Here is a 60,948-nt window from a genome sequence, read left to right as displayed (position 1 = left end):
GGATAAGGAATTTGTCCATTTTTCTCACTGTTTTATCGCTGGGGTCTAGCATAGGGTCTGGCTCAGGTAATAGGCACTAAACTGGTGAGTGAATGGTGGTCTCTGATTCCCAGGGCACTGCTCTCCCAGCAGTGCTCCCCCACCCCCACATTCACATATAGAGGGACCCCCTGATGCCCAGCAGCACAGGGTAAGCTGGCCTCTCTTTTCTAGCCTCCTTGTGGGGAGTCCAAATTAGGTTCCTCAGAATCAGAGGTGGATGGCTAGGCCTGGGGCCCATGGTCACTCCATGTGAACGGGATACAAAGGGTAGGGTTATAGGAGTCCTGGATTTGAATTCCAGTTTTACCACCACGCTGATGGGTTGAGGCAAAGACTGACACTGTCTAGGACAAGATGTCCCAACTCTCCCAAGAAGGCCTTCCACGGTCACGGCCCTGGCCCTTCCTGTTCCTTCAGCCTGGTTTGCTTTCCTCCTTGATCTGCCTGTGACTGGCTCCTTCTCATCATCTAGGTCTCTTCTCAAATGTCACCTCCTCAGAGAACCACCCACCTCCTCCCAGGCTAAATGGACCTTTTGCACCCACACAGGTACCTCTCTTCACACTCTGTTTACTTCTTCCATCACCGTTAGTGTAAACTGGTTTTGCTTTTACGATTTCATGTACCTGTTTCTTCATTCACTGTCTGTCTCCACCACCCCAATGCAAGATCTAAAGGTCATGTTCACTGCTGTATCTCCACTGCTTACAACAGGGGCTGGCTTATAGTAGTTGCTCAATAAATATTTCTTGAATTAATGTTCTGTTCTGTCTCCTTCTAGAAACAGGGAAACTGAGGCCCAAAGGCGGGAAGGGCATGCCACCATGAGTAAGTGGCAGAACCTAGAGCAGAAGGCAGCGAGGCTGAGGCCAGCGGAACTCCAGGTCAGGAGACGTGACCTTGAAGAAGACCCATCTCTCTCCAAGCCTCAGTTTCCTCATCTGTAAGATGGAGACAGCCATAACCACAAGCCGAGAGGTCCAGTACTAGGGCTGAAACCTTGCCCATTTCCAGGAATGATAGCTGCAGTGCAGCATCAGAGCCCCCGCCAAACGCGGCTCAAGCGCCCCGAAAGCCGCAGATGGAGAAAACTACAATCCCCATAGTGCCGTAGGGAGCACCTGCGCACGACGGCCAGTCCGCAGAGCCGGGGGCGCCCTCTGGCGGCATCCAGGCGCAGAGCTCTGCTCCGCTCACTGAGGGGCGGGGGGTCCGCGGCGCAGACAGTCGGAGCGCGCGGCTGCAGCGGCGGAGCCGAAGCCGGGAGCGGGAGCTGCTGCCGGATCGCAGCCCGCGGGGCCCGCCGCAGCCATGGGCAACCGCGGCATGGAGGATCTCATCCCGCTGGTTAACCGGCTGCAGGACGCCTTCTCCGCTATCGGCCAGAACGCGGACCTCGACCTGCCGCAGATCGCCGTGGTGGGCGGCCAGAGCGCCGGCAAGAGCTCGGTGCTCGAGAATTTCGTAGGCAGGTAGGAGCGGCGCGCCCCGGAGCGCGCCCCCAGCCCTGGTCCCCGGGCCTCTGCCCCCGGCCAGGACGGCGCCGCGACCTCGCAGCCCTCGGCGCTGCCCCCGCGGGCGGCGCGCCCCCCGCCCGCAGCCAGACGGAGGGTGCCCCCCCAACCCCGAGACCCCCTCAGGGAAGGCAGCGCCCCCCGCTCTTCCTCAAACGTCGTCAAGCCACCGACCACGGTATCACGCCCCCCGCCTCCGCCACATCCCTTAGGGAAGACCGCGCTCTGCTAAGGGACCCTGGCGAAGGGTCCCCCCTCCCCCAGTATAGGCACCAGGGGGGGCCTGCATTACTCAGCGCCTCCCTTCGGCTCCCGCGTCCCTCGGAGCCGGCAGCACCCCAAGGGCAGTGCTCCCCAGCTCTAGGCTCCACGGAGGACAGCTCCCTCCCCCATGAGGATCCCTGGGCCTTTGCTAGGGACCCCCCCACACCAAGCTGTGTCCCTGAGAGAGGACACAGCCCCCGGACATCGAGGACCAGGCACAGCCTCCCTCCTCACACACACACCTCTGCAGCTCCCGCCGCCATCCGTGCGCAGCGCGGCGGCGGAGGGGGGAGGATGGGGGGGGGTGCTGCAGGACCAGGAGGGGGTTGGCGGCGAGACCGCTTCTGATCCTCTTGCGAGCCGCCGGCCCCTGGCTCGGCTGCCGCCCCTGGTTGGGGGGGGGGGGGGGCGCCTGCCACCGTCGCTCTCCCCCCGGGCCTGGCAGAGGGATCGTAATGGAGGGAGAAGGCGGCGGAGGGCAGAGATGACTAAGACAGGGAAGCAGGATGGCGGGGAGGGGGGAGCCATTTGCACAACCTAATCCCCCTCCTGTCTCTGATCCCCCAGGGCGCTGGGAGGGCCAGGTGGCAGGGAGTGGGGGACAACCGCAAAGACAAAAGGTCCCCCGTTTAGGGGGGCAGGTGGGGTCGTGACCCCCCCCCCCAGGATCCCCAGGGAAAATGGAGGCAGGGATGGCTTTTTGGTGCTAAGAAGAGGATGACGCCCTCCTGGGAGCGGGATGGGGGCTGAGCACACAGGGAGAGGCAGTGACACTGGCCTCCCCACTCCCTCACCTTCTTCAAAAACCCTAGCTTTCTCCCAGTGACCTTTGCTGCTAAGGAAGTACTGGCATGTGAGAGAGGGAAGCAGAGGCCCCTCCTCCCTCTGAGAGACCGCAGTTCTGAGGGGACATCCTGGGTCCAAGCCGGGTTCTGCTGTGAAGCCTTAGGAGAGTCACTTGCCCTCTCTGAGCCTGTTTTCCCACCTCTATTGAGGACAGTTTCACTGGATGGTTGTTCCTACCCCTCAGATGACCTGGGAAACCTAGTGCCAACCCTGGGGCTGGAGGGAAGGATTCTGACTGGAGCAGTGTATCTGGGAGATGTTGGAAAACCACTGTGGGGGTGGCTGGGCCCATCTGGTCAGCAGCGGGGGAGGCCGTCTGTCTCTTGGGGATGGGCTCCCATAGAGCCCCCCTCCTGCTCACATGACCTTCAGAGCTGCAGAGACAAACAGGCAAGAGATACACAGATGGGCCCCTTCCCTGTGGCCCAGCAGTCAGGGTGAGGGGGTGGCGGGGACTTTGGACACACACAGCAAAGCCCAGCGGCCTTAGTGCTTTAAGAAACACCCACAGAAATGTGGCACTTTACAGTGTACAAACCACATTCCTACCTTCCGTCTATAGAACATTTGCTGAAAGCCTGCTTATTCCCGAGCTGTGTGCTCTGGGCAGGAAGCATGGAGTGGGGGGAGGGGTGGGAAGGTGACCATATCCCCCACCTGCACCCCTGCTGAGCCCTTCTCAGGTGCACCCTACCGTTCTCCCCAGGATGGCGCACAGCAGCTTCATGAGGCAGGTACCATGATGCCCATCCTGGAGCTAAGGGAAGAGACCCCAAGGTTAGATGCCTTGCCCAAAGTCCCCCAGCCAGGAAGGACAGCATCTATTAGAGCCCAAAGCTCAGTTTCCTAATCTCAGTCTTGAGAGCCCCTGAAAGCCAGGCCCTGAACAAGGACATGCAGGTGCATGGGCCTCCATCTTCCCTATCTGTAGAATGGGACTACAGACCATTGCTGCCCTACCTGCCTGACCAGGCAGTGCTGGGCTCCAGGGAGTTTATGGGTATAAACATCCTTTTGTAAACACACGAGAGGCAGCTGTTGGTGATCAGTCAGGCTTGGGGACCCATGTGTGCCAGGGCCAACCCGGCCCCTGTCTTCCTGGAGATCACTGTCCAGCCAAGGCAGGTGCCAGCAAGTAGGCAACACAGCGGGCCAGCACGGCCACTGCTGAATTGGCCCCTTGTTAGCTTGTTGAGTGGAGCAAGATGTGGACTGTACCCCCTGAGGCCCGGGTCCTCTCACGGCCCCAAGCACCCTGGGGTCCTCTAAGAGTGGCCCTCTGGGAGGATGTGCGGGGTGTCCAGGTGCGAGCCCAGGACAGATGGGGGGGGGCTTGGCCTGAGGTGGGGGCATGGGTGGGAAAGCGTTATTTGATCCTCATAAAAGCTAGTGAGGAGGCCAGGGCTGGGGCACCTGGAGGGAGTTCAGTCGGGCCGCAAGCCAGCCCTACCTGCTCCCTCATGGGATCCTGACCTCTCTGCCTAGGCCTGGGTCCCCAGACCCGTGAGCATGGAAACAGCCGTTCCGTCTCCATCTCCTGGGGCTTCCCAGGAACCAACCCCCCAGGGAGAGGAAGTGGAAAAATACACCATAGGGAACAGAGGCTGCCCCCGGCTAGCCTGGGCTCCTGGGCACCCCTGGATGGCCCGTGGTCAGCTCTGCAGCGGAAGTGGCACAGCAGCTGCCCGGGACCCTGCTAGGACTTGTCTGGGTCGATGTTCCTTCTTCATCCCCTTTTACAGAAGGGAAAACTGAGGCTGATTCATTTAATTATTCGGACATTCGTGGAGTGTCCGCAGTGTCACAGCGCTGGAGAGTCTAGGTTAGAAAAGACAAAACCTTTGCATTCCACAGGGGGAAACTCTGAAATGGTAAACACAGGAGCCTGTATATGAAGAAGACAATGAGAGAATGGGGTCCATCCTGTGGAAGGGGAAAAAGGAAGGTCAGCAATGGTTTCTAGGAAGGGGGAGCATCTGAGATGAGAAGCCATGGGACTGAGATGCATTCTAGGTGGAGTGAACTGTTGTGCAAAAGCCCTGGGGCCGTAACAAATTTGGCTGGTTCAAAGAACGGAAAGGAGCCCCTGTGGCTGGTGTTTGGTGTGCAAGGGCCACATGACATCAGAGAGGTAGCCAGGGTTTGGATCTACGAGATCCTGAGGCTCTGATGAGTAGTTGGGTTGATTTTCATTTCTGCCAGAAGCTTTTCAGGAGTGGAGCGCCTTGAGCGGATTCCAGCAAGTGTGTAACTTGGGGAGGGGGCGGGGGACAGGTGAGGAGGCTGCTCCAGTGCGCAGGCGCTGAGGAGGGACGCGGGCCAGGGTTTTCACGGCAGGAGGAGGAGAACGGTGGGGTTCAGGGTACATTTTGGAGGAAAGTCCCACACGACGTGCGGTGGTTGGGATGTGCCGGGTGAGAGGGAAGGGACCCGAGGATGACGTCAGTGTCTTTGATTCTGGGTGGGTGCTGGTGCCGCTACCGGAGGGCCGCAGGAGCAGGTTCGGGGGGCGGGGGCAGGACCAGGAGCTTGATTTTGAGCATGTTGAGTCTGAAGTGTAAGGTGGGCAGTGTGGTGATGCAAGCCGGAAGCTCAGGGGAAGGCGGGCTGGAAGTGTAAATTTGGAACTCCCCCATCGCGGAGAGGTGGGATTTAAACCCATGGGAGTAGATGAGATCATCTCGGGGTGAGTGTAGACGGAGGAGCATGTGCAGGGCCCCAGGATACACCAGCATTTTGTGAGTAGATGCCTGCTACCCCAGGTCACCCTCCTTTGACTGCCCCCGGCTCCACCCACCCCTCCACAACACCTGTCCGGCACCAAGAGTGGGGTGCCCTGGGACAAGCTCTCAGGCTCTGCCCTCCCTCCCCCCACTCCAGTGCCCAGTAGGCTGACAAATGGGTAATACCCACCCTCCCTGCCCTCTTGGCCCCTGGGGAGGCGAAGGCCGGTGAGAACGTGGCAGAGGGGCTGAGAGCTTGGGCTCCGGAATCCGACGTGGGTTCGTAGCTCAGCCCTGCCACTTCCAGGCTGAGTGACCTTGGGCATATTTCTGAAACTCTGCTCAGCTCCTATTTCCTCATCTGTAAAATGGGGATAATAATAGAACCTCCCTTGTGGGGTTGTGCTGAGTGTTCAGATAATGCCCATGAAACACTCGGGGGAGGCCTCGCAGAGGTGACGTGCCAGGTCTGTTCCGCCCGGACACAGGGCAGGCTGGGTGGCAACTGGGACGCGAGTGGTGGCAGGGGGCCTGGTGAGCGGGCCTCTGCCCAAAGCCCAAGAGGGGGCCTGAGAGGCAAGGTTTTGGGTTTCCCTAGTGACCTGCCTACCCTGCTCAGGCTCCCTGCCTCCTTGCCTCCTACCAATCTCCTGTCCCTTCCTCCATGTTCTCATCCCAGCATGGTCTTGGTGCCAGTCTGTGGCCTCTGAGAGCCCCTCTCTTGGTCATCCCCAGGCCCTCCAGTGGGGGACAGCCCACTTTTACTAAGCTCTCATCCTCTGAATGCTTTGGGATACATCTGAGTGGTTCCAATTCCCAGATTTGGAGACTGAGGCCAAAGGGAATTAGGGGATAGCCTGAGACATCCTAGGTGGAAAATCACTGACTGTGGAGGGGGCAGAAGGGACTGACATTGGCTTGGCACTCGCAGCGTACCAGCCCCTGAGGATACAGCCATGAGCCAGTAGGACACATCCCTACTCTCAGGGGGCTCACAGCTGAGCAGGACAGAGAGACCCTAAATCACACCAAGAGCCCTTTTGTTGTGTATTTGAAGCAGGGTATGGGGAGCCTTCTTTTGAAAAGAGGGGTATCATCGGGGGGGCCAGAGAAGGCCCCCCTGAGGAGGTGGCATTTGAGGCTGGACCTGAGCAAGAAGGGGACCCAGTCAGGCAAAGGAGTGAACAAGCCCCAGGTACAGGGTCCCATCTGAGCCAAGACCCAAGGAGGGAAGGAGCCCAGTGGGTTAGACAACCCAGGCAAAAGACAGTGGAACCGAGCGACGAGTGGAGGCCCCAGGGAGACCAGGAAGGTGACGAGGCACCCCAGCAGCCCCTCAGCGGCCACCCGCACCCAGAGAGCCAACTCCCTGCCAGACAGCCACCCTGCTCCAGTTTCTGAGCGCTCAGAGCCGGCACCTGCCGCGTGCCGAACACACGTCCACAACCAGACTCACGTGCTCAACCCAGGCCAGAGAACATCTTTTCCAAACCCCCGCCCCATCCAGGGGCCTCAAGGAGTCGGGAATGAAAGGTGACTCTGGCAGACAGCATCTGATCCAAGCTCCAATAGAATCGAGTTTCCCTGACATTGGTTGGGGTTACAGGGTCAGAAACTCGGGGAAGGGCAGTGGGGGAGGGGGTGCGTGGGCAGAAATGAAGGCCCACGTGCCTGATGTCTAAATATTCTAGTTATAAATCAAGCTAAGGGATCGCTGAACACAATACATTCTGCTCTCCCGCCTTGGCAAAGCCACTTTCATAACAACCTGGCAGACTGGGTTTGAATTTAGAATTTCAGACTCAGAGTTCCGTGCTGGGGTGTGGCGTTGTGGGGACAGGTGGCCCCTCTCCCCAGGCTGCCCCTGTCTCTTCTTACTCCAGCCTGCACCAGAGGGATGTCCTGGCCTCACATGCAGACACCCCGCCCTCACATCTGAGCTCCATCCACGGTGCCAGAAAGGACCCCCACCCCCACCCCCCACTTGGCAGGGCAGAAGTCTGGAGGAGGGCTCGAGACTGAGAGGGAATTCCAGAACACTCAAGTGTGGCCTAGGAAGGGTGCATAAGCTCCAGCTGGGCACAGACTCTTGGCCCCTGGGGACCCCTTGCTCTAGAGATCCAAAGAGGGACCCCTAAAGTGTGGGGCAGGGATTCTGATTCCCCATGTCCAAGGGCAGTGCTGATTATTATTTCCTTGGAACCAACAAACTGTTAGTTGGAGGAACAGACTCTCATCCCCCGTTTTCAGGTGGTGAGACAGCTCAGAGAGGGTAGGCACCTGTCTGAAGTCCCACAGCAACAGAATGGGTGCCGGTGGTCCCCAGCCTCCGTGTCAGTTCTTCTTCACCCCCACCCTCGTGTACACATATGACCCCCCTCAGCTTCTCCTCCGCTCTCCCCGGTTGTCTCTCTGGACTCTGACCCCTCCCCGGCATGAATTCCAGCTAAGGACCAAGAGCGGTGTGGGGACGGCTGAAACTGTTGCAGGCACGAGGAAAAATGACTCCTGGTCTTGGAAGGTGTTCAAGGCAGCTTCCTAAATGGCATCTGCCCACTGCCCTGGCCGAAGGCTCTGGCACCAACCTGCTCTCCTAGGTTATCCTCCCCATGCGAGTCAGGCCCAGGCCCTGTGGATCCTGCCCTCCATCCGCCCTCCTCTCTGTTCCCCAGCTGCCCCCACCTTTGTCTTAGCTCCCGGGGCAGCCTTCACCTCCAGTTGCTCCTGAGTTGGGCCCCTCAGTCCTGCCAGCCATAGCCAGCCCTACTTCCCTCTAGCCTCTCCCCGTGGGTCTGCCCTAGTATCTTGCAGTTCATGGAAAAAATGCCCCCCCTCCCAGTCTCCTGGTATATCCTGTCCTCATCTTCACCATGCCCTCATCTCCCTCCTTCCCTGGCTCATCCTCCAAGTCTCACGTCAGCCAACACCTCCTCCAGGATGCCTTCCCTGATCACCCTTTCCCCCTATGACCGACCCCTCAGCGTGTGGCGTAGTTGCTTAGTTTTCTCCCAGGACAAGGGGCTGCAGAGGAAGAGAGAGGCCAAAGCCTTGGGCGGAGGGGTCCCGGCAGACAGCAGCTCCAATTACGGTTCTTTCTTTCTTTTCTTTTTCTTTTTTTTATTTCAAACTAGAGTACTTTTAGCGTTTCACCTGTTTATTAGTGCCTCCCTTGCATCACTCCAGCTCAGAGGCATCTGGTCTGAGCCCAGGGAAATGAGGCCACCAGGCAGGATGCGGAGAAAAATCTCAGCGGGAGAATGCACGCTCCCCTCTGACCTGAGTCCCAAATCTGGAGGAACACAATGCTCAGTAGCACACACAGGGCACCTAGGCACCGGCGGGCACCCTCCGTTGGGGCCTCCCACAGCCAGGATCTCAGGGCATCGCCTCAGCAGCCCTAGGAGGGAGCTGCTGGCTTGTGTCCTATTTCACTAGTGTGGAAACTGAGGTTCGGAGCAGGGAAGTCATTCAATGTTGGAGCTGAGATTCTTTTACCTCGAGCTACTGGTGGTAAGAACTGAACATGGGGTATAGCTCTGTGTCCAATGACTTGGGAGACGCCCCTGATGAGCTGTTAGGCAAACTGAGCCGCTGCATGACTGTGGACTGGAGCCTTTTCTCTCTGCCTCTGCCTGCCACTCTGCCTGCTTGTGCTTTCTCTCTCTCTGACAAATAAATAAATTTTTAAAAATCTTTAAAAAAAAGGAATTATTAAAAAAATAAAATCTTAAAAAAGGATGCAGATTTCTTAAGCAGCTTTATTGAAGTATAATTTACATGCCATAAAATTCACCTGTTTTTGGTGCACAGCTCAATGATTTTTAGTGCATTCACAGAGTTGTGCAACCATCATCACAGTCTAATTTTAAAACCCTTCCAGCACCCCGAAAAGAAGCCTCGTGATGATGCGGATTTTCAAGCAGAGCCTCTGACCAGCAGTCCGCGAGCCCTCAGTGTTCGCGTGATTATTATTGAAAATGATATAATGTTTATCACGGTGGTCCCCAGGTGTTAGGAGGATCATGGGTTTTTTTTTTTTTATTTTTAAATGTTTTGTGTATTTTCTGAGTATGTTTTCAAAGGAGGAACATATGAGTTTTACAAGCAGGAGGCAAAAGAGAGATCTATTTCCATCTTGAAAATAGAAAGTCATCAACACTTGCAAGGGAGGGGGCAAAGAAGGAAGGAAGGGAGAAGGAAAGATCATCGCTTTTCTTTCGTAGGGAAAAGGGTTTGCTGAGGAGAAAGTGCAGAGCCCTGGGAGCTCTCCTACCCAGTCACCAACTTGCGCTATGACCTTGGGCAACACTTCCCTCCCTTGTGCCTCAGTTTCCACACCAGTACAATGAGGGTAATGGTGGGAAAACTAGAGGAGCCCGTCTTCAATTTTTTTTTTTAAGATTTTATTTATTTATTTGAGAGAGAGAGACTGTGTGAGCACAGAGAGAGAGGGAAAAGCTGAGCAGGGAGCCTGATGCAGGACTCGATCCCAGGACCCCGGGATCATGACCCAAGGCAAAGACAGACGCTTAACAGACTGAGCCACCCAGGCACCCCAAGGAGCTCATCTTCAAATCATTCTCTTGGCCAGCAGGGCTGCCCCGAGTGCGAGCTACATGCCCTGCTCCGTGCTGGGTACTGGGGCCACTGTGATCAAGAGAACCAGCCCAGTCCCTGCTCTCAGGACATCAGAGCATCGGGGGAAGCCAGGCCAGGACTGCCTTGAAATATTCCAACCTCAGCTGGAAACACATGGGCTGTGTGGTGTGGGCATGCCTGGGGCCTCCTGGGGCAGCGGGAACAGAGAGGGACTTGTTGCCTGGAGGCCACCTCACCTCCTCCCCACTGTATTTCTTGGCCCACCCCCTCCTTTGCCTCCACCCCAGCCCTGTGCTTCAGAGGGTACCTCAGAGCCTGCCTGCCTCCCTTGCCTTCCGCTTTCAGGGGCAAGATTCGGCTGGAATTATCCTGGCGCACCCGCCCGCTCTTCCGGCTGGCCCCCAGGGGACCTCCCCCTTCCAACTCCTTCCCTGCTGCATTGTCTGGTAGGAGCCCAGCCTGTGTTCTCAGCTTTGCTCAGCAAGTTACATTCTTTATAATCGTAACAGCTACCACTTCTTCAGGCATCAAGATATGCGAGCCTCGCGGTAACCCATTTTACTGATGTGGAAACTGAGGCTCAGAGAGGTATGGCCACCTGTCCACAGCCACACAGCTCCTGAGTGGCATCTCTGACATTCAATGCCAGGCCTGTCTGACCTCAGAGCCCAGGAAACAGGAGACTTAGAAGGAAGATGGCTGCTGGGTGCGAGCCAGACTGAGGGCTGCTCGCTGATGTTATTTGAGTTCAACAGGACCTGAGAAACAGGGTCCCTGAGCTCTGGCCCCAGATCTCAGGTCCTAGAGTAGAGTAGGGGAGGGTCACTCTGGGCCTTTGGTGCACTTTCTCCAGACCCCTCTGAGTAGGACGGTGTCAATTCAGACAGGGAGCATGTGGTCCTTGGAGGCCTCGAGAGATGTTTACTTCATCCTCCCTGTGCCTCAGGTTTGAAAGCGCCTCTGCAGATGGCAAGGCAAGGCCTCCTCGGGAAACCACCATCTGTCCAGAAGGAGTAGGGAGAGCCGGCAGGCCACCACGCACCCCTCCCACATGGCTCCCGGGGCTGGTGGGCCCAGCACCCTCTTCTCGGTCCTCCCTCAACCTAAGCAGGAGCTGGGTGGGAGGTGCGGGGCGGCACTGGCTGGGGGCCAGGCTGGGCTGAACCCGCACTTTAACAGAGCGCTGTGTGTCCAGGTGGAAGGCAGGAGCTGTGGAGGGGTTCAGCCATGCTCTGTCCCTTGAGCGTTGCCTGAGGACCTACCAAGGGCCAGGCCTGGGGTGGGCCTGGGAATCCAGCAGGGAGCAAGAATTCAGTCTGGACGTGTGAACCAGCCAGTGCTCTTTGCTGCCTGCCCAGGCATGGGGCTGGGCCCCTCTCAGCCACCTCTCCTGCCACAGCTCCCTGCGCCTCTCTGGGCCTCTGTCCCCTCCTCTAGACAGTGGTGAAGAATGACATGGCTTTTCCTCGTGTGCGTCATTTGCACCTAACCTTTCGTGGTCAGGATCTCGAGGTCCAGGTCAGTGCCTGGAGGAGACGGGCAGAGCGTTCTGTGGGATCTCGCATTCCCTGCTGAAATTTGGGTACTCTCCTAGAGAGGGCGCTGAGGAGGGGTGGCACCCTGGGCAGCCCCCTGGGGGTACTGAGCACCTACTAGGTACCAGGCCCAGGCTAAGCTCTTTGCATGAAAAGCTTCCACTGGCCTTCTTGTAGCCCACATGTGGTCGTGGCTGATGCCCGGTTTCTATGATGCTGGTTCACCGCTGAAGGTTTTGAGGCCCAAAGAGTGAAGCACCTTGGCCAGACTGCAGAATGGCTTTAAGGTGGGATTTGAACCCAGGGCCTGTGCCTGGCACTGGCTCCTAACCAAGGGAACATGAAAGTGACATGGGGGGTCATATTTGAAAATCAGGTTCCCTCTCCCCCACCCCTGCCCCACTAGATCCTAACCCAGCATATCTGAGGAACATGCATTTCTTTTTAAAAAAGGTTTTATTTATTTATTTGACAGAGATCACAAGTAGGCACAGAGGCAGGCAGAGAGAGAGGGGGAAGCAGACTCCCCACTGAGCAGAGAGCCCAATGCAGGGCTCAATCCCAGGACCCTGAGATCCTGACCTGAGCTGAAGGCAGAGGCTTAACCCACTGAGCCACCCAGGTGCCCCGAGAAACATGCATTTTAATAAGCTGCCCCTGCGGGGCGCCTGGGTGGCTCAGTGGGTTAAGCCTCTGCCTTCCGCTCAGGTCATGATCCCAGGGCCCTGAGATCGAGCCCTGCATCGGGCTCTCTTCGAAGCAGAGAGACTGCTTCCCTTCCTCTTTCTCTGCCTGCCTCTCTGCCTACTTGTGATCTCTGTCAAATAAATAAATAAAATCTTTAAAAAAAAAAAAAAAAAAGCTGCCCCTGTGGGCCTCATGAGGGCCTTGCTCTGAGAACCTGTGCCATGACAGAGATGGGACCTTTCCCCACCCAGGTACCCCCATCACCACCCTGGCCCTGGAGATCCTGGTCTGAGGAAGGGCTCTACTCCAACACATAGCCCTGCTCCTCTAATCTCTGCTTCCCATAAGCTGCTTGTCCTTTAAGTAGCCCTGGGGAACCAGTGACTTGGAGAAGCCTGGCCCAGACCCCTAACCACCCCTTCAGCTGGGCCCTAGGCTCCCTATACCGTCTATGCAGCATCTCATAGGCCTTCAACCTGCAGGTCTGCTGGGGCTGAGCAGGCCTCTCTGTGCAGGGAGGGAGGCTCTCAGGGAAGAGCTCTCAGGGAAGGTCCATGTCTCTTCATGGGGGGCTTTCTGTGGGGAGTCCCCTCCTTCCCAGCCCCTCCTATAATTTCCGTGGCAACTGTTGTTGCCATGGTATTGCTGGGTGAGGAGCTGGTTGGGGGAAAGGGTGGACCCCAGGCCCCCATGCCCACCCAAGACTCTATGAGAACAGATGTCCTATCAGCACAGCCCTGGGGGTTCCCGAATACTAGACAGTCACCCCCAGAGCAGTGAGTAAAGGATGGGAGGGTCAGAGACAGGAACTGCCTCGCCACCATCCCCCCTCCAACCCCCGCCCCGTTAATTCCCTCCTTCTCTGAGCTGCCTGGCCTCTCTCCCTTGGAGCACGTGTCACACCGCATTGCATTATCTGTTTACTTGTCTGTCTCTCCCTCTGCACTGCAAGCTCCTCCTCCGGGTAGGGAGCTGTCTGACTCATCACATCACATCCCTGAGGCCCAGCACAGGGCCTGGCACAGAGCAGCTGCTTCCAAATCTGTCCGAGACGGAATGTAATTGAATTACATAAAAAGCCAATTCTGGCTTTTTGGGTTGAAGGAGGGGCAGAGTTCGACAGGAAACTTCCCAGTCTCTGGGGCCTCACAGGCCCTTGGGTTTGACCCATGCCCATCTGGGTGACCTTGGACAAGTCACTTCACCTCTGAGCCCTGGTGGCTTCATCTGTAAAATGAGCATTTCCATGTCAGGGCCCTGTTTTGAGGGCCAGGGGATTCAGTCAGCATTTATCAAGTGCTTCTTACATGCTAAGCCTTGGGCTAGACAGTGCGATCCAGCGGTGAGCAGAAAGATGCTGGGCCTGCCCTTCCAAAGCTCCGTCTTGCAGAAATGAAAAGTGCTTGCCTAGCACCTGGAAATGATGAATAAAGGCAGGATCTGTCATCCTTCTCCTTCGCCATAGAAGTGGCTGACTCCTCCCTACTGGCCTCTCATCTCCCCAGAGGAGGGGCCAGGCAGGAAGAAGTCTCCCCAGGACCCAAGAGAAGGCCTTGAACCCAGGAGCTTGGGCCTACTCTGTTGTGTCTGGGATCCTCCTGGTGGGGGAGTGCCGGGGTGGGGGTGGGTCAGGAAGCTGTGTGGTCCAGGTCAGGCTCTGAGCTGGGGGTGGGAGACCTGGGTTCTTCTCAGGCTCCGTCCAAGTCCTGAAGGAGCTTGGATGTCTCTTCCCCTTCTTGGGCCTCCACGCGCGTCTCCGTGAATGAGGTGGCCAGCTGGATCCCTCTGGCCCCTCAGGCTGTAGCCCGCTCCCCGATTTCCTGTGTCCTGGGGATCCCATGACTGCTGTTCTGACCGCCTTGTCCCTGAAGAGACCTCCGCCCTCAGACTCGCGCCGGCCTGGGTGGGGCCGTGGGTGGGGGTGGATAGGAGAAGTGCTGACAGGACAGCACCCACAGAGAATCAGCACCCACAAGGGCTAGTCAGAAGGACTGCTGAGGTTGACATCGGCACAAGCAGATAGTTGGGGTATAGACATCAGGTCTGGGCCAGTGAGTCGGGGACCCCTCAGGTCCCGTCTTTCAGAGACTGGGTCTGCACGGGACTGAAGCACAGGGAGCTCTCCCAGCAGAGTCAAACAGATCTGCCTCCGGAGCCTGCTCTGCTGGATACCAGCGGCTCAGCCTGAACACCTCTGAGCCTCAGTCTCCTCATCTGGAAAATGGGGAAAATAACAGCACCTGTCTCACAAGGCTGTTGGGTGGAGTCCATGAGATATTGCCCACAAGGAGCCTGGTGTGCAGTAGGCCCCTGAAGAAGCATGAATTCCCTTGCCTCCTCCTTCCCCCATCCCCCCTCATCCTCAGCCTCAGCCAGATGGGGCCCCCAGGGAAGGGGAAGTGAGATGCTGCCCTTCCCCCACAGCGGAAAGGAGAGGAGAAGGTGCAGCTCCATTTCCTTGAGACCCACTCTGTGGCCACTGGGCGCTTGGGCACGCAGGGCACCCCCACGACACAGCTGAATGGTGGTGACTGGGTTGGCAGAAGGACTTCTTGTTGGCCCAGAACCAACACAGAGCATACCCGAGAGAGATCTGAGGGTTATTGGTTTCCTGGCAGTTGATATGCATAAATTTGTGACCCAGGGTACTGGGTGGGGGGAATGTCCTTTCTACCTTTCTCGGATGCCATCTCCCCTCTGTGACCTGAAACCCCTTGGACTAAGGTGTGGTGGGCACTTTGGGAGAGCGCTGGGACTCCCAGTGGCAGGACAGAGGGAGCCTATTCAGGCCCTGACGGTCCTCTCGCTCCCACCTCATTACAGGGACTTCCTGCCCCGAGGGTCAGGCATCGTCACCCGACGCCCCCTGGTCCTGCAGCTGGTCAATGCCACCACAGGTACGCGCTCTGCCAGCAGCCCGACCGGGCCTCTCCAGCCTCCCCACTCTATCCACAAAGAGCCGTCCGGCCTAGCCCCTGAACTAGCTTGCTGTGTGCTTTTGGCCCTGGATTCCCCATCTGGAAGTGGGGATAAAAATGCATAACGGAAAAAAAAAATGCATAACGGAGACTGTGGTGGTGTTGTGGGTAGGGAGGGGAGAGAAGGCAGTGTTTGGGGGGTTGTGCAGTGGAAGAGGCGACCCGGGTGGGTTCCAGGTTAAGGTGCTTACCCCTCCACCATTCTTCCCCAACTCCCCACTCTGGGGCAGAATATGCCGAATTCCTGCACTGCAAGGGGAAGAAATTCACCGACTTCGAGGAGGTGCGCCTGGAGATCGAGGCTGAGACCGACCGGGTCACTGGCACTAACAAGGGCATCTCCCCGGTGCCCATCAACCTCCGCGTCTACTCGCCGCACGGTGAGGAGACGTGGCCCTGCCTCGGGCCTCCTGGCCCCCTGGCTTGGCTCCGCCCCCACAGCGACCCCGCTCCTCTGCCCATCCTACCCCAAACTCCACCCCGCCATGGCTCCGCCCACCGCTGGCCACGCCCTGCACGGCCCCACTCCCCTTGCTTCAGCCCGGCGTTTCCCTAATCCCGTCCACCTGCCGCCGGCTCCGGAGGGATCCTCTCTAGCCAACCCCGTTCCTTAATCTGCCCGCCCACTGCCACGCCCCTCGCCTTGAGCCCGCCCTCTCGCCACCTTGTCCAGTGCTGAACCTGACACTGGTGGACCTGCCCGGAATGACCAAGGTCCCGGTGGGGGACCAACCTCCTGACATCGAGTTCCAGATCCGGGACATGCTCATGCAGTTTGTCACCAAGGAGAACTGCCTCATCCTGGCTGTGTCCCCGGCCAACTCCGACCTGGCCAACTCTGATGCTCTCAAGGTTGCCAAGGAGGTGGACCCCCAGGGTAGGTTCCTGAGGATAGCAGAAGTGCAAGGCCCTGGGGCTCTACTTTCAGGGCCAGGAGGAGCCATTCTAAAGAGTAAAGGAGGCAGGCGTGGGTGAGGGAAGGTATGGGTAGGGAGATGGGCCGAGCGGGTGCTCGGGCAGGGGGTCTCAGGTGGGAGGGCGAGTGCAGATGCAGATGAGCCTCTCCTGCGGCCCCCCAGGCCAGCGCACCATCGGGGTCATCACCAAGCTGGATCTGATGGACGAGGGCACCGACGCCCGTGATGTGCTGGAGAACAAGCTTCTTCCCCTGCGCAGAGGTAGGCAGGCCCCTCCCCTAACCTGCTGCTCTGCCCCTCTCCACCCCACCCTGCGCAAGGCTGCTCGCCCCTGACCTCTACGGCCTTCCACAGGCTACATCGGAGTGGTGAACCGGAGCCAGAAGGACATTGATGGCAAGAAGGACATCACGGCCGCTTTGGCCGCTGAGCGCAAGTTCTTCCTCTCCCACCCTTCCTACCGCCACTTGGCGGACCGCATGGGCACACCCTACCTGCAGAAGGTCCTCAACCAGGTGGGAGCTCAGGCCTGGGGAAAGCAGCATGAGGACAGAACCAGTCAAATGTGAGGGTGACCCACAGAGGAGTCCTCCTCGTGGGTGTGATGGGGATGGGAGGGAGCGGGGAAGGCATGTGGCGCGGGGGCGGAACTGGGGACTGGGGGCCCCACAGACCTGACACTCCAGCTCTCTGAACTTGAGAATTACCCTGCGGGAGGCCTAAACTCAGAGGGGAAGAGGGGGCAGCCCTCCAGCCATCCCTGCCCAGAGACATTTTATTTGGCCTTCATGGTGTCTAGAAATCAGGTAATTTCAAATAAAAATCTAGACTCCCGGTTTCTATTGAAAATTGCATGGGGCGTGTGGCTGGCTCAGTTGGTAGAGCCTGTACTCTCCATCTCAGGGTTGTAAGTTTGAGCCTCACAGTGGGCATAGAGATTATGTAAAAATAAGATCTTGAGGGGCGCCTGGGTGGCTCAGTTGGTTAAGCAACTGCCCTCAGCTCGGGTCATGGTCCTGGAGTCGTAGGATCGAGTCCCGTGTCCGGCAACCTGCTCTGTGGGGAGTCCGCTTCTCCCTCTGACCCTCCCCCCTCTTGTGCTCTCTCTCATTCTCTCTCTTTCAAATAAATAAAATCTTTAAAATAAAATAAAATCTCCAAAAGAAAGAGGGAGGAAGGAAGGAAGGAAGGAAGGAAAGAAAGAAAGAAAGAAAGAAAAGAAAAGAAAGAAAGAAAATTGCGTTGTTCACTCATGAATTCAGTTCATACACCCACTGTAGGCCCGGCCCAGGCCCCAGCGGCTTTGCTTCTCGTGGGCAGGACAGTGATGGGCAAGGTCATGGCTGCCTTCTACCGCTTCCAACCTCACCACATCCACAGGCCCTGGCATCCTGGCCCCTGCTTGACCCTCCGGGTATCTGCGTTTGTGACCATGGCCGTAACCCCTGTCTCATTCTGCCCTCCCCCTCCCGCCCCCAGCAACTGACCAATCACATCCGGGACACACTGCCGGGGCTTCGGAACAAGCTGCAGAGCCAGCTCCTGTCCATAGAGAAGGAGGTGGAGGAATACAAGAACTTCCGGCCTGATGACCCATCGCGCAAGACCAAGGCCCTGCTGCAGTGAGGCCCGCCCCGGCTTCTGACTCCCCAGCACCGAGCCGCCCCTCAGCGCAGGGCTCCCCCGGGGCTCCCTCCACAAGGCGGCTGCAGCCCCCTCACACCATCCCACTCTCTCCACCCCCAGGATGGTCCAGCAGTTTGCCGTGGACTTTGAGAAGCGCATTGAGGGCTCAGGGGACCAGATCGACACCTATGAATTGTCAGGAGGAGCCCGCATCAACCGGATCTTCCATGAGCGCTTCCCCTTTGAGCTAGTCAAGGTAGGACAGTCTCCCCAGGGCCCGGGGTGGGGGGGGGGGGCGGGAGGGGGGTGGGCTTTTGCTTAGGACCACCCACCCTACCCCTCCCCAGGACTTTCACGAATACATTTGCTGACCTGGCGCCCAACCCTGGGAGCGGGGCATGGGTCTTGGCCTTCCGGGAAGCAGGAAGGCCCTGACCAGCCATCGCCTGCTCTCCTACACAGATGGAATTTGATGAGAAGGAGCTCCGAAGGGAGATCAGCTACGCCATCAAGAATATCCATGGCATTAGGCACGTATTGGGACCGGGGAAGGGGGCTGAGCCCTGGAAGGCAGGGTGTCTGGTACCAAGGCACGGGGAGAGAAGTGAGCTACCCTCAGGAAGGACCGAGAGCCCTGGTCCCCAATCCTCTCCACCCTTCCTGGCTCCCAGCTCAAATAGGCTCGGGCTAGGGGAGGTGGACTGGAGGCATGGGCCACCTTCTCTCTGCAACTTGCTGTCCTCCTTTGCTGTCCCTGGAACCAGGGCCCGCAGGCTGGACCAGCTGGGCAGAGGCCACGACATAGGTGGCTGGGGAAGCATCCTCCGGGCTTGGACCCCCTGCCCATCTCAGGATGAGACAGCCTCCCCCAGTCCTCTCCAGGAGGTGCCAAACCACTGGGGAGGGCCTGGGATGGAGCCACTAGTATAGGTCTGTGTCCTTTTAGGATGGGATAGGGCCTCTCAACCCTCCAGACCCTCCCGTAGTCTCATTAGCCCCAAGTGGGTCCCATTCCACATCATTCCCTCCTTCTAGCCAGCCCCATGGCCTTTGGAACAGGAAAGGGGACTAGAAAAAGGACTCTTCCTTAAAAGCTTAACCCCCTTCAAGGACCCAGACCCACACTGTTCATTCAACAAGAAAATTTAAAGCACCTGCTATGTGCGAGGCAGTGAACGAGATCAAAATATCCCTGCATTTAAGCAGGTTCAATTCCAAGGTTTGGCATGGAAATTACAGACTGATAACTGCATTGGCCGTGACACAGAAAGAAAAAAAAAAAATCTCTCTCCTGATCTTAAAATAAAATGTTTTATCCCCAGAAAGGCTCTTAAAGAGAACCCAGTTTGGCAGTTTTCATACCATTTCTGGCCATAGCACCTTTTGTACGAACAGAATTTTCAGAGGAAGCAGGACATACATGACTATAAGCAGACCATGTCTTGCCCCCAAAGAGCGTCAGTGGAAAGCCCTTCATTAGAAACCCTCCCACCCATTTTACAGATGAGAACACTGACGCCCAGAGAGGGGGAGTGGGAGGACCCCAAGGGCAGAGTTCAGGGGGTCGGGCGGGGCCCTGGCCTGGCACTCCTGGCAGGAGCTGGCCTGTGACACTGTGCCCTTCTCCCGCTCCGGGCGTTCAGAACGGGGCTCTTTACCCCAGACATGGCCTTTGAGACCATTGTGAAAAAGCAGGTGAAGAAGATCCGAGAACCGTGTCTCAAGTGTGTGGACATGGTTATCTCGGAGCTAATCAGCACGGTTAGACAGTGCACCAAGAAGGTAACCCGATGGCCCGGGCCAGCCCCCCCCACCTCTGCCCCCCTCCTGCACCGCTGCCAGGCGCTCCTTCCCCCACATCCCCCACCACCTCCTCGGTAGCATGTACAGACCTCGACGGGGTGGGGGAGGCAGGCCACCAAGGACCAAGACAGGGGGCCTCTCTGAGGGGGCCTCTCTGAGGGGGCCTTACCCACCCCTTGGCCCCTAGACGCAGGGATTAGACATTGATAAGACAGGTGTGATGGCGACTGTTCATCCTCCGAGCCCACCAAGAGCTCCCCCAGCTCAAGGAGAATAGGCCTGGAGGGACCCTGAGCCCTCTTCCAGCTTTGGGGATCCCCTTTGGGGGCTCCAGGGACCCCACAGGCAGGTGAGATACAGGGCCTTCTTGGGTGCTGCTCTGGCGGTCTGGATGGCTAGAGGGGTGCAGAGGACCCGGGTCTAGCAGGTACCCTGACTCCCCACGGTCTTTCATCCTCCCCATTCTCACCCCTGCCTCACTCAGAACTCTCACTCAGGACCTTCCCCTTCCCTTCCATCCACATCTAACCTTCCAGGCACAGAGCCCTCTTCCACCTGTTATGTTATCTGAGCTTCACAGAACCTCCCAAGGACGACAGGGCAGGGAGGATGGCACCCATGTCACAACAGGAAAACTGAGTCTTAGGAGATATAGTGACTTGTCCAAGGTCATATAAGTTAGTAGGTGGCAGAGCTATTACTCAAAGCCAAGGCTTTAGACTCCCAAATCCAGTACTTATTTGATTCCACGCTCAGCCTCCCTTCCTTCCCTCTCCCCACTGCTGCCCTGGCCCCTCTCTACCACCACTTCCACTCTTTCTGTCTTTCCTCTTCTCTCTTTCTGTCTTTCCCAGCTGAGTTCCTCCAGACCCTTTTGGAGGAGAGGCAAAGGATGCCCCTTGTGGAGAAAGGGAAGGGCAGGAGTAGAACAGAGAGCTGGAGAGTGGAGGTCAGGCAGCTACGCTGCAACTCCAGGAGGCATCATCTGCACCATGGTCTATGCAAATGGAGCCCCCTGGAGTTGTGCAGTGCACAGCCTGGGCAGCTGGATGCAGCGATCCTGGTGGAGGTAGGGAATCATGCTAGGCTTTGGAGCCAGGATGAAGTGAATGCAGGAGGTGCTGGCAAACCTTGAATTGAACAGAATGGGTGGGTGGGGTCCTGGCCTGGGACCCTTAGGAGGACCCAAAGGCTGTGACAAAGATAGCATTGGAAAAGACAGAGAGGGCCGGCTCAGTGTAGCTGAGGAGAAGGGGTTGGGGGGAGCCCCAGCCCTGGGGAAAGGATCCAAACTCAGTAAGGGGCCTTGTTTGGAGTGGGGGTTGGTCCCTCAGAAGCCCCCCACCCCATACCCACAGAGTCTTGGGGGATACTTGGCAGCACCTGGGAGGTGCCGACCCCGGGTGGCGGTAGGGAGGGCCGGTCCCACGCTCACATTGTCTTCTGTTCTCTCTCTCTTTCTCTGTGTCGGTGTCTCTCTCTCTCTTCCCCCATGCCCGTGCCATCCTCCACCCCCGAATCCTGGCTCTGCTTGGCTTTCACTCCCTTCCTTATCCCCCCTGCCCACGGCTGCACCTCCTGTCCCGTCCCCTCCTCCCGGGTGCAGGACGGGCCTCTTCACACCTGACCTCGCTTTTGAAGCCACAGTGAAAAAGCAGGTGCAGAAGCTCAAAGAGCCCAGTATCAAGTGTGTGGATATGGTAGTCAGTGAGCTCACGGCCACCATCAGAAAGTGTAGCGAAAAGGTATGACGGCCGCCAGGGCGGGGCTGGGCCTGGCTGTCCCTTCCTTATGGCCATGGCCTCCCGTGGGCAGAACCATCTGCTGAGCAGGCCTGACAGCCTCTCGGCTACCCACATGGACCCAGACGCCTGTGCTGGCCGGGTGACTCTGGGTTCTTAGGTTTCGTGCCAGCCATAACCCTGGGTCTGCTTACGCTTACGATCCTTTTAGGCCCCCATCTCTGCTAGAAGACTTTGCTCCAACCTGAGCATCCTCAGCGGTCCCTTTTCACTAAGAATGACAGTGGTGACAACGATGAGAAGGGGGTGGTTGATATTTGTTAAGCAGCTATTATGGGCCAAGCACTGAGCTAAGTGCTCATCTTTGTTAACTGACTTAAGCCTCCCAACAACCCTGAGAAGTGGGTAATGTTATCCCCATTTTACAGATGAATCAACCGAGTCTCAGAAAAGAAGAGCAGAGTGGGATTCAGAGTTAGGGAAGCGGCGGGGCGGAGGGGGCGGGGGCAGATAGATCTGGGATCTAGGTGGGCTGGGGTGGGGGAAGCCAGCCCAGTTCCTCAAAACCAATTGCCTTAAAGCATCTTGGATCACTCACTTTATGGTAATCCATACGCATTCGACAGGGCCAGCCTCTTTTGGGTCTGTGACCTTTTTAAAGGCCTTCTTTTTATTTGTCTACTTTTGGGCATTCTGAGGAATTTTAGCCAGATCATCCGAAGGCAGTTCTTCCTCGGGGAGTGCATGAGAATCAAGTGCCTGGGGGAGACTTTCCAGGGTTCCCGCGCCCCTACCCAGCAAAGCTGATTCAGAATCTCCAGGAGAGCCCAGCCTCTCCTATATTTGAAAAAGCCCTCTATGCTGGGCGGTGGGAGCACTTCTGCCTTAACTTTATGTTGCAAGTAAGTTTCACAGGTTTTGTGGCTCGTGCGTAATCAGTCACGTGCACACCTTCCCTTATCCTGTCTCACTTTGCCCACTTACGTGGACAGAAAGCAAATTAGCATCCACGCTGTGCCTTTTCCAGGTGTAATAAAACCCAGGCCAGACTCCCCACTGGCTTAGTACTGACCGAGGCATCTGGGTCACCGTCCCACTGCCGCCTGAGTTCTCAGCGACACAATCTTACTTTTGTTACACTTTTAAAAACACCGAGTTTATCTTAAACTGCCTTAAATCTCTTTACAAACGAAGACGAGATATAACTACATTTTTTTTTAACTTTTGCTTTTCATTATTAAAACTAACACCTTCTCAATTCTAAACACTGGGGAAATGACAAAGCTTAAAAAGGCAGCAACCCTCCCTTCCCGGAAAGCTACTACTGAGATTTTTGTATGTTTCTTGCAAGTCTACGTCTTTTATTTTATTTTTTTTAAATTATTTTTTTTTTTAAGATTTTTTATTTATTTGACAGAGAGAGATCACAAGTAGATGGAGAGGCAGGCAGAGAGAGAGAGAGAGGGAAGCAGGCTCACTGCTGAGCAGAGAGCCCGATGCGGGACTCGATCCCAGGACCCTGAGATCATGACCTGAGCCGAAGGCAGCGGCTTAACCCACTGAGCCACCCAGGCGCCCGCAAGTCTACGTCTTTTAAAAAAAATTGAAATGATCAGTATTAATTTTGTTATGATCGTACACAATTGCTACAAAAATACTTGAACAGTACAGAGAAAGCAAAGTCCCTATAATCGTACAACCCTAAAGATAAAGACTATTAGCTTCCTAACTAATTACACATATATGCCAGTTTTAACCTAAATGGAATCATACTATACACACTGATTTCAGAACTCTTTTACTGAGCAATATGTAATGGAATCCTTTACGTAACTGCAAGATCTACCCTTGAGCTGCTGAATCACGGTCCACTGTAGAAATATGCCTTGATCTATATATCCAATATCCTACTGACACTGCCATTGTTTCAAACTTTTTTTCTTTTATAAACAGTGCTTCAGTGACCAACCTTACAAATGTATTTATAGTACGTATCCTGCTGTTTCTTTTTTTTTTTTTAAGATTTTATTTATTTATTTGGCAGACAGATCACAAGTAGGCAGAGAGGCAGGCAGAGAGAGAGAGGGGGAAGCAGGCTCCCTGCTGAGCAGAAAGCCTGATTCAGGGCTCGATTCCAGGACCCTGAGATCTCATGACCTGAGCCGAAGGCAGAGGCTTAACCCACTGAGCCACCCAGGCACCCCCCCAAAAAAATCTTTTTTCTATACATAGGTTTATTTTCCCTGTAGGTAGCCCCACTGTGAATATATTAGCATCCTGCTTTTTCTTTTAGTAACACACATTGGGGGGGTATGTTACATAGTCTACATAAACCTTTTTTAGTGGTTGCGTGATATTCTACTGAACAGATTTTTCATGATTTATGTCACATGTAGTACATGTTTTTCTATTAGTGAACACTTATTTTTTTAAAGATTTATTTATTTTAGAGAGAGAGACACCACAAGCAGGAGGGGCAGAAGGAGAGAAAGAATCTCGAGCCGACTCCACGCTCGGCGTGGGGCCCAATGTAGGGTTCGATCTCACAACTCTGAGATCAGGACCTGAGCCAAAGCCAAGAGTCAAACGCTTAACCCACTCCCCCACCCAGGCCTTTAAATTGTGTCTGGTTTTTCAATATTATAAATAGTCTGGCAATGAATATCCGTAGTAATCTCTACACCCAACATGGGGCTTGAACTCATCACCCCGAGATCAAGAGTCACACACTCTACCGACTGAGCCAGCCAGGCCCCCCTGAACATCTTTGCCTATACAAAAATCCTCTTTCTCTAGGATTTTTTCCTTAGGATAGATTCTTAGAAAACTGATTACTAGAATCAAACATTTAAAAACTATGAAACAATCTGCCAAATTGCATTCCAAAGGAAAGCAATAATTATCGTAAATGGTAACATTTTGGAAACAACCCAGATATCCATCAAGAGGGGATCGATTATGTAAAGTATCATGCAGTCAGTGGCAAACTATAGCTATTAAAAGGGCGAGGCATATTTATTTCCATTCACATGTCCCTCCTCAGTGTACTGTGGGAAAAGAGCAGGTTTCAAAAGACAATATAGTATTTGGGGGAGGAAATGGTATGTGTGAATAATAAAATCCCAAAGGCATAGTCGTCACATTGCTAACCATTATGTTAAGGGAGGGCAAAGAGAATAGGAACTTTTCTGTTTCTACTTTGCAAATTTCAGTCTTGCAGTGAGTCTAGATTTTTGTCAGCAGGAATACTGATAACCAAAACTTTAAAAAAGAAAGCTTATAAATTATTTCTAAAAAATAATGTTGCCTTTTGATGTATTTAATGAGTAGTAATGATTTTTTTTTCCTTTACATGGCAAAACTTCACCCATCTTCTTTATTTTTTTCTTCCCCAAGTCTTTTTAAGTTTACCCAGGCACCTCCCAGAGGCTTCTAAATAGTCCATTCTAACTCTCCCCGGGCCTGCTGGGATGACAGCTTTCCTCTGGATGAATTCTGGAGTTTAATGTCACCCGTGGGGTGTGCTGCTTAATCCTCCCAAGGACGCCAAGAGGGAAGGCGCTGTTACCGCCCCAATTTCCACACGGGGAAACTGAGGCTCAGGGAGGCTGCAGTCACTTTCTCAAGGAGAGTTGGCAGAGCAGGGGCTGGCTTTGAAACAAGAGTCATGTGGCTCCTGGGCCTGCGTCCTTGGACACTCACTCATGGGCTCCAAGCTGACCGCCCCACTCCGCCAAGGACTGGGAGAGAAATGTTCCATTTTAAAAACTGGCTAAAAGTCCTGGAAAGGCTCAGAGACAGCCAGAATGGAAAAAGATGCTCAAAGGGAACAGAACTTCTCAAAGAGGCTGAGGCTGCCCTGTCATGTGTGACACATGGAAAATTTGACAAATGTAACATCCAGAACCAGTGGGAGAATTGGTCATGTTCTTTACCAAACTGCTCCCCTTCCCTCCTTGCCCACCTCCCCCCTCCAACACACCCCCCCCTGCCCCGCCATAGCCCTGCCCTGGGAGGAAGCACGTGGGACCACCTCAGAGGAGGTGACTCAGTCCTGAATGTCTACCCCAAGTTGGAGACTTCAAGGACTACAGCCCCTCCTTGGGCCTCATGGTGGACCCGTCCAGCCAGTGTTTGTTTGGAAGCCCCCGGTCTCGCACTACATCTCCCCCCAGGTCCCTTGTATTTGGCCACATCAGCCACACATTGGCATAGCCATGGGATGGTCGGGGGTGAAGGGGGAGGATGAACCATCTCTCACGTCTGCCTCTCCTCGGCATCCAGGGTGCCACTTTCTTCCCCATCCTTCTGCCTTTCCCGTGCCCCTCACCCCATCTCCTTGGCCGCCATCTTGCCCTCAGGATCACGACCTGTAACCCGGGCACACTAAGCTCCAGGTCTCTTCCCACATAGAGGGGTTCACCTGAGGGGCCTGACCCAGTCATGGGAAGAGGGATAGGACTGGTTCAAGATTTGCCAGACCCGGGTCCCATGTGACCACCAAGTGGGGAGAGCAGGCCAGCAGGACTTGATGTTCCTGTGGGTGGTCTCCCCATCATTCAGCTCAGCGAGGCCCCCTCCCCAAGGAAGAGCTGGTTTCGTGAGCCGGAGGGGCTGGTGTCTACTCACCCTGGCAAGGAGGGCAAAGACATCCATTCTTCATTCATTCTCTCATTCCTTCAACCTGCCCTCTCTGAGCCGTGGCTGTGTGCCTGGCCTGCCCCTGCCCCAGGGCAATGGCAATCCAGTTGTGGGGAAGGGAGCCACAGAGAGGCCCCTAACCCAGCTCTTGGGGGTGGTCAGGGCGGGCTTCCTGGAGGAGGTGGCATCCAACAGTCTTGTAGAAGAATGAAGCAATGTGGGCTTTGTCTGGAGTCCGGCTGAGATGAGGGTAGAGTTCATAGGAAGAGAGAGGAGGGTTTCGAGGAACTTCCCCTTCCTCTGCCTCAGTTGATAAAAACTGGAGGGAAATCGGTACTGGTGAGCTACTACCCCAAAGGACTGGGGTAGAGATAAGTTGGCTGGGCAGATGCCGCCAGGGATGACGGTGCCAGGCCGGGGCATGCAAAGGGAGGCAAAACCGGGTGGATTCTACCAAGAGGGCCCGGGGTCCAGCTAGGCCCCCGCGGGGTACTGCTCATGCTGCTGGGACCCGATTCCGCATGCCCCACCCCCACCCCATGCCCTCGCATGCCTTACCTTTGGCTCCTGCATGTCCTGTATGTGCCTGCTGGTCTCCCCCCACCCCCCTCCCTCAGCCCTGACAAGGGCTATTGCCTGTCCCCAGCCTGACTCAGGAGGCCAGCTGGCACCTCGGGCCCTGCCCTCCCCAGATTCTTCCTGGACAGGAATCTCGAGGCTGTTCTCTGCCTGATTCCCCTCCTGACTGTCCCTCCAAGCCTTTGGGAGGACAAGGGTTAGCTCTGGGGGTCAACGAAAGCTTTGGGAGCAAACGGGCCCCCCACAGAAGCCTCCATCCTATAGTCTGTTTCCAAGATGGCTGCCACCAAGATGGCGGAGAAGGCTGGGCCCCATGGCATTTCTGCCCATGGGAACTGCCCTCCCCCCGAAGGTGCCCAAGTAGGCCAGTGAAGAGGGCCTGGAACCCCAAAGACCCCTGAATTGCTGTTTGGAACCCACACTTGAGGGAAAGGGTGGCCATGGCTTGGTGCCTTCAGCTTCCTGGGACCCCAGGCCTCTCTTCCCCTCATCTCAGGCCTTCTGTGTGTCCTGCCACCCCATGCCCCTGGATCCCTGGATTCTGGTGGGGTGGGGGTGCCCCCTGCCGGTGCCCCCCTGTGTACGTGGCTCTCTCCCCTCCCACCCCTCCCCAGCTGCAGCAGTATCCCCGGCTGCGGGAGGAGATGGAGCGCATCGTGACCACCCACATTCGGGAGCGTGAGGGTCGCACCAAGGAGCAGGTGAGCCCTCGGCACTCTGCTGCCCACCCCCACCCGAGCCCCCAGCCCTCCTCCTCCTCCTTTCTATTTGCCTCTTCTCTCTCAGTCTCCTTTACACGTTCTCACCTCATACTCTCTGCTTCTCTAACTTTTTTATTGTGGTCGAATATATATAACATAAAATTTGCCATTTTCACCACTTTTCAGTGTGGGTTCAGTGGCGTGAAGCACATCCACCTGTTGTGTGACCATCACCCCCGTCTCCAGAACCTTTCCATCCTCCCCAAACAAAGTTCTGTGCCATTACACAGTGACTCTCCGGCCCCTGCCTCCCCCCAGCCCCTGGCAACCACGGATCTCCTTCGTGTTTCCGTGCATTTGACAACTCTTTGCTGTAAGTGGAAACTTACAGCAATTGTCCTTTCGGGTCTGGCTTGTTTCACTTAGCGTGGTTTGCGCAAGGTCCAGCTAGATCAGACCAGGTGTCACAGTTACCTTCTTTTAAAAAAAAAAAAATTATTTAAATTCAATTAATTAACATATAGTGTATTATTAGTTTCCGAGGTAGCCGTCGGTGATTCATGGGTTGTATCTAACACCCAGGGCTCGTTACATCCCGTGCTCTCGTTAATGGCCCTCACCCAGTTACCCCATCCCTACACCCCCCTCCCCTCCAGCAACCCTCAGTTTGTTTCCTATGATTAAGAGTCTCTTATGGTTTATCTCCCTCTCTGATTTCTTCTTGTTTTATTTTTCCCTCCCTTCCACCATGTGCTTCTGTTTTGTTTCTTAAATTCCACACATGAGTGAAATCATTTAATAATTGTCTTTCTCTGGTTTGACTCATTTCGCTTAGCATAATAACATCTAGTTCCATCCATCTCGGTGCAAGTGGCCACGTTTCATTTTTGACGACTACATAATATTTGTGTGTGTGTGTGTGTGTGTGTGTGTGTGTGTGTGTGTGTGTTCGTCTTCCACATCTTCTTTATCCATTCGTCTGTTGATGGACATCGGGGCTCTTTCCATAGTTAAGCTATTGTGGACATTGCTGCTATGAACATTGGGGTGCAGGTGCTCCTTCTGAATTTCCTTCCTTTTTAAGGACTATCTGCATGATATTCCATTGCCCAAATAGACTTTTATTTAGTCATTTATCAGACATCCATTCCTTCGTTCACAAACATAGTCACTGAATGCTGCCTCTGAGCTGGGAGGAGCAGATGAGCCTGCCTCCTCATAGCCCATATGAGGCCCATAGACAAGTCCTCTGACTTGTACGTTTCTCTGTCATCCTGTCTGTACCCACCCCTGGCTCCCAATTCCTAACCTCCATACTGACATGCCCCTTCTTCATGACGGTGCTGTCCCCCAGTCGGTCACAACTTTGTTCGCATGTTGTGTTTTTGAATCCTCATTGATCTCTTCAATTACAAAAGTGATAAATAATAAAATATTCAATCGGTATAAAAGTAATTAAATTACAGGTAAAGTGTTCCTTCATTCTCTCTTCCCTGCCTCCGGTTCCTCCCACAAAATAACCATTATTAACAGTTTGGCGTGTTCCCTTCAAGGCCCAAGCATTTTGTTTTAAGATCTTACTTCTTGGAATGCCTGGGGGACTCAGTCGGTTAAGCATCTGCCTTCTGCTCAGATCATGATCTCAGGGCCTGGAATTGAGCCCCACATTGGACTCCATGCTCAGTGAGGGGTCTGCTTGTTCCTTTACCCTTCCCCCCACCTCTTGCACTCTCTCTCTTAAATAAATAAGATCTTTTGAAAAAAGGTAAAAAAAAAAATTTTTTAAATCCCCGAAAGATCCTGCCATATATTTTCCACTCTTAAAAAAAGGTCTTATTTATTTATTTGAGAGAGAGAGAGAGAGAGCACAAGTCAGGGGCAGGGGCACAGGAAGAGGGACAAACAGACTCCCTACTCAATGGGGAGCCAGACCTGGAGCTCCATCCCAGGACCCTGGGATCGTGACCTGAGCTGAAGTCAGCCACTTAACCAACTGAGCCACCCAGGCGCCCCTCGGCATTTTTTCCTGAGACATATACACATTCCATTTTCCACCTTAATCTCCAATAACCGCAGTCCCGCTGTGTGTCTTGCCTTTTTTCTCTAAAGATAATTGTAGTAGCTAACATCTGTTGAGCACCCATGACATGTCAGACACGTGAGCTGCCTCATTTCATCGTGATTTCGCCGCTCCTAGGATGCAGACACATTTCATCTGCAGAACTGGAGGCTCAGTGAGCACAGGTGTATTATGGAGAGCAGTGGGGCTTGGGTCTAAACCCGGTGGTGTGCATCGGGAATGTTCCTCTGGTCACAACTCAGTTACAAATCCCACCACTCTTCCTCATTTGCAAAGGGAATCTTCCAGCGCCGGAACCTAGAAATTGTCCTCTTTCTTTTGAATATTGTAGAATGCTTTATTGTTCAGAGGATGCCATAATTTATTTCACATTCTGATGGCCATTAGCTTGCTTCCAGTTTTTCTCCATTACAAACTACAGCACACTGAACATAGATCTTTGCTCACTTGGATGAGTTTATCTATGATACCCACAATACATATTATTTATACAGATCTAGCAGTGAGTATGTGCATTTTAATATTGTTAAATGTTACCCAATAACCCTCCAAGATGGTGGCCCTCATTTGCACTTCCACCAACAGTATATGAAAATCCATCTTCCCACAATCGTGGCCACTCTGGTCATTACCAATATTTATTATTAATTTGATAGGTTATAAAAGGCTCTCGTTGTTTTAACTTAGATTTCATTATTAATGAGGGTGAACCTTTTTTACATATCCTTCTATATTATATGCATTTTCTCTATGGATTCCCCATTCGTGTTCTTTGGCTAATTTGATTCGTGTGGCATCCTTTATTGACTTGTAGGAACTCTTTATTTATTATGGATCCTATTATTGAAGACTTGGTTGATTTATTATGGGTTCTATATGTGCTATAAGTATGTTTCTTCCAGCCCTTCGTGCATTTTAAAACCCTGCCATTTTTTTTTCCCCCTTGCCTGCCGACATGTGTATCCTCGAAGGTCATGCTTCTCATCGACATTGAGCTGGCTTACATGAATACTAATCATGAGGACTTCATAGGCTTTGCCAAGTGAGTGCTCCCTAGGCAGAGAAGGTGACACCTCCTCTGTGTGTGTGTGTGTGTGTGTGTGTGTGTGTAGGACCCAGGCCTGCTGGGTTAACCCTCTGGGTCCAGTGCCCACTAAGCAGTGGCACTGAAGTTAGGCCTCTTGAGAGAAGAAATTCCAAGACCCTTCCCCCTCTCCCTGTCAGTGCTCAGCAGAGGAGCAACCAGATGAACAAGAAGAAGGCTTCAGGGAACCAGGTGAGTGAAGCCCAGTGCCCCAGCCGGAGGGATGGAGGGTGCCGGATGGACGCCAAGCTCTGAGAGCCCCCTCCCCTGAGGGGAAGGGTCCCACGGGGGCCAGGGAGCCTGTCAGCTGCCAGCCACAAGCCTCCCACTCTGCCTCAGTAACCCTCTCTCCTCTCTCCCGATGCTTCTCGTGGTTGCTATGGTTACCTCTTTGCAGGATGAGATTCTGGTGAGTACCAGGACTGGGGCTCTTGGCTTATGTAGTGAAGGGGAGGAGGGGGCCCATCTGTAGTGGGGAGCACAGGGGGCAGAAGGGCACTCTTTGGCTTGAGCTGCTTGCACACATCAGCACGTGGTGTCCACATGTGCTCGCAGTCCAGAGGCGAGGCCCAGTCATTCACAGAGACCCATCAACCTGCTCATCAGCGCGCATGAGCTTAGCACCTACTTCAGGCAGAGGGAGACCGTGTGGGCTGGGTGGGTGAAAATGGCTGGCAGGGGCACTCAGCAGGTCCTCCTCAGATATCTGTTGGATGGATGGTTGGATGATTGGATGGATGGTTGGATGGTAGGTAACCATCTCTACCGGAGATTTGCGTAAAGAGATGAATGCATGTCAAGAGAGAAGTCCCTCCTCACCCACTCTCTCCTTCCGATCTCTGTTGAAAACACCACTTCTCCCCCCACATGAGCCATTGTCTGGAATTTTCCAGAGGCCGCAGTTTCTTTATAACATTCTAGGTGTTTGTGTGACTATTGCCTTCATACCTCTTTCTTTCTCAAACCCCATGAGGGGAAGGACAGGGTCTCTCTTGTCCGTCAGCAAATTCTCCGCCCTACAGGCCAGTGCCTGGCACATAGTAGGTGCTCAGTAGAATGAAGGCATTAATGAGTGTGGGCAATTCAGTTCAGCAAACACTCGGTGGTACCTATACTGGGCTGGACCCCGGAAAGGGGTCAGATTCCAGCCCTGCCCCCTGGGGACCTGAGTCTGTGGTCAGGACCCAGGCAGGGTGGGGGTTGGAGGGGTAGGGGTTCCTGGTGCTGGGGCTCTAGAAGGGGTTTTGACAGAGCTGGAGATAGCCAAGGGAGGGCATAGGCTGCAAGTCAGAGCAGGGAGTAGCTGACAAGGTCTGATGATCAGATCCTGGGGTGCCAGGCCATGGTATTTGGACTGAGTTTCAAAGACAGTGGCAAGACACTGAGGGGATCCTCACCAGACCTGGACAGAATGAGAGAGGGACCATGGGGCACCTGGCTGTCGTGTTTCTGTGAATGGCAAAGGCAGCTGTTCAGCTCCTGATCCACTGTCGCTTGGGTTCTCTGCAAGGTCTGGGGGAGGCCAGAGGGTCAAGGAGGGCTCCGGGGGGACTTTGAGGGCCTCAGAAGCAGGCCTGACCGCAGACGACATTCCTGCCAGGCCCAGGTTCCTCGTCCTCAGCTCTTCTCTGGATGCTCAGAGGAGCCAGGGAGGTCAGGGCTGGGGGACGGAGCTCTTTCTCTATGATCCACCTCGGGGGGTCTAGTCAGTGGCCTTGCCCTTGGAGCAGAATCTACAGGCCCTGTCTTTGGTGGTGGCTCAGGATGGTCTTGGGGACAGCTGCTTCCTGCTCTGGAAACAGATCTTTGCCTGTTACTCTGGGCTCCCCAGGGAGGAAGGGGCCTGTTCCATTCATGCTCAGCCCTTTACCCTGTTCCCACTCCCTACCACCCCACTCCTGTCCCTGCCTCTAGTGCCCTAGAACCCCACTACCATAGCACATGCCACAAATATTTATTGATTGATCGCTTACTGTCTGCCAAGCACACTGCAAGGTGCTGGGATATACCAGTGAGCAAGAGAGTTCATAAATTAACAAGACCGGCTGACATCAGCAGATAATCAATCTCTCCCTCTCTCTCTCTCTCTCTCTCACACACACACACACACACACACACACGCATGCACACACAATTTTGAAATCTCACCCATTGTCACAGAAGAAGACTTAAGGGAGTTATAAAAGACTACAAGACTATAATGGGAGTCCAGACATACTGGGGGCCAAGGAGGGCCTGCCTGAGAATGGGACTTCTGAGCTGATACCCAGAGGGTGAAGAGGAATTTGGAAGACCAACAGGAGGGAAGTGCTTTCTAGGCAGAGATAGCAGCAGCACGTATAAAGTCCTTGAGGTCAGGAACAAGTCTTGGAATAAGGTGAATCTCAAGCTGAAAAGACATTCAGTGTTGTCTTGCCCAGTTGGCTCCCTAAAGTCTGCTTGCACACTTTTAGAGGTGGGGAGCTCATCCCCAACCAAGGCTACCAGTCCCCTCCTCAGATGGCTCTGTCAGAGGCTGTTTATCCCGAGCTGACCTCCGCCTTTCTCCGTCTTCCAGTCTGTTCCCTTGTGGTTCAAACCACAGCAGGTCTGACCCACACCAGGCCTCCTAGAGCTAGAGGAGGGGGTGGGATTTGGAGTGGCTTTCTTGGCCTATCCCATCGTCCACGGGGAGTCCTGGCCTCTGCCCACTGACCTCCTGCCCTCTCACCCTCCAGGTCATCCGGAAGGGCTGGCTGACCATCAATAACATTGGCATCATGAAGGGCGGCTCCAAGGAGTACTGGTTTGTGCTGACCGCCGAGAACCTGTCCTGGTACAAAGACGATGAGGTGAGTGAAGGGCCGCTGGTCCTCAGGGGCTTCGGCCAGGGCCAGAGTCCGGCTCAGAGGCTTGGAGGAGACCGGGCCACCCGACGAACAGGGCTTTTCTCAAATCCCATCAGAGACCCTTGGGCAGAAGTGGGCGGCAAGGATCAGGCACAGGCAATCCTGGGAGCCCGTCCAGGCTGGACAGAGAAGGTGGCTTGGCAGTAGCAGGGGGCCTGGGACTGAGCGCCCTGGAGAGGGTGGGCAGCGGTGCTGGGCGCCCCTCCCTGACCCCGCCAGCCCTGTGGCCTTCCTGTTTTCCTGCTCCAGGGTGTGCCGCCTCCCCCGTGGCCCCGCAGGCCTATGACACACACATATCCAGCTGCCAGACACCCTGTTAACCCCAGCACCCCAGTCCCCCAGACCCCAGCGGCGCAAGGGAGGTGCCCCAGGTGCCTCCAGGCTGAGGCACCGGGACTGCTGGGGCCCCTCAAAGACTCCACACCAAACCCTTCCCTGCCCACAGGGGCGCGCAGAACCCCTGCCACTTCTCTCCCTCGCTGCAGGTCTCCTTTAAGAATGAGTCTATTTGGCTTCCACATCTGGATTCCAGAGGTGACCAGCGAGAATAGGGAGGGCTTGGGGGGGGGTGTGGGGGGACTTGTGGTAATGAACTCCAGCTGGCCACGGAGTGGGGGAGGGGACCTTCTTCCTGAGGAAGCTTTCGGAGGAGAGGGCGCTCTCAGTGGGGAAGTGGGGCTGGGGTGGGGGCTGTGATTTCGGCCTCTGAGCTCCCTCCCTGATTCCTGCCCCCTCCAAGTCGCCCTGGGCAAGCCCCCCCTCCCTTCCCCGTCTTGGGCTGGGCCCTCCGTCGTCGTCGTCACTGGCTGGGACGCCAAGCCATCTGGACCTCATTACCCCAACCCTGGCCTCTCCCTGAGCATGGGGCCCCTGGAAGGGACGGAGTGTGAGGTGGTGTGACGTGGGTGGGGGGGGGGTCGCTTCCCGCTCTGTTGCTCAGGCGGGCTGCCTAGACCCCTCGTGGGCTGGGGGTGCTGACTGCTGGGCGCAGAACTCCTGGTCCTCTCATGTCGCAAGGTTTTCATGTGTTGGGCCAGGGGACCGTGTGGCCTGGGGCTGGGGGCTTTGCTGCCCAGGAATGTATCCAAGAGGGGCCCCGTCCTTGGGTGGCGGGGTCTTTTTGAGCTTCGTGTGTACATTGGGGTGGGGTCGTGTGTGGGGCGCAGTGGGGGTGCGCAGTGCAGGCGGGGAGGTGGGGTGTGTGAGGCTCGTGGATGCTGTGGGGGTTGTTGGAGGAGTGTTTGGGGTATAAGCATCTAGGTGTGGTCGGGGGAAGACTGCGCGTGCCTGGGCCCCGTGTGGAAGGGAGGGTGTATGGATGTGCTCAGGATGGAAGGACAGGAGCAAGCCGGTGTTCCCTGGTGAGGGTGTGTGTGTGCGCGCACGAGTGTGCCCCTGGGATGTGCAAGTGTGCTGGGGGCATGAGTGTGTGGCTTGAGTTTGGGTGTGGGAATGTATATGCCTGAGTTGTTGGGGTGTGCGTGCCGAGTTGTTGAGTGTGTGTGTGTGTGTGTGTGTGTGTGTGTGATGTGAGTGGATTTTTGCACTAGACCAGCTTGCGGACATGGAGGTGGTCTGGCCTGCAGAGAGAATGGTCTGTCCGCCTCTCTCCCCAGCCACCAGCCTTCTGGTCTTTGGGACTTGGGCGGCCCTCTGGGCGGACCGGCAGCTGCCCATATCCCCTGTCCTCATTTGCCCCCCCTTCTTCTCAGGCTTCCTCCGCCACCCATCAGCACCCCCTTCCCGTCTCACAGCAGGGTGCCCCCTTCCCCCTGCACCTCCTCCCAGCACTCTGCGCACCCCCCACCCCCCACCCCCCCCCCCCGCCAGCTCCCTGCCCCGTCTCCCGGTTCCGGTTCTGGGATGGTGGGTGGGGGTCGGTCCAGCTCTCCAGCGGCGGCGCCGAGGGTCTAACCCAGCCCAGCCTAACCAATGTGCAGACTACTGTACAATTTGGGAGTCCTGAACAGATAGTCTAAACACTGGGTAGACGGAGTGGAGGTGTCCTCTGGTGCATCCAGGCAGCAGTGTCTGTCCGTCGGGTGGGAGCTTCAGTCCCATGTCCTGGAGATCCAAGGCCCCCAGCCCCAGCCCAGCCAGCCCGTGGTCCCCTCTCTGCTCCCGACTCCCCTTCTGCCTCCTTTGACGTGGCAAGGGTGAGCGGGAGCTTCGGCTGGAAGGAGGGGCCTGGGGAGGGGGCCGGCCAGCAGGAAGGGAGGGGTGGGGGGAGGAGGCCGCTCCTACCTAGAGTCCAACCCCAGAGCACAGGGCGGGTGGTGGCGGGGCCTCCCTCGAACGCTTCCAGATGTTCTCTGGCCGCGTGTGCAACTTCCTCCTCTCCTCCCCCAGCCGCCCTCTGGGGCTCCCGGCCACCCGCCTGGCATAAAGAAGGCTTTATGTGGCCGGATGGGCCAGGCGGGTGTGGGGGGCAGAAGGAGGTGGGCAGGATGGCGCCAGGACTGGGGAGCAGGGTCCTCCTCAACCCAGCACCCCCCGCCCCCTCTCCCCGGCCCAACCTGAGATCCTGGATGAGCTTCATGCCCAAGACTTGAGTCCCTGAGATCTACACAGGCATCCCCCGACCACAGCACGGGTCCTGAGGTGTGGGCACGCAGGGTACCAGCAGTGGAAACCCTTCTCCTCCCAGAGCCCCATCTAAGTGTGCACGCAGGCCTGGCTCCCATGTGCCCATCCAAGATACACAGATACATGTTTACGGCATGACAAGAGAAAACAGGACCAACACGTAAAAGAAAGGGGGCCTGGAACAAAGAAAAGATGGGGAGGGTGAACTAAAATATATGCCAACCTTTCTAGGGAGTGAGCTGTCTAGTTTGGCCTTATTGCTTCTTATGATAATGAATTCCCTGTCACTGGGGGTGTGCAAATGGCAGGGGAACCATTCCTTGTCTGAGACAGACATGTCTGTCCTCCCAGACGACTACAGATAAATTTAACGTGTTTGACGCATGCAACAAACCATCTGCGTATAAACACGTGTGCCCACAGCATGCCCCCCCAGGCACGCTCCATACAAACACAGATGTTTACAGTTGTCACGCACACCTATGAGAGTGGGCACGCATCCACCTTGACACGCAAACATGCTCACAAGGACCCATGGCCATGCTGGGCATCTCCTCGGGCACACATGCGCACACACACACCTGGGCAACACAGACAGACGGGTGCACATACACACGGGTCACAGGGTCCATGCTTCAGCGGGCGTGTGTTTGCACAAGCACACAACTGCACACATGTTGCACACACAGACATACCATCTCCAGGCTTGTGCTGTGCCCCTGATTGCTAACACACGGACGGCTGGAGGCGGGTGGTGTGGGCCGAGCCGGCTCTTTGAAGCTGCTGGAGCTGGTGGCCCCCCCCTCACTGTCTCCACAGTCAGGAAATGAAGTCAGCAGCTTAGCCAAAGCAGGTCTCGTTGGCCAGGCCGGGGGCGAGAGAGGCTTGAGTGTGAAGTCCCTGCCGGTGGCTGGCCTGGATGGTATCCAGGGCTTGCTTGGGGTGGGACTGGGAGCCCCCCTCAGTCTCACCACCCTGCACTCTTGGGCTCTGGCACGTATGCAGGGATGGTGGAAATGGCTTGAATGCCGTTGGGAACGAGAGGCGCCTGGCAGGCCCTGGGCTCCATGGCCAGGCTTTCTTCAGACAGCACCCGTGCTGTGCCCCCGAAGCCCAGGGCCACTCTGGGGCCCCACAGCCCCAGCCCGCCCTGCCCCACCACATGGAAAACCCTCTTAGGTTGTGAGGCGTAACAGGGAGCAGTGCTGACCTCGCCCATCACCCCCACCTCTCTCCACAGGAGAAAGAGAAGAAATACATGCTCTCTGTGGACAACCTGAAGCTACGGGACGTGGAGAAAGGGTTCATGTCAAGCAAGCACATCTTTGCCCTCTTTAACACTGAGCAGAGGTGGGTCCCCAGACTTCAAGCCCCCAACCACCCTCACTGAGCAGAAAGGACAGGGATCTGCCCCGAGCCCCTCGGCAAGTCATTCCTTTGACAAATATTTAGTTGGTCACTGGGTGAGCACCTGCTCTGCCAGGCCCGGGGATCAAAGAAGAACCTTTCAGGCCTGGTCCCCTTCTTGATACTGTGTCCAGTCGGGTCGGTAACAGTACCAGGCCTCTCCCTCCCAGGCCAGGGCCAACTCCTGCGGGCTTTCCCTTACTTGAGATGAGGGATCAGTTGGGCTTCCGTCAGAGAGGTCCCCAGGAAGGCAGGGGGAGCCAATGGGTACTGCATGGTCAGGGGTGCCCCTCTTATGAGGGCTCATCCCCCCCCCTTTTTTTAGTCCCTTTCTAATAGAACATTTGACTACTAATTTCACTGAGCCCTCACGAGGACCCAGGGAAGCAGGAGCCATTTTATTAACCTATCTTCCAGGCGAGGAAACTGAAGCTTGGAAGGAGAGGGGACTTGCGCAGGGTCACACAGCTGGCAAATGAGAAAGCCAGGCCTGGACCCCAGGCGCGATGCCTCCAATCTGTGCGTGCCCTTAACCACCTGCATGAATGGGTTTCGAGCCTTCTCCCCTCCCCGCCTGCCCCATCCTGCAGGAATGTCTACAAGGATTATCGGCAGCTGGAGCTGGCCTGTGAGACACAGGAGGAGGTGGACAGCTGGAAGGCCTCCTTCCTAAGGGCTGGCGTGTATCCTGAGCGTGTTGGGGTGAGTGGTGGGGTGGCGGGGGCAAGTGACTTCCCAAAGGGGCCCTGGGTCACCATCCTCAGGAATGACATGTCACAGTTCTGAGCGCTTCTGGGGCTCAGAAATAGCGTGGATCCTCCCCTTACAGAGTGAAGCCTTCCTCCCGTCCTCCAAAGCCAGTTTTTCGTGACCCTCTGCCACAGATGGCACTTCCTGCATCCCCTTCGTATCGCGGTGGCTTTTTGTGGCTACCTTCACTTTCCTCCTCTCTCTCACCGAGGCGATGTCTACAGTTGCCCTAGGGTTGGGGTTGAGTGCCCTGGGTTCACTTGCCTTTTCCTTTGTGTGTGTGTCTGCTTCGGCTGTGCTTGCTGGTGGCGGCGGTGGTGGCGGTGCCAATGCCGGTGTCATGACCTCTATGGCTTTGGTGTGGGCCTCCCAGGACAAGGAGAAAGTGAGTGTCCCCCCTCCCTCGCCCTCTACCAGGTATCTCCAGCCTGGCAGCAGTTCTGGCCAGCTCTTGAGCATCAGGAATTGACCCTGGAAGGTCTTTCCTAATTGATGGACTGGGAAACTGAGGCAAATTCTAGGCACTGGACTGAGAGCCGAGATAAGGCTGAATGAGGGTCTGGGATCCTAAGAGGCACTGGGGTGGGTAGAGTGCAGGCGCAGTATGTTTGGGGGAGCCGGTGTTTGTTCTCTGTACAGCAGTGTTCCAGGCACCCTTGGAGGGGCCGAGACCCTGGGGGTGCCTGGAACCTGGCTGCGAGGGCCCCGCCACCCTGATGCCCTCTCTTCTCAACGGCAGGCCAGCGAGACTGAGGAGAATGGCTCAGACAGTTTCATGCACTCCATGGACCCGCAGCTAGAGCGGCAGGTGGAAACCATCCGGAACCTGGTGGACTCATACATGGCCATTGTGAACAAGACCGTACGGGACCTCATGCCGAAGACCATCATGCATCTCATGATCAACAATGTAGGTGCAAACACTTCGTGGCCAGGGGTGCTCTCTGGGGACCAGGGAGGCAGTGGCCAGGCTGGCCTGGGGGAGGCACAGCCAGTCCCTGGGGATTGGCTCTTGCGAGGTAGATATAGGTCCACACCAGAGCTGTCCAAAAGAAATATAATGTGAACTTTGTACATTATATTGTAGAGTCACATACTCAAGTTGTTCCAAACATGCTTAAATGTTTCCCAAAAGGAACCAGGAATCACATCTTTAGGGAACCCCCAGACCATGTTTTGAACTGCACGCCCCGCAGAATGGCTTAATGAAAAAGCCTGGCCCCCAGAGAAGGAAAACTGTGCCTGAATGCTGGTTTTGCCACAAATTTTGTTTGACTTTCAGTAAACTACCCTCTCTGAGCCTGTTTCCCTATATGTAAAAATATGGATAATAATAGAGTTGAGAAGGAATATAAAGCAGAACAACACGGTGCCTGGCACATAGGAGGTGCTCAGCATACGTTTGTAGCAAATAAGTGAGACACAGGCCTATGGCGTAAAAACCTCAGCGCCTCTCCATGAATATCCAGGACCAGGGCCAGGTAGCACAACCGAGAATAAGGAACATATTAACCCACCGCCTACACAGAGACACATTTCACCCAATCCAGGCACCACCTGACACCTGTTACTCAAGGGCTCAGAAAATTTTAAACTGTCATCTACCTTACTTTGGTCCCCTGGAGTGCACAAGTCCTTGGCAAAGGTGTAACTAACTACCCCATTTTATAGATAGGGAAACTGAGTCTGAGACAAAGCTGAGTAACTACGTGTCCTCATTGCATGATAGGCCCTGAGTGCCTTCCCATATCTATGACCTTGAACAGGTCACTTTTCCTCTCTGGACCAACTGAGAAAAGGGCAAAGAGGGAGGCGGGGAAGCGGGGTGAGATGCCCGAGTTCAGGCGGTGGCAAAGCCAGGACCCGGGGAGCTCCCAGCCCAGCGTGCGGTCCTCGCGAGGGGCGGCCAGAGCCGTACAGGCGTCAGGTCCCAGCCCGTCCTTCTCTTCGCGTGCCCGCAGACGAAGGAATTCATCTTCTCGGAGCTGCTGGCCAACCTGTACTCATGCGGGGACCAGAACACGCTGATGGAGGAGTCGGCGGAGCAGGCGCAGCGGCGCGACGAGATGCTGCGCATGTACCACGCACTGAAGGAGGCGCTCAGCATCATCGGCGATATCAACACGACCACTGTCAGCACGCCCATGCCCCCGCCCGTGGACGACTCCTGGCTGCAGGTGCAGAGCGTACCGGCCGGACGCAGGTACCAGGGCCGGCCCCCACGGCCCCAAAGCCCCCCAGCCCGGGGCCCGCGGGAGGAGGGCCGGGACCGGGCAGTGGCGCGCCCGCGTCACCGGAACGGCTCCCACCTGGAGCAGGGGGCGGGGCTTAGAGATGGGCGGGGCTTGATGCGGGGCGGGGCTTGCCGTGAAGCGCTGGCTGCGGGGCTGGGTGGAGCTGGAACTTTGGAGCCACCGGAGGCGGGGCTTAAACTCCGGGAGCGAGAAGGATGCTGTGGGGCGGGGCTTCCGCGCATGGGCGTGGCCGGCGCTGGGCTGGGGCGGGGCCTCAGGGTGGGGCGGAGCAGCTCAACTCTCCCCTCCTTGTCTTCCGCGCCCTGTCGCACGCAGGTCACCCACGTCCAGCCCCACGCCGCAGCGCCGAGCCCCCGCCGTGCCCCCAGCCCGGCCCGGGTCGCGGGGCCCTGCTCCTGGGCCTCCGCCTGCTGGGTCCGCCCTGGGGGGGGCGCCCCCCGTGCCCTCCAGGCCGGGGGCTTCCCCTGACCCCTTCGGCCCTCCCCCCCAGGTGCCCTCGCGCCCCAACCGCGCCCCGCCCGGGGTCCCCAGGTGAGTAGGGGCTGAATACGGTAGGAGAGACCACCGGGCGGGCGTAGCTGGGAGGGAGGTGTGGCCAGAACCGGCCCTCTCCATCCAGGGCGCTCCGACGTGGGTGCAGGAGCCACGGGACGAGCGGCCGAGGGCTTGCGGAGCCTGCCCCCCAGGGAGCGCTGAGTCCCGGAGGTGGTCCTTTCTGGGGCGGGGGCCGTGGGACTCATCCCACCCGCCCCCTTCTCTCCAGCACTTGCATGGCGCTTCCCTTCCTTCTCCCTCCTCTCTCCCACACGTTGCATTCCTCCTCCTTTCTCCTGGCTCCCCTCCTTCTCCATTCTGTTCTCAGTTCCTCTCTCCCAGCCCCTTGTGACCTGCCTCAGGTCTGGGGAACTCTGAACCCAGATCCTCTCCAGATGTGGAGTTTTCCCACTTACATTCAGGGCTACTCTGAGTCCTGACTCTTTGAGCTGTCCCAGGGGGTGCCTGGCCTCTGGCCCACAGGAACAGAGGCCAGGCTCTGACTGACCAGCAAGGTGTATGATGTGTGTGTGGGCGTGCACACGAGTGTGAGTGTAAGAATGGCATCCAGGCACGGACTAGGATACGGAGCAGTTGGGAAAGGGGCCTGGGAGCCATGGGGCAGTCTAATGGCTTTCTTCTATGGCTCTGCCTCTGGCCCTGCCTGGCCTGGACCAACATGGTGGGTGCTGGGCAGGAGTGGGTGAAGCCTGCCCCATTCCCAGAGATTTCCAAGGAAAAGGCTTCTGCTTCCTCCCCTGGATTTGCCTCTTGATTCATGACCCTTTTTCAAGGAAGCTCATTCTGATATCTCAGTCCCTGTTTCCACTGGCCACGTCCCTTGAGGAAGAACACATCAGACCAGTAGCATCTACTTGTGTTTCCAAAAGGCTGGAGGGGTAGGGCCTAGTCTTCGTGGGTCTAGCCTCCATGAACCCCAAAGGAAGCCGAGATGGGACTTGCTTCCACGGAGATCTGATGACCAATGCAGATGGGGTAAAGCAGGCAGCGGGGTATTGGTCAAGAGCACGGGTTTGGAGTCCAGAAGTTCTGGTTCATCCTAGGCTTTAGGCAAGTCACTTTCTCTTCCTGGCCCTCAGTTTCCCTCCTACCACATGGTATTTAACATTCTGCCTTTCTCCCAGGGCTGGTGTGAGGATCAAGGGAGACAGTGACTATAGTGAAGCCGCATGAATTGCAAATGTGGCCATAGGAACGCTTTGCTAACTTCCCTCGTGAGTTCAGATTCTTAAGGGTATTTGACATGCCCAGGTCTGCGCTGAGGGGTGACATATGGGAAGAGGAAGATTTGGCGCCTGCTCTAACTCCAGTCTTGGTAACACACGAGAAACACTTGGCAAGTCCCGGCCCTGCCTCGGGGAAGAGAACAGTCTGGGAAGCTTCAAGACAGATTGACCCGGGGGAGGACTGGGGGCTGATGGAGTTAAGACTCAGGTGATGAGGAGTCAGGGACATCTGAGTACAGAGCGGCGGTGTGGTGCGGGCGAAGGTTAACATGGGGTGCCTTGAGGAGAGCAGCTGGCCAGAGAAGAGCGAAGGTAGGAGGAGGAAGAATAAGAGGTTGCTCTGGGTACGGTGGGGCAGGCTGCAGAACCTTAAAAGGTCACAGAAGAGTTTATCTTCTTGGGACTCAATGCTGTGGGGACTAGGCAGCCATGGAAGGTTCTCGGGCAGAGAGATGGTCACTGGACCCTAAGAAAGCAAGCCCTGTCTCTTATGGGAACGTTGCAGGGGGCCCTCTGAGCACGAGTGTGCAGGGAGCTGGTGCAAATGCCTCTTGTGTATGGGCGAGCTTCTGTGTTGTGACTCAGCCCACGCGTGTGCTTCAGTGTGCCGAGTGGTTGCATGCCCCAGATCCGTGCTGCACGCGCCAGCGAGTGAGGGTGCTGGGCAGCGGGAGGTGGAGGAGGTGTGTGCGTGTTGTTCGTGGGCATGTGTGTCAGCGTGTGCATGCGGGGCCGTGGGGCCTCCCAGCATGTGTGTGCACGCCCAGGCGTGTGCGTGTGCGTGGCCCCGTCCCCAGGCCTGCCACCTCCGTGTGTGTGAACTGCCATGTTGATTTCGTGCTGTCTTTCAGAATCACTATCAGTGACCCCTGAGGAGCGTCAGCCACGGTAGGTGCACACACGCCTCTGCCCGCTGCATGAACGGTGTGTCTGCCCCCGCTGCACCAGCTCCATACTGGGGGGCACACCTGGGACCTCAGAGCCAGGCTCCCCTCCCTCTCCCTTCTGCAGCTCCAGACTTATTCTTTCCTCTTTCTGTCCTCGCTGCCAGCTGGCTCTCTCACCTCCCTCATAGCGAGCCTCGGGACTCAGTGCCACTCACCTCCATGGCTGAGCCTGGGGAGCTCTTGGGACAGGCTCCGCGCCCAGGCTGGCAGTCACGGGTGCTCTCGGGAACCATCAGAGAGGGCAGAGAGCTCATGGTTGATGGTGTAGAACCAGGGAATTTGGAGGGGCTTGTGCGTGGGTCGGACTTAGCCAGCCAGAGGCCTTGGAACTTCGTCCTGGGGGTCCCACACTCGCTCCCCAATCGGAGCCGTGCTTTTGGGGCAGGGCAGAGGAGGGCCCGGCCACACCTCCTCTTTCGTGCCGGCCGATGAGCAGCCATCGGGGGCGAAGGCTCTGGTTGGTTGCTGCTTTCTGAAAGCTGGAGGGCCCTGGGCACAGCGTACAGGTGAGGCAGGGGCACACAGGCCGTCTCCCTCCCTCCTTGGTGTTGTCATGAAGGCATGACAAACGACAGTGTCCTCGGCCCCAGGTGAAGCACCATAGCTAGCCTGGTGCTTCTGGGGTGACCTACGCTTTCCGGCCAAGGGGACCACAGTGTCCGCCGACCTAGGCAAATCAGCTTCTCTGAGTCCCACTTTGGCTGGGCTGCATAGTCACCCAGTGACCCACCTGCCACTCTGTCCCTGCCGCTGACTCTTGCCCTTCTGCTTTTCCCCAGCAGGAAGGGCCCAGCCTCACCTACGCGACCTGTGGTCCCCCGACCAGCTGAGGCTCCCCTCTTAGACTTATAAGCCTGTGGCCGCTGGCATCCGGCTTACCTGACCTCCCTGCCTCCCCAGGGTCCCTTCTGAGGACTCTGGGTTTTCTGCCCACCCAGAGGGGCCTCCAGTGCTCCCTCCAGCCATCCTTTTAGCTTTGCCCTCCTGGTTCAAACAGTGTTCTTTCTCCTCCTGTCTCCCTCCGTGAGGACTGGTGGCTGTGGCCTGGGGCTCGCGACCCCACACTCCGAGGCTAGAGATGGCTCCGGGCCAGTACATTGGAAGATGGGTGGGGTGGGGGTAGCGGGAAGACAGGGGGCGCCGAGCATGTGCCTGGAGCTGTGGGTGCACTGCCTGGTGGTGTATGAGAGACCAGCGTGCGTGGCAGGGGGAGTGCCGCCCCGGCCTCCCCCCACCCCCAAGACCCCTGGGAAGCCGTGGCCCCCACCCACCTCCAGGTCCTCCCGCCTTCCCTTTCTCTCTCCTCCATTCCAGAGCCCTCCTCCACACCCTCAGCTTCATCTTCTCCCCCACCTCCCCACCCCCCCCACCCCCGCCCCCCCAGGCTTGGCTGCCCTTGCCTTACCACTTCTCTTCCTCCTTCTCTCCGTTCTCTCTCTGCTTTCTCTCCAACTGCCAGCCGATCGGGTCAGGCAAGTCCATCCCGTCCTGAGAGCCCCAGGCCCCCCTTCGACCTCTAACCAGATCCCTCTATTCCTCGGAGACCTCCCTTTCCAAGCCTGCCTGGACGGCTGTTCTGTGACTTAACGGTGGCTCCCCAGCCCCAAAGCCTCCCCCTTCATCTGTGACTTAGTCTGTTGTAGTGGTGAGCTGACACATCCAGGCGTGATGATGTGGTGAAAACTTGTGCCCCTCTGTGGTATTGCTCCTACCCCGTTCTATAAATAAGTATAAATACTCATATATATACACACACACACACACACACACACATATGGCCGCCACAGCCTCGCCTCTAGTGTTCGCAATCAGTCATCATGCTGTCTGTGAGGAGTCTTGTGGCCTAACCACCAGGGAACACTGTCACCCTGACATCCCCCTCTCCAAGGTGTGCCACCTCGGATGAGCCTCCCTGTCACGCCTCGCCTGTGGACAGCCACTTTTCCGTCCTTCCCCCGCCCGAGCCCGGGGGTGCTGTCCCGGCAGCTGTGTGGCTCTCTACCACCGGTCTTGCTGTCTCTTGGCTGAGAATAAAACCCATTTCTGGATGATGGGAAGCTGCCCTCTGTTGGTTTATGTTCTTTGTGGAGTTCAGGGGAAGGGGAAGGCTTAAACACTGGGACACGGGTGGGGGAGGGCCCAGCCGTTGCTAGGGTGCTGTAAGGAGTGGCAAAAAAAGGTCCCATCCTTTGCAAGCCCTATTGGGAAAGCACCTGGCAGGGCAGGGGTGGGGGTTGCGGTTCAAAGGTTCTCATCCCGGGAAGCCAGCTCTCCCCACTGCAGGGCAGGGGCACCGACTCAGCCTGGAGGAAGGAGGGGGGCACTGGCACACACTGTGGATGCACAGGACAACAGGCCAGCAGAGGAGCAGGGTGATGGGACAGAACCTACCTGAACTGGAAGGCACCACTCTTGCATGCTGGGACCCTGTTGTCCCTCCCCAGGATTAGATCAGGCTTCTGAGCCTCAGGGCCTCTGACCCTCTGGGCCATTAGGACAGCAGTGCCCCCTTAAGAGTCCCAGGGAAGGGCCTCTGGGATCCCCCAGACCTCCCCCAGCAGCATGGGGGTGAGACAGGCCCGGCCCATCTCTAACAGCTCCGCTCAGCCTCTGACACGCTGGGGCTTCACTCAGTCCGGAAGCCTGCCCTCTGCTGGCAGGATCTGCTCCCTGTCCCGTGCCCACCGCGCACACCCCAGCACCTGGTGGCCAGGGACTGGAAACAGGCACACGCAAGGCGGAGCAGTATGGCTACATCCGTTTATTTATTCCGAAATAAAACAGGAGTCGAATCACCTGGGCTAAACCCTGTCCCCACCTCCTTATGGTCTTCCTTTGTCCTGTTATGCTATTAATAAATAGGTTTTCCCATTTTTCGGATACTATTAACCTCTTCCCCATTTGTCAGCGCAACCTCTATGATACAGGGGGTGTTGGATCCCCAGAATATACAAAATATTACACAAGTACAGTATAATACACTGAGGAGGGAGCCCACCCCGCCACCAGCTTAGGGCTTTGCCTGGCCTTGGAGAGGCCCTGGAGAATGCCGCCCGGTCGTCTAGCTGGACAGGGGGGAACTTGTGCCTCACAGTGCCTCTGAAGAGAGGATGCATGAGCCCCTCTGAATGAGGACTGCTTGGTGGGGACTGCTTGGTGGGGATGAGGAGGTCATCAGGGAACCCCTGCTCCCCAAGAGAGGTTACCTCCTAAATAAACTTTAACTTATTGAGCCTCTGGCTTTGTGTTTTTCTGGAACCACGGAGTCCAGATATAAAGATCCAGCTCTCACCAAGTGGCAAAGTGGTCTGCACCTATATGTTTCTCCCCATTAGGGGGCTTTTTTTTTTTTCACTTTTTTTTTTTTTTAGTGGGCTTTTCATAACCCTAAATAAGCTATTTTAATTTATTGAGTCTCTGGCTCTTTGTTTTTCCGGAACCACGAAGAGTTCAGATTTTAAGATCTGGCTCTTGCCTGTGTGGCAAGGGGGTCTGGCTATTTGTTTCTCCCCATTAGGGGGCTTTTCTTTGTTTTTTAATTCTTTTTATTCTTTTCTATGTTTTTACTTTTATTTTTTTTTAGTGGGCTTTTCATAACCCTAAATAAACTCTTAACTTATTGAGTCTGTGGTTCTTTGTTTTTCCGGAACCACGAAGAGTTCAGATTTTAAGATATGGCTCTCCCCTGGGTGGCAAGGGGGTCTGCAGCTATTTGTTTCTCCCCATTAGGGGGCTTTTCTTTTTTTTTTTTTCTTTATTTTTTAAATTTTTTTTCTTTTTTATTTTTTTTAGATTTTTTTCTTTTTTTTTTAAATTTTTTTCTTTTTTTTCTTTTTGTAATTTTTTTCTTTTTTTTCTTTTTGTAATTTTTTTTCTTTTTTATTTTTTTAAATTTTTTTCTTTTTTTTCCTTTTTGTAATTTTTTTCTTTTTTTTCTTTTTGTAATTTTTTTTCTTTTTTATTTTTTTAAATTTTTTTCTTTTTTTTTCTTTTTGTAATTTTTTTTCTGTTTTTTTTCTTTTTGTAATTTTTTTCTTTTTATTTTTTGTAATTTTTTTGTTTTTTTCTTTTTGTAATTTTTTTTCTTTTTTATTTTTTTAAATTTTTTTCTTTTTTTTCTTTTTGTAATTTTTTTCTGTTTTTTCTTTTTGTAATTTTTTTCTTTTTTATTTTTTTAAATTTTTTTCTTTTTTTTCTTTTTGTAATTTTTTTCCTGTTTTTTCTTTTTGTAATTTTTTTTCTTTTTTATTTTTTAATTTTTTTTCTTTTTTTTCTTTTTGTAATTTTTTTCTGTTTTTTCTTTTTGTAATTTTTTTCTTTTTTATTTTTTTAAATTTTTTTCTTTTTTTTCTTTTTGTAATTTTTTTGTTTTTTCTTTTTGTATTTTTTTATTTTTTTTTTAATTTTTTTCTTGTTTTATTTTTAAATTTTTTTCTTCTTTTTTATTTTTTTTTAAATTTTTTTCTTTTTTTTCTTTTTGTAATTTTTTTCTTTTTTTTCTTTTTGTAATTTTTTTTCTTTTTTATTTTTTAAATTTTTTTATTATTTTTTTTATTTTTTAAATTTTTTTCTTTTTTTTCTTTTTGTAATTTTTTTTTTCTTTTTGTATTTTTTTTATTTTTTAAATTTTTTTCTTGTTTTATTTTTAAAATTTTTTTCTTCTTTTTTATTTTTTTTAAATTTTTTTTTCTTTTTGTAATTTTTTTTCTTTTTGTAATTTTTTTCTTTTTTATTTTTTAAATTTTTTTATTTTTTTCTTTTTGTAATTTTTTTTCTTTTTGTAATTTTTTTCATTTTTTTCATTTTTTTATTTTTTTGCTTTTTTAAATTTTTTTCTTTTTTTTCATTTTTTAAATTTTTTTTTATTTTTTTTAATTTTTTAATTTTTTTAATTTTTTTCTTTTTTTTTAGGGGGCTTTCATACCTATAAATAAACTATGTAACTTACTGACCTTCTGGCTGTTTGTTTTGCCTGTGTGGCAAGGGGGTCTGCACCTATTTCTCCCCATTAGGGGGCTTTTCTCTTTTTTTTTATTTTTTCTTTTTTATTTTATTTATTTTTTTTTTCTTTTTAATTTTTTTTTTTTAGGGGGCTTTTCATACCTATAAATAAACTATGTAACTTATTGAGCCTCTGGCTGTTTGTTTTTCCGGAACCACGAAGTCTGCACCTATTTCTCCCCATTAGGGAGCTTTTTTTTTTTTTTTTTTTTTTTTAAATTTTTTTTTAAATTTTTTTTTTAATTTTTTTAATATATATATATTTTTTTTTTTTTTTTGGGGGCTTTTCATACCTATAAATAAACTATGTAACTTACTGAGCCTCTACCTGTTTCTTTTTCCGGAACCACGAAGAATCCAGATATAAAGATCAGCCTTTGCCTGGGTGGCAAGGGGTCTGCACCTATTTCTCCCCATTAGGGAGCTTTTCTTTTTTTTTTTTATTTTCTATTTTTTTATTTTTTTTATTTTTTTTTTTTAATTTTTTTTTTTTAGGCGTCTTTTCATACCTATAAATAAACTATTTTATCTTATTGAGTCTGTGGCTCTTTGTTTTTCCGGAACCGCGAAGAGTCCAGATATAAAGATCCAGCTCTTGCCTGGAGCTATTTCTCCCCATTAGGGGGCTTATCATACCCCTTTTTAGGGGTTCTATCTTGCTAGTGTACGGAAAAAAAGGTACCTGGGAAGGAATGATAGGGTGGCAGGGACATGAAGGAATGATAGGGTGGCAGGGCCATGAAGGAAGGATGGGGTGGCAGGGACAGGGTGGGGGCAGAGCCCCCAGCCCCATTGCTTCAGATGTTGTTTGTTGGCGACGGGCTTAGATCACAATGATCTTCACCTCGTCGTTGTCATCAGGCCGGTAGAAGAAGGGGATGCAGGGGTTGTCGCCCAAGCCTGGGCGCTGCTGGGTGTTCTGCATCTCTCGCAGCAGCTGTATGATCTGCTGTGCAGTGGCGTTCTCGGAGGCACTGCGGCCCAGCAGGGCCTCTCCCTGGGGAGGTGCCACACTCTCTTCGCTGGCCAGGTTCACCTCTTGGATATCTTTCAGGGCGGGGTGGGGAGGGGGGAGAGAGGCAGGGCTCTGAGTGCTATGCCAGCTCTCCCCACCCCCACCCCCCAAACCGCCCACCCTGACGGTTCTACTCACCACCCTGGCCATTGGCATCGCCAAGCTCTCGGGCTGGGGGCGCCACAGCAGGCTCCCCAGCAGGGTTCTGGGCAGGGGCCAGGTACTTGCCCTGCCATTTGTCACGCTCGTTGACCAGGCGAAGCACCAGGTCCTGCAGCTCCAGCAGCTTCACCTGGAGGGAGAGGAGAGGCTGAGCACCTTTGTGAGCCCCACCCCCGCCCCGCCCCACTGCTGGGGCCTGCTCAGGGTCCCCCACCTTCATTTCCTCCTTGTCCTGTGCCAGCCGGCTAATATATTCCTCCTTCTCCCGGTGCCGCTCCTTGAGCACGGCCCTCTGACTCTGGTAGAGGGCAATATACTCTCCTGCGGAAAGAGGGGCGCGTGCTCAGGCTCGGGGGGCCATGGCAGAGCTCCTCCCCGCCCGCCGCCCCTGGCGCCAGCCCTGCCGCTCACCAATAGTGTCCGTCTCTCCAGAAAGCTGGACGCACCGATGCTCCAGCTCATCCACTCGCTCCTTCAGATCCACCTTCTCCTGTATGAGGACCGTGAAGCGGCCCTGCGCCCAGAGGAGTCAAGGGTCAGGGGTCAGGGTTTGGCAGCGGCCTGAGGGGGGGGCCCCCACACCCTGCCAGGCTGAGCTGGAGCCGGAGGAGAGGCGCTCACCTGCAGCTTGTCCATTGCCTCCTGGAGGGCCTGGTGGGTCTCCACAGGCACACTGTCGCCCCCGCTCCCGGGGGCCTTGTCACCTGCCTCCTGCTCTTGGCCAGGGGCCACCAGGTGAGCCAGGCGCTGACAACGCAGCTTTTGCTGTTTCAGCTGCCCTCGCAGCCGGGCCTGCTCTTCCTCGGCACCGGCTAAGGCCGAGTTAAAAAATGCCACCTGCAGGCAAGACGTGTAGGTGTGCTTTCATTGGGGGAGAGGGGGGTGCTGCTCCGGATGAGCAGAGGGCAGGGGGGTGGCGGGAGCTCCTCCTTTGCCGGCCTCTCCCAGCAGGCACAAGCCTGGGCTTCAAGGATGGAGCGACAGCGGACAGCTGGCTCCCAGGGGTGTCAGGGGTCAAGAGAAGTCGAGGGAGGCAGACCAAGAGGTAAGGAGGGTGCCCCAGTGTGTGGGGGGACCACAGAGGGAAGCACGAAGGGGGCCCAGGGAAGGAAGGGGCAACAACGGGGCCGCTCACCACGGCCTCTCGGCTATCCAGGCCCTCCGGCACGCTCAGCTTCGGACGGGCGGCCGCCTCGTCCTTCTCTTCGTCCGGTCCGTCTCCTGTCGGGCAGCCGGTGGGGGTTGGTCCTCAGACAACCCAACGGGGGAGGTGGAGTGGGCCGGGGAGGAAAGCTTGGGCTGGGCTCCGGCCCACCTCCCTGTGCGACCTTGGGCCAGCCCGTCCCCCCGAAGGAGAAGGAATCCCTGTCCTAAAGGTCCCTTCATATACTGAAGTCGCCCTCCTCCCTGGGCTCTGTCCTCCTCCCCTGGGTACTCCCACCTACCTTCCCCAGGCATAGCCATGAGGCTCAGCTGGGCCTGGAGCTGCTGGTTCTGCTGGGTGGCAGCTTCCAGGCGTCCCTGAGGGGCCAGAAAAGAGTGAGGAGGGACACAGAGGTGGCAGGCCCTCCCCTTGGGGGCCCAGCCCTCGAGCCCTCAAACGCCCTCACCTGGGTCTCCTCTAACTCTTGGCGGGCCTTCTCTGCCGCCATCTTGACCTCAATATCCTCGTTCTGCAGCCGGTCCATGAGCTGGGTCTGCACCAGGACCTGCCTCTGCAGGAGCTCCTTGTCTGAAGCCAGTTGCTGGTAGGCAGCCACGTGCTGCTGATAGGCGGCCACATACTGCTGCAGGTGGCTCACGTACTGGTCGCGCTGCTGCTGCAGGCTCTCGGCCTCCTGGTTCTTCAGCTCTATCTGCAGGAAGACCCCGGGAACTGAGACTTCGGAGCCCAGGGTGGGGAAGTCAGGTGTGGGGGGTAGGAGGGGGTAGGAGGGGGTAGGAGGGGGCTTGCTAATCTCCCTTTTAGACTAAGGACACCGAGGCTCGGAGGTGAGCAGCAGAATAGTGACATAGTGACCAGTGGAACTAGGGGTGGCACTCAGGGCCGAATCCGAGAAGCTGCCCTCAGCACACGGTCTCTTGCTCTCTCCTTAAAGGGCTCGGGGTCTCTAGCCAGGGCGACAACCTCCGGGCCCAGGGCTACCCAATTCGTAAAGTCTGAGAACGGGGAGCAACAAAGAGCCTCGCCACAGGCAGGTTGGGAAGGATCTGGGAGTCCTGTGCCCCCCCACACCCCCACCACCTCACCACCCCTTCCACCGGCTGGAGCTGCTTTGTCCTGGCCAAGCCTCCCACCGCCCTCCAGGCAGTTGTCTGTCTGCCAGGGCTCGGGGCTTACTGTTTCTTTCAGCTCCCCTAGCTTCTCCTGCAGCTCGCCCAGCCTCTTGGCCAGCTCATTCTTGATGTGCTGTTCTGTCTGCAGCGCACTGGTAACCTCCATGTTCTCATTGGACTGGACAGAGGGGAAGAGTCAGCGGCCACACGGAGCAGCGGGGCCCCCAGAACATGACGTCTGCCGCCCGTGGCTCTGTGAGCCACTCTGGCTCACAGCGTGCCTTCACAGGGACCGTGTCACATGGGGTCCTTACCCCCCACCCAAACCCCATTACGGCTGGGGAAACAGAGGCCCAGAGGGGTTCGGTGTCCCACCCTGGACCAAAGGGCTTGGCCAGGGAGGGGCTGCACACCAGCTTGACGAAGCCGTCCTGCAGCTCAGCCAGCTGCTGCTTGAGCTCGCGGTTCTGGGACAGCGCGCGGCTGATGGTGGTGCGGTCGTTCTGCATGGTCTCCAGAATCTTCTTGCGCTCCTCAACCTGGTCCCCCCAGCACTCGGCGGCGCGCTCCAGCTCCAGCAGCCGCTGCTCCTGCTCCTGGTTCAGGCGACTCAGACCTTCGTTGTCTTTTACCTGGGCCTGCAGCTGCCCCGCCAGGATCTCCAGTTCCTTCTGTAGTTGCTCGGCCTCCATCTGCAGCCGCTGCTCCTCCTCCGAGGGCCCGGCTGGGGGCTCTGGGGCTGGAGGCACCACTGGGGAAAAGGGGGGAGGTGCACGGTAGGGGCCTCTCACCTCTGTGCCTTCCGAAACCCCGCTGCTTGGTTCACAGCTCCTCACTGGGCCTCATCACCCCAAACCTGGGCTTCCTGGCTAACGGTGCCCTCACACTCATGGGACAGGCTCTTTCTAGACCCTTTGGGATAGAGTTCATTAGGTTTTTGTGCTCAAGACAACTCTGGCTGATTGCCAGCGGGCACCGTACCCAGGCCGGCCAACTCCTGGTATAGTCCTCCTCCCCTCGGCCACAGTCCCCTTCCACCCGTCCGTGCGCCTAGGGCCACTCCAAGGCACCCTGACCAGCCCTCTGCCACCAATCCGGCTCCCAGACCGTCTCGCCCTGGCTTACCTAGCTGCCTCTTCAGTGCGGCCACGCTGGCCTCCAGTTCCCGCACCTGACAGTCACTGCGGTCCTTCTCATCCCTCAGTTTGTGCACCTGCCCAAGCACAGGGGGGCATGTGGGGGGCAGGAAAGGAGGACCAATGCCCTCTCCCCCCCCCCGCACCCCTGTAAAAACTACACAGCCATCTTGGGCTGCCCACAGCAGGGGACAGGATTCCCATTTTACTGAGGCCCTGGGAAAAACCCAGTGACCCGTCTAAGGTGGGGGAGGGGGGCTGAAGGTCGCGTCTCACATGTTCGGACATTTGCCGCATTTTGTCTTGCCAGTAAGCGGTGTCCTCCTTCATATTTTGCATATAACGGTCTCTTTCCAGCTGCAGTTGCTTCAGTAAATCGCTCAGCTGCAGGGAGAGGCAGAAAAGGTAGCAGGGTCTGTCCCTGAGCCTCACCGGCTCCTGGGCACCTGGGGCCAGCCTCCTTCCACCCGCCTCGGTCTGCCAGGCCTCACCTGCTCCACGCGGGCCTCCAGGCGTGCCCGGTCTTCATGGGCCTTCTTTAACTCCTGGTTGCTATCGTGGGGTTTCGACTCACTAGATAACTGAAGCATGAAAGACGAGGAGGTTAGATGTGGGGAGCCCACGCTGGACCATGCAAACCGCCCCCCACCCTATTGCAAAAGGGTCTGAGCTGGGGTAGTGTACGAACCGGGATAACGTAACTTGGGATAAACAAAGATCTCTGTGCTCACGTTGTCAGGACTGTACCCAGAGGCTTTCTGAAACTAAATATTCACCGTTCCTCTGGCTCCCAGGACCTCCCGGACCTGATGTGTATCCTTCTAGATCTTTTCCTGCTATAGTGAATAAGGCTACAAACTGGTCCAGGGGTGGTTGGGTCACAGAGTCCAGGCGTCCACCAACTTCAGGGCAACCTCAAGGCCTCACTTTGTATCTCTAGCAGACCGCTTATTAGACTGCGCATCACAGGAACGGGCCACAGAGGCGACATTCCATTAACACTCGCTGAATGGATGGGGAGCCGGATGGGTGGATGGGTACAGAGCTCTGTCTGCTGCCCAGGCTAGACCCAATTGGAGACTCCTGTTCCGCTCTGGGGGACTGACCATAAGAGGAGCCCTAACAGATCAGGTCCCGTCCAGGAGAAAGCAATCAGGAGGGTGACAGACCACATGAACCCCAGCTGGATCTGTGTAGCTTGGAAAAGATGAGGGAGCCACAAGGAATCTGTACACAGGCTCCCTCACCCCCCAGTATCAGAAGGTCTGTCTTGGGAAAGAGACAAGATTTTTCCTGTGTTGATCGGGAGGGAAGAGAGCCCCAACGAGGGAAGCGACTTGAAGGCAGAGTATGGCTCAGTGTGAAGAATCCCTGACCGATGGGAGCCTCTGACCCTGGTGGCCCACCCTCCAAGAGGAAGCAGGAGGATTCGTGGGCTAGCCTTGTGCCTGGCACCTATGCAACAATGGTTTGCACCCAGGACACTTTGAAAAACCGAATAAAAAATTCCTGAGAGGGGCGCCTGGGTGGCTCAGTGGGTTAAAGCCTCTGCCTTCAGCTCAGGTCATGATCCCAGGGTCTTAGGATCGAGCCCTGCATCGGGCTCTCTGCTTGGTGGGGAGCCTGCTTCCCCCCCCTCTCTCTCTGCCTGCCTCTCTGCCTACTTGTGATCTCTGTCTGTCAAATAAATAAATAAAATCTTAAAAAAAAAAAAAAAATCCCTGAGATTCTGATTCGACAGATCTGGGCTGGGCCCTGATGTGTGGAGTTTGATCAATGTTTGGAGCAGGATTCTACGGCAAGGCCAGAACAAGGATGCCAACCTTGCAGCTCGTGGCTGGAGGCAGCCGGTGACCCCGATGGGTGAGGCTCGGGCTCCTTCTCCTTGTAGCTCCAGCCTTACCTGCTGCATCAGAAGCTCTGACATCTCCAGATCCTTCTGCAGCTCCTCTATCTTGAGCTTCATGCCTGCCTTCTCGTTCACCAACACCCGAATCCTCTCTTCCATTTCCGAGTTCACCTGCTTCAGGTCCTCGGTGTTTTTGCTATGGCCACAGGCAGCGAGGAAAGACATGAGTACAGAACAGAAAGGAGCCCTCTGGTGATCAACCTGCCACACTTGCCACAGAGCCAGGGAACGGGGGCATCGGAAGGGACCCCAGGGCACGAGAGTCCCCAGGGGCAGGTCAGAGAGAAGACCTGAGTGGCCTGAAGCCTTGGCCTGTGTTGGTGGCACTGCTGAGCCCAGAGCCCTGCTCTGCACCTGTCCAAACCCAGCCAAGCCCCTCCCCCGGCTCCTGTACCCCTCCCGCCGCCCAGCCCCCCGCCATCGTACTTGTTCTTGTATAACTCCAGCTTCAAGGCATCTCGTTCTTTGGTTAGGTCATTGTTGTGCTGTGAACACAGAAAGGCGAGGTCAGGTGTGGCGGCCAGGGGGAGGGTGCAGCAGGCAGACTACCAGCAGCCCTAACCATGCCACAGCCACCCTTCACGTTTTGTTCAAAGCCTTTGCAAGCCCACGCTTCCATTTGCCGCAGCCAAGAGCTTGGGAAGGGCGGGACAGATTCAACGGAGGCCAGACAGAGTCGGTGGCATCGCTGTCCGTCACAAAGAGCCATCATGACTGACCCTTCCCCAAGGGCACCAGCAGGCACCAGGCTAAGGATCGCATTCAAGCCTCACGACCACTGCATGGGGCAGGCCTGGCTCTGAGTTTTACAGGTAAGCACAGAGTGTCACAGGTGAAGTCGTTTGCCTGCGATCCCCGACAGAGTGGGAATTAAACACCCAGTCTGTCTGACTCTTCAACCACATTTCCTCCCTGCAGTAGGGGAGCAGATACAAGGAGTGGAATTAAATCTGCACTGTGATCTCTTTTTTGAATGCTCTAGTCATAGGCCCAGCACTCAGAAGGCACAGAGGTGACAGGTGCTCCTGGCTACCCTGATCCTCTCCCTGGGTTTTTATAAATCATTTCCCACACCTTCTATTACATACATGTGTCCCTTCCTCCACAAATGGTAACATAAGTAAAAGTGCTGTCCTGAATAAATAAATAAAAGCTTAAAAAAAAGGGGGGGGTGCCTGGGTGGCTCAGTGGGTTAAAGCCTCTGCCTTCAGCTCAGGTCATGATCCCAGGGTCCTGGGATCGAGCCCCGCATCGGGCTCTCTGCTCGGCAGGGAGCCTGCTTCCTCCTCTCTCTCTCTGCCTGCCTCTCTGCCTACTTGTGATCTCTGCCTGTCAAATAAATAAATAACATCTTAAAAAAAAAAAAATTCACTCCATCTTGTGGAAGGGACTTTGGGCCCCTCCCCTGCCAGGGAAGCTGCGCCCTGAGTGGACAGGTCCGACGATGGACTCACCCTCTCCACCTGTTTCTGCTGCGTGGAGACGGCAGACAGGGTGCGCTCCAGTTCTCCGATACGCTGGCGGGAAGACTGCAGACGACTAGCAAGATCTTCATATTCTCCTGGAATGACAGAGTTCGAAATGCGACCCAAGAAGGAATCCCACCCAAGGTCCGCCAACATGCGAGGCTGGGGAATGGGAGGGCGCCTGGACTCCCACCTGCTTTTTGCCTGGCTGCCTGCTGGGTATGCACCAAGGCGGTGTGTAAGTCATTTTTCTCAGACACCAAAATTCCTATTGTCTGAATATGAACCTTTGGGAGAGAAGGAAGAGGGGTGCTGAAGAGGAGGGAAGGAAGCATTTCCTTGGGGGGCGGGAGGGAGACCACGGCTCCACGCACCTGCAGTTGCTCCCTTAGAGAGCCTTGCTCCTTGGCAAGCTTCTGCTCAAACTCCTTCTTCTCCTGCAGGAAGGACACAAAATGGCTGACTGGGAGGAGGCAGAGATAAAACCGGAAAAGATGTGCTCCCAGAATGCCACTGACGACCCAGGACAGCCTCAACAACATGGCCAGATCCTGGGGGGGCTGGGGGGCGCTGGAGAGGGGCCAGGGGGTGGGGAAGGGGTAGGGGACGAGGGGGCCTTTTATTCCTCCAGTCTGGGAGCCAGATGAGCATGGGCCTCTACACTTGAACCCTCCCCAAACCCATCTGCCACATGACCAGCAGACAAAGAAATCACGTTACTTTTTCCAGTTGGTCCAAAGATTCCTGGTTTTGTTGCTTCTGTGGGGAGAGTCGAAGGAAGGTAACTCAGTCTGTCGGCCTTTGCTACCCTCCCCACACCAAGATGGAGGATGGGCAGGGGCTGGGAATGGGTTTCAAAGGGAAAGTTCACAGGGAGATGAACAGACACACTGTCCTCAAGCTCCCGAGGGTAGAGACTTTGGGTCTCAGATGGCTTTGCTCAAGTGAGAGTCTGGATCCGGGTGCCCGTGAAAGGACAAGGACCTGAACGTCTAGAAATGGGAGCTGAGAAGTGAGAGGCTACCCTTCTGTCGGCCTGTGGTTGTGGGGGATGCCTTCATTCAATAAATATTTACTAAGCACACCTCCCCTCCAGGCCAGGTTCTGTTGAATGAAAAGGACCTGATTTTCTGAGCCAAAAGGGACCTCGGCCACCTCTAATTCTACCTCCTTGGGACAGTGAAGCCCAGAGAGAGGTGACTGGTCTGAGTTGAAAGATAGAGCAGATGAGGGGCTGAGTCAGGGCCGGAGCGCACGGGTCAAGCCAGTGCTTCCCCTGGGAAGCAAGAGCCCCGGGGGCAAGTACGGGGAGGGCTCAAGCAGGGGGTTCTGGAGAAGAGAGAGGAGGCGAAGAAGGCAGCCACAGAGAGCCATGCTGCGTGCTCTGTGCTCCAGGGTCCCTCCAACTGAGACTCAGGCCCCCGGGCACCCCATTCTCCCCTGGCACCAGGGGCCCCCAGCCCCTTTCTTCAGGGCCCCAGGGAAAAACTGGAGCCCCAGAGTGGCAGCGTGGAACCAGGGGACCCCACTGGACTCTTACCAATTCTTCTATCTTGTTACTGAGTTGTTTGTTTGTTAGATTGCTGGAGTCCAGGGCTAGTGATAGCTCTTGGTACCGGCTCTGAGGCGCATGCAGAGGAGGAGGAGGAGGAGGAGGAGGAGGAGGATGGGGGCGGGGAGAGGTAGAGAGAGCAGTCATTAGGGTTGGGGGCTGTCTGGGCCATCTCAGCTGGCAGCAGGGCACCCAGCCCCCGCCATGGGAGGTGGGGGTGGGGGCTGGCCTGCAGGGTCACTGGGCCACGGTGCAGACCCACTTACCTCCAGATCCTTCATATTAGCAGATGACAGGCCCTCTCCATTGACGCAGGATGAAGACTAGGAGGCACGAAACCGGCACACATGGAGGCACGCTCTGCCCCACCTCCCCATTCCCTCACCCTCCGACTCCCCAACTTGCCCATCAGCCGCAAACCATTCTGCCTAAGCCCTTTGTGCCAACTCCTTCTGGTTCTTATCTCTCCCTCCGTGGCCCCCTCCCACGTGGCTCCCATACTGTGCTTCCTGCGGAGGGATTAAAGGATGTAACCGGCTTCAAGGTCCAACCCCTTCAGTTTGGGGAGCTTCAAAGAGGACTCAAAGGGGGCCCCTGGGTGGCTCAGTCCATTAAGCATCTGCATTTGACTTAGCTCATGATCCCAGGGTCCTGGGATCAAGTCCCGCATGGGGCTCCCTGCTCAGTGGGGAGTCCGCCTCTCCCTCTCCCACTCCCCCTGCTTGTGTTCCCTCTCTATGTCAAATAATTCAACAAAATTTTTTTAAAAATTAAAAAAAAAAAGAGGACTCAAAGGAGTCATGCCAAGCTGAACATTGCCCAGCAAGCTAGCTGCTCCCGGGCTCTTTCCTCCCTCTTGGGAACCTCTACCTCAGTTTCTTTCTGTCACATTCCCCACCATCTACCCCCTCCCTTGGGTTTCAAGTTCTGGGGTACCTCGGACACAATGCCATTGAGCTGCTGAGAAATTTGTCGCAGGCTCTCCGTAGATGACAGACATCTGGGGACAAACATGGGAGTCAGGGGTGCAGGAGGTTCAATGGGAAATAGGGAGTGGCCGGCAGTAGCCTGCCCCGATTCCCTCCACCTAGGGGCTGCTGGCCCTATAGGAGATACTCACTCGTTTTCATCCGTAAGGATCGGGCCATTTTCTGCATGGTGACTCTGTTCACAAAGAAACACATGAGGTTGTTACTCAGCTGCTCATGAAGACCACCCAGGGGCGGGGTGGGGAGGCAACCTGCCAGCTTCCCAAACTTCAAGGAAAGACCTGGTCTCGGCCTCCCCCACCTCAGTCCTCCGGGAGGAACCAAGCTACCTGAAGAAAGGGGAAGAGGACCCCGAGCAGGTCCAGTCCTCTGGGGAGGAGGAGTACGGGGGTGGACACAGAGTGGGGCAGCAGGCAGCAGGGCGAGGCACAAACCTGAACTGACGCCATGCTAGTAAGATGAAGGGGACTAGCACAAGGCGAAGGGACACCATCAGATGTCATGGTGCCATCAACTGTTGGTATGGCAGGAGTGGCGCGGTCTTTGGGCGCCTGTCACAGAACAGAGCAGGGGGTTAGGGGGCCATGCGGGTAAGAAGGTGCCCGGCTGCCACAAATGCGGGGGTGGACACAGAGTAGGGCGGCAGGGCGAGGCACAAACCTGAACTGACGCCATGCTAGTAAGATGAAGGGGACTAGCATAAGGCGAAGGGACACCATCAGATGTCATGGTGCCATCAACTGTTGGTATGGCAGGAGTGGCGCGGTCTTTGGGCGCCTGTCACAGAACAAAGCAGGGGGTTAGGGAGCCATGCGGGTAAGAAGGCGCCCGGCTGCCATGAATGCGGGGGTGGACACAGAGTGGGGCAGCAGGCGGCAGGGCGAGGCACAAACCTGAACTGACGCCATGCTAGTAAGATGAAGGGGACTAGCATAAGGCGAAGGGACACCATCAGATGTCACGGTGCCATCAACTGTTGGTATGGCAGGAGTGGCGCGGTCTTTGGGCGCCTGTCACAGAACAGAGCAGGGGGTTAGGGGGCCATGCGGGTAAGAAGGCGCCCGGCTGCCATGAATGCGGGGGTGCGGAGCAAGCAGGACAGGGGTTGCTGGGGTCACAGGGACAGTCACACATGCTGGGAGCCACTGCGGAGCGTGGCTGTGACTCGCCCGAGCTGAGGGCGGCTCTGCAGCCTTCTGGACGGCCAAAGCTCCAAGCAGAGTCTGCGCAACCTCCTTCCTGAAAGTGGGGGCCTTGTTCTCCATGGAGCTCGGCAAGGGACAGTATCAGGCTCTTGGCCTGTGGCAGCCACAGCAGGTGGAGAACAGGGGTGCCCAGTCAGGGAGAAGGAAGGCACTGCTCTTCGGGAATGCCAGAGTGATCCTTGCCCTGGGCTCCTGGCAGGCAGAGGGTGGTCGTGACAAGAGACGTGGTCAACCACTATCTGCTTCCTTCCTCTCTGCTCTCTTCACCCTCCCCCTCTCCTATCCCCAACTACTGGCTCTATCTGCCCAGTTCGGGACTTCTCTGGGAAAGAAGCTACCAAACTCGAAGCCTCACACTCCTCCTGCAGGTAAAAGAGAAAAACACGGCCACTAGGCCCATCCCAACCTCCTAGCTCCGAAATAGCTACCCAACTGAGAACCAGCACGAGAAGCCAGAGCTAAGAGGTCTACCCTCTGACTCCTGGTACCCTGGAGAACAATCCTGGGACTGGGGGACAAGAAGCCATGAAGAAACTGCTCCCCCTTCCCCACCTGGACCCACCTGCTTGACCAGGGCCCCACCCAGCCTCTTTCTGGGCTCACGCGTGACATCTGGCTCTACAGATCTAATGTCTGATGAGGTGCAAAAATGAGCAGACAGGTGGGGAAGATGGCTGCCAAGCTCGAGTTTGAAGAGGGGAGCTCATTAGGGAGCCAAGGCCTGGCCAGCGGGGCCAGCACCAGGAGGAAGAGAGACCCAGGGCTGGATGTTCTCTGGACATCAGCCCTGACCTCTGAAAAGTCAACTCTACTGCCCTCCTTATTGCTAGTGATGCAGAGCCAGGGAAGCTGAGGATGAATCAAGCAATTTGCGTGTTTACTGTCCCAGCTGTGACCTTTGACCCTGAAACCTCCCGTTGCCTTGACAACCGGTAAACAGAATCTCCCAGGTAACAGCAGGGGCTCAGCAGCTGGCCAGAGGGCTTGAGACTTTAGGGGAGGTGGTGGGCACTTCTAGCCCTGGGCCTGGCAAGCTCTGAGTGCCTCCTGGCACCCTGGGGTCCCATGGATCCCTAGCACTAGACCCAAGAATGTTCAGAGAAGGAATAAAAGTGATTTTCTGAGGACTTAAATATATGTAACACGATGCTTTTATGATCAACCAAGCTATTTCACAATTTTAGGTCTTAGAGCAAAAGTATGGAGTATTTAAAAAAATCACTCTCCACTCCCCCAACGGTCCCATTCCATTAAAATTTTA

The 60,948-nt window shown here is 55.3% G+C and overlaps 2 protein-coding genes and 1 long non-coding RNA gene across 28 annotated transcripts in view; 1 reads left to right on the top strand and 2 right to left on the bottom strand.

Annotated features, from left to right (window-relative positions):
* The first annotated feature begins 1,228 nt into the window (after positions 1-1,228).
* DNM1 (dynamin 1) lies at positions 1,229-45,037 on the top strand. Of its 18 annotated transcripts, none has more exons than XM_032308979.1 (23): positions 1,229-1,514; positions 15,034-15,107; positions 15,419-15,568; positions 15,862-16,065; positions 16,268-16,366; positions 16,460-16,620; positions 17,585-17,727; positions 17,852-17,987; positions 18,194-18,261; positions 21,141-21,279; positions 27,111-27,197; positions 30,249-30,319; positions 30,502-30,553; positions 30,759-30,770; positions 33,079-33,192; positions 37,076-37,185; positions 37,833-37,944; positions 38,366-38,377; positions 38,732-38,902; positions 39,954-40,195; positions 40,563-40,778; positions 42,880-42,916; positions 44,435-45,037. In XM_032308979.1, exons 1-22 carry the CDS (start codon positions 1,354-1,356, stop codon positions 42,899-42,901), a joined length of 2,556 nt encoding a protein of 851 aa, XP_032164870.1. In that variant the 5' UTR covers positions 1,229-1,353; the 3' UTR covers positions 42,902-42,916; positions 44,435-45,037. The 18 variants fall into 18 exon arrangements, 14 of the variants coding, with proteins under 14 accessions (XP_032164870.1, XP_032164872.1, XP_032164871.1 ...); XM_032308981.1 differs by having other exon boundaries at positions 43,758-45,037; XM_032308980.1 differs by having other exon boundaries at positions 43,755-45,037.
* Positions 45,038-46,296: 1,259 nt separating this feature from the next.
* Positions 46,297-46,722, bottom strand: LOC116571171. Its single transcript, XR_004277761.1, has 2 exons — positions 46,543-46,722; positions 46,297-46,501 (listed from the first exon to the last, which is right to left on the bottom strand). It is a non-coding gene; the product is annotated as an uncharacterized LOC116571171 (long non-coding RNA).
* Positions 46,723-48,254: 1,532 nt separating this feature from the next.
* The window catches only part of GOLGA2 (golgin A2), a 16,958-nt gene continuing 4,264 nt past the window's right edge, over positions 48,255-60,948 (bottom strand). For 2 of the 9 annotated variants that reach the window (XM_032308961.1, XM_032308962.1), the window contains 26 exons: positions 59,376-59,492; positions 59,143-59,259; positions 58,917-59,033; positions 58,614-58,657; positions 58,430-58,493; positions 57,760-57,816; positions 57,482-57,562; positions 56,662-56,700; positions 56,316-56,378; positions 56,135-56,228; positions 55,930-56,036; positions 54,902-54,960; positions 54,470-54,611; positions 53,058-53,147; positions 52,843-52,950; positions 52,556-52,643; positions 51,844-52,181; positions 51,495-51,608; positions 50,764-51,009; positions 50,599-50,674; positions 50,289-50,374; positions 49,775-49,990; positions 49,565-49,667; positions 49,368-49,474; positions 49,130-49,283; positions 48,255-49,023 (listed from right to left, as the gene is read on the bottom strand). In XM_032308961.1, coding sequence (XP_032164852.1) covers positions 48,800-49,023; positions 49,130-49,283; positions 49,368-49,474; positions 49,565-49,667; positions 49,775-49,990; positions 50,289-50,374; positions 50,599-50,674; positions 50,764-51,009; positions 51,495-51,608; positions 51,844-52,181; positions 52,556-52,643; positions 52,843-52,950; positions 53,058-53,147; positions 54,470-54,611; positions 54,902-54,960; positions 55,930-56,036; positions 56,135-56,228; positions 56,316-56,378; positions 56,662-56,700; positions 57,482-57,562; positions 57,760-57,816; positions 58,430-58,493; positions 58,614-58,657; positions 58,917-59,033; positions 59,143-59,259; positions 59,376-59,492 — 3,051 coding nt within the window. In that variant the 3' untranslated portion in view covers positions 48,255-48,799. The remainder of the gene's footprint in view (positions 49,024-49,129; positions 49,284-49,367; positions 49,475-49,564; positions 49,668-49,774; positions 49,991-50,288; positions 50,375-50,598; positions 50,675-50,763; positions 51,010-51,494; positions 51,609-51,843; positions 52,182-52,555; positions 52,644-52,842; positions 52,951-53,057; positions 53,148-54,469; positions 54,612-54,901; positions 54,961-55,929; positions 56,037-56,134; positions 56,229-56,315; positions 56,379-56,661; positions 56,701-57,481; positions 57,563-57,759; positions 57,817-58,429; positions 58,494-58,613; positions 58,658-58,916; positions 59,034-59,142; positions 59,260-59,375; positions 59,493-60,948) is intronic. The other 7 variants (XM_032308965.1, XM_032308966.1, XM_032308968.1 and 4 more) reach the window with 5 other exon arrangements.

Source organism: Mustela erminea, chromosome 12, assembly GCF_009829155.1.
Source record: "Mustela erminea isolate mMusErm1 chromosome 12, mMusErm1.Pri, whole genome shotgun sequence".
Lineage (NCBI taxonomy): Eukaryota > Metazoa > Chordata > Mammalia > Carnivora > Mustelidae > Mustela > Mustela erminea.
Note: the sequence above shows the minus strand (reverse complement) of the source record. Positions and strands in the feature narration are given on the sequence as shown.

What these genes read in the sequence shown, in the direction of transcription:
- DNM1 (XM_032308970.1), top strand. Translation starts at nt 1,354, where the DNA reads ATGGGCAACCGCGGCATGGAGGATCTCATCCCGCTGGTTAACCGGCTG. An exon ending in AAGAATATCCATGGCATTAG is followed by an intron (nt 18,262 to 21,140) that starts GCACGTATTGGG and finishes TCCCGGGTGCAG; the next exon opens with GACGGGCCTCTTCACACCTG. An exon ending in AGGGTCGCACCAAGGAGCAG is followed by an intron (nt 27,198 to 30,248) that starts GTGAGCCCTCGG and finishes GTATCCTCGAAG; the next exon opens with GTCATGCTTCTCATCGACAT.